This window comes from Urocitellus parryii, chromosome 7 (assembly GCF_045843805.1).
Source record: "Urocitellus parryii isolate mUroPar1 chromosome 7, mUroPar1.hap1, whole genome shotgun sequence".
Taxonomy (NCBI): Eukaryota; Metazoa; Chordata; class Mammalia; order Rodentia; family Sciuridae; genus Urocitellus; species Urocitellus parryii.
Genome location: NC_135537.1, coordinates 166,457,414 through 166,514,292, shown reverse-complemented (window position 1 = coordinate 166,514,292; position 56,879 = coordinate 166,457,414). Strand labels below are relative to the sequence as shown.

The window sequence follows — 56,879 nt, the reverse complement described above, 5'->3', positions numbered from 1 at the left end:
GTGCAGCACTCACACCACACTGCTTTTCCAGCAGCCTAAAGGGGATGTACCACGCCACAAGCACGCTTAGCCCTGGGTTTCAACACACGTGGTCTGCCCTGTGCAGGCCCCTAGCTCCCCAAGCTTCTCGAAGACAGGCAGTGTAACCTTCTTACTCATCCTCAGGGACTCTACAGTACAGTGCCAGGCACACAGTAAGTGCTTGATAAAAGTATTTCCAACCAGACCACCCTCCACCCGCGCCACAACAGCCCCGCCCTCTCAGCAGAGGGAGAAAAACGAGACCGGGGAGGAGAGCGCCTCTTCGTCTCTAGGGTAACCGAAGTTAGAGCTGGGAGTGCCCACGCATGCGCACAGTCGCCCTTCCTTCCCGTAACCTCAAGAAGAATGCAACCGGTTAAAAAAAAAAAAAAAAAGAGTGCCAGAATCCGAGTGCGCATGTGTAGTTACACCAACACCAAGGCCGCCTCCGCCTTCTGTAAATCGGTCCGCAACCTCCTCTATAAACCTTGACCGGAAATAGTGCCCATTTCTGTAAACTTGACCTCGTTAACCAATCGTTGCTGGGGAGAGGAATGACAGCAGACCGGGATGGGCCGTCTCATTGGCTGGTTTGGGATACTGGGCGGGGCCAAGGGTCGTGGTGTGGCCAAAGAAAGGAGGCTCCAAAGCCCGGCAAAGTCGCAGCCGTGGGGGGAGGCGTGGCCCGGAGGATGGCCAAGAAGGTGGAGAGGGGGTGGGGCGCGGTCCCGGGGCGGGGCCGGGGCGGGGCGATCGTGGGCTCAGAGGACTGCGTTCGGCGGCCCGCGGCGGGAGATCGCTGGCCAGCGGCACGCCACACTCGCTTGGTTGGGGAGATCGGCGCTCAGCCGGTAGGTGACTGGGCGGGGCCGCAGTACCTGAAGCTGGGCACCAAGGGAGCGGCGGGGATGGGTCGTCCCCCAGTCCCGGGCCGGGCTGCGGCCTGGCCCGCCGCGCGGTAACGGGGAGGATCAGTGGTCAGGCATTGGCTTTCGGACCCACTCGCGCCGGATCCTGGACGCCCGGGCTGTCCGCTCGCGCGCCCTAGCACGCGCTGCCAGCGCCGCGGTCGCCCGGAGCCTGCAGGCCGCGCACCTCCGCAGGCCACACGTTCGCCTCGATCGCGCATAGGGGCGCTCTGCTTCCCCTTCCCCAGTACCCTTGCTGCCGTGCGCAGCTGCCCCACCACCAGGTCCGCCCCTCATGCTTTGCGCCCTGGATGACCCCCTGAAGAAATGCGCACTCCCACCTGTTCTGGCCTTCCCTGGGAAGTGCTTGATGTCACACCCCATCAACGGCCACCCGCAGCATCCTCCCTTCTCGCTGACCGCGACCCATCGGGACTTTACCTGTCGGTTCAGATGGAAGCCCATCATGGCTCTGGCAACTTGCAGCCATTGGGCACCAGGCAGAAAGAGGCCAGTTGTACAGTGCAGATGCCCACCTACCCAGGAACCTCATTGTTGCTTGCTAACTTCAGAAAAAGTCTTTCCTTCCAAGTTGAAATTAAAATGTTGCTCTCAGCCCTCAAGGCTGGACTGGGGTGTGAATGAATTAATGTGGAGAGGATGAATGGAGAAAAGATACAGAAATCAGTGGTGTCAATGACAAAATTATTTTTAACTAGAGACAGTGAGCACCAATGACCCATTAAGGACTCTAAAAATGAATGAAATTAAATGATGAGATGGAACCATGACGCAAAATAGCAGACTAAAGTTTATTCCAGGAAAAATGTTGAAAACCCTGTGACTAAAAAAAAAGTCTTTCTAAAAGATTAAAGGAAGATAGTATCTTAATATTAGTAATGCATTTTTTTTCTTATTATCTTCATACCTATAATCTTTTCCCTTCAGCCCTTTGTGTTCTATGATTGTCCAGTTTTATTGGTGAGGTACCTGAGGTGATAGGCATACATCTTGCCTGATGCCACATAGCTAACTGAGGGTGGGTGTCTCAGACTCCTAAATCAGGACCATGTAATAGCATTCAGATGGAGAAAGGATGGAGAAATGTTTGGTGTGAATTTATACTCTTAATGTGAGAGGACTCTTGCAAGATGCTTGTTGCTTAGGATGTATTTCAATTTTCTCTTGATGTTTCTAAAGTATTGTCAAAGTGAGTTTTTGGAGTGAAGCCAGGCTTCTGAGTTTCTCAAACACCTTTGAGACATCCTCATTTATTTGGAAGGGTGTGATGAATTTCTCAGAAGATGTCAAAAGTTAGGGTGTCTGCCTTTAAGTTTAGAAAGAAGTATCCAAGTATATGTACCCAGAAATATAATATGTACCAGTTTGTGAAATCAGACAGCAATAAGCTGCTAAGCTTTAGGTCATCTTCTGATTGTTTTCTGATTATAAGGAGCAGTTCTGAAGGGGGTTTTTGCCTCTGGTGTTGTCTGTTAGAGTTTGTGGGAGCGGCACCACTGAGACCCTGCCAAATGAGCCTTCATCTATTAAACAAAAATGTCTGGTTGAGCCGTTTCGCCTCAACAGATGGTAGTTTGGTTCCTCATTTTGGTCTCCTGGTGAACACTGACTCCTTTGTGATCTGCTTGGAGTGTTTATCTATCACTTAATGCTGAGCAGAGGGCCAGCCCTGATTGGTTGTCCAGCCCTAGGTGACTGTTGTGAGCTTTTTGGTAAGTGATAAAGAATCATCTCTGGCTAGGATCTGGTGAGAGACCTGTAGAGGTGAAAAAGAGAAACTTTATCAGAGGTTGTTTACTTGGTTTTTGACCCCTCTTAAGAGTGTTGTATCACTTTGGCCTGTCAGTTTTAGTTTCCTATTTTCTTCCTGTCTCAGTGGACAGCACATGGACTTTCCTAAGAGGCCCGCCTGGCTTGTGAAGAGCTGACAGATTCATCCTGGTTAGCTTCACAGATTTTCTTTCTGGGTAAAAGCAGAAATCTTAAAACTAAATTCTGTCCTAAATAAAAGGTTGCAATCAGCTTGATACACATACAACCAGTATATTTCTACTGATGGCTTCCATCATCTCATAGCTGTTTTTTTTTTTCCTGGCAAAAGGTTAAAATGCAACTAAAATTATGCTTTCGTGATTAATAAGTCACTACCGCAGTTGTGTCTGATGCTTCCTGTTTGCCCCATTTTAGTATTTCAGTTAAACTGGAAACATCTGAGCATTATGGGCACTTTTGATGGCACCAGTGTGAAACTGGTGGAGAGGAGGACAATTCAGGGAGTGGATTGGGGAGCCATATGGATAAGTCAGCCCTCTGGGCTGGGCATACCAAGATCCCGAATAAGGGAAAGGAATGGGGGCTGAGAGTCCTCCCTGGGTCGGGTGAGCATTTAAAGTGTGAGAGCTCTGAGTTGACTTGGTGCTGCTGACAGCAGTAGATTAGAAAGGGAAGGCCAAACAGGCGTGTGCGGAGATTGTATAGGAGAGCATTTCTGCTGCGCTGGGGACATTGAGGTGCGGGGTCCTTAGCTCTGGGCTTATTTTACTGCCCAAGTGACAATGCAGAAAAAGTAAGTTTTCCTCAGTGGCTTGTGTATTCTTCTTTGTATTCTGGTTTAAAAGATCCTCTTTCCTTCTTGCTGCTTTAAATCTTTATTTATTTATTTATACATACATATTGCAGATTGAACCCAGGGGTGCTCTACCACTGAACTATATTCTGGGCCCTTTTTGTTTTTGATTTTGAGACAGAATCTTGCTAAGTTGCCCACGCTAGTCTCAAGCTTGCAATCTCAGCCTCCCAAATTGCTGGGATTATGGGTGTGCGCCTGGCTGTTTGTTTTACATTCTTTAATCCCTTGGCACCCTATTAAAAACCCCTAGAAATACGTGCATCAGGAGTAATTTTGTAGCCAGTCTTTATATTTTCTTGCAGTACTTAATGAAGAAACAGAGATCAGAAAAGTGAAGCCAATAAGGAGAAATAGAGTAGACAAGACTACTCAGGGAATCAATGTCTTGCCCAGGGTCTAAACTCACTTTTCCTGACATCTAATTCCTGTCAACTGCTTTTTCTAACTTGTTCAAGAAAGGATCAGGATTTGTGTTTGTTTTTGTTTTCCCCAAAACATGACAATGTTTGAACCTAACTAAACCAAGCCAACTTTTCTATTGTAGCAATTATATAATTGATATATATATAATCAATTTTCTATTGATTGATATTGCTAATTATTCAAGGGCGAAAAGATAAGTAGCCTGTCATCTGGACAAGTCTGCCTATGCCCATTTATTTCCCAGAAAGTAAGACAGAGAGGTCAAGTGATCTGTTCAAAGCAATAGAGCCATTCCCGGTGTCCCTGTGTCAAGTGTGGTAGTTTTGGGCAGTCAGCACACACAGACTGGGGAGGGCGGGGTCTGCTGCAGTCTGCCTGTGTGTCCTCAGGCAAATTGCTTCACTTCTCTAAGCATTGGGTGCCTGGTCTGTAAATGGGATAGGATACTTCATGGACTATTTTAAACAGAAAAAATCAGAGGTGGTACTATAGTGTCTTGCTCAGTGCCAAATTGTTGTTGTTGTTGTTGTTGTTAGTGGTAGTAGTCATTGTAGTAATAGCAGTAGTAGTAGTTGCTGATTACTACAGTGTGACTAGACCTGTTTTCTGTAAGATGATGTCAAGAAGAGTCAGATTGCCTGACAGGACAAGGAGGCATTTTCTCAGTAGGACCTCCAGGAGGCTGCTTCTCCGGCCTAGAGGTTTCAGCTGTCAACGTTCTCCCAGTTTTACACTAAATTCTGCTCTTACCACACTCTAAATGAGCCTTAAAAGGCCCAGGCTCGGGCTGGGGATGTGGCTCAAGCGGTAGCGTGCTCGCCTGGCATGCGTGCGACCCGGGTTCGATCCTCAGCACCACATACCAACAAAGATGTTGTGTCCGCCGAGAACTAAAAAATAAATATTAAAAAAAATTCTCTCTCTCTCCTCTCTCACTCTCTCTTTAAAAAAAAAAAAAAAAAAAAAAAAAAAAAAAAAGGCCCAGGCTCTGTGCTGTCATAGTTGGCGATCCTAAGTGGTGGGTACCATCAGGGCGTCCCAGGACTTCCAGCCTCTGGCAGAGCTGGGCCTGTCTAGGGACTCCCTGCTGTCCTGCATGTAGCTAAGTAGGTTCCAGCACTAACTCTGAGGTGAAAAAAAAAGAATGCTCTGTGGATCAAGATAAAAAATACTTGATCTTTTGGGGATAGGAGGCAATATTTGGTTCTGTAGGGTAACACCACCACTTGACACCCCCAGACCACCCCCTCTTTCTCCCTTAGAAAAATGTCTTATCAGCTTATCTCCACTACTTGGTCTGGGAGCCCTGGATCTGTAGAGTCAGGACTTATAGATTTCCCTTAAATTCTCAAAAAAAAAAAAATTATATTAGACTAAATTTTTTCTTTCCCTGAATATAAAACAAAAATATAAACTCCCACCAGATGGATGTTCCCTTTAAATAACATTTTGTTTTCTCTTGGGGAAGCTGACTTGATGGCCGAAGAGTCATTTCTAAAGTGAACCTAGTTTTTAGAAAAAATAGATCACCGGATGTCAGGCTTCATGTGGAGCTCGGTTCAGATGAAAATGAAAGCAGCAGGCTCGCAGCAGCCCTCCCTTGGCTTCAGGCTGGAGGCGAGAGGCAGTGTTTGGACCCTGCTCAGTCACCGGCTGGCCCCACATTGCATTTGATAGGTGCCTTAGTCATTTTCCAAGCAGCTCTGCTTAGGTGAGCAGAGCACTTTCTCTGGAAGGTGAGTCACCCGTGCAGGGGTGTAGGTGACGGGTGATTTGTTCCCCAGCACAGTTGCAGAGGAAGTCCTGAGCAGACCTTGTTGAGAAGCTCTCTGCCAAAGATCACTCTCATTCCAGCCCAAGGGCTAGGAGGCAGGGAGCAGGAAGCCAGCAGGAGGCTCTGGGCTTGCTGACTGACAGATGGCTCCCCTGGCGGGGGTCATGTGAACAAGGCACAAAGCCCAGGTCAGCAGTGTCCCTGTGCTCCTGAGTTGAGCCACCTTGAGGGTGGAAAATGGCCCACTTCCAGGGACAGTCAGCAAAGCAGCAGGAGGGGAGCTTTGGCCCCAGGGAACTGGGAAATCCCTTGGCAGAAAGCAAAGAGATACAAACTGTACTTTGATATGAAAGACCTTTTGGGGAACCCTCTCCCCACTGCCTTCCTTCTAACTACCTGAGTTGGAGGCTTGCAAGAGCTCTGGTGATTGAAGAGGCTAGATTTCACCCTGACCTTGGGAAGCTTTTGGAATTCTAAGCCTGCCTCCACCTGGTTGTCTACGTTTCCAGGTCCAGTGTTTAGACTCAGAAAGAAGGGGCAGGTGGAACACCTGAGCCACCCTTCCCTCCGAGTTTCTGGTGGCTGCAGCTTCTGCTGACTCTTTTCCCACTAAAGTCACCATCAGGTGTCCATCAAGGTAGAGGTTTGTTCCTATTCTCTGTACTTGATTAATGCGGTTGGTGTTGAGTTGCACTGCTGATGGGTCAGGGACATCTATAAGCACAAGGTGGCCTTGACTTTATGGAGCTGCAACAGAGGAACTGTTATTCCCTAGCAAGTGTTCCAGTTTCCTGTCTCAGTCACAGACTCCTCCCCAGCTCCAGTGCCCACACCCCACCAGTCTAGCCTAACCAGCGGTCACTTTGGGCTGGTATGGCTAATAATCTTAGGCCCTAACTACTCTGTTAAGAAAATGGTTAGGCCAGGCACCATGGTGCATGTCTGTAATCCTAACAGCTCAGGAGGCTGAGACAGGAGGATCACAAATTGAAAGCCAGCTTCAGCAATTTAATGAGGCTCTAAGCAACTTAGCAAGACCCTCTCTCAAAATAAAAAATAAAATAAGTGCTGGGGATGTGGCTCAGTGGTAAGAACCCTGGGTTTAATCCGTGCTACCAAAAATTAAAAAATCAAAATTTAAAAAAATAAAGAAGAAAGAACTATTAGCATTTGTACCCTCCCTGTTTTGCGGAAGACAAAATGGTGGCCCAGAAAAACTGAGCCAGTTGCCAAAAGATGCCCAGCTAGTTAATGGCCAAGCCTGAACTAAAACCTGGGCTCCTTTGAGCTGGGCTTTGCTGCTACTGGTCAAAGGAACTACTGCTGGATCAGGAATTTTATTTTGCTAACCAGCTCCTCCTTTTATTTCCTCACATCAATCCTGTCTCTCTCAGCCTTCCTTCAAGCTCCACCAGGCCTAGAAGGGTGGAGCCCAGCAGCTGCTGCCCTGTGTCTAAGAAAAAATAAACAGAAAGCTATTTATTTGGCACTCTCTTGTATGACGAGCTTTATGTAATCAAAAGAAGGCCAAGGTTGATAATACAGGTCTGGGCAGGGTTACCCGGAAGTCTCAAAGGTTGCCTGCACCTTTAGGCCATTTTCCAACCTTGCCAAGCAATGTCTGACCCAAAGTGGGCATTTGGTGACAATGGGTGATTGCTTGCAAGGCTCCCAACCCACTGGACACCTAGAAGCTCTTTCACATCTTTCTTCTGTGAAGAAAAGGCATGTTGCCCATGGTGTACAGGTGGCCAGAAGAGCCAGAGTGCTTGGGCATCATCCCACCTGGATTCGCTGGGCTTCTGTCAGTGAGAGGCCCTTCCTTGAGGGCAAAGCATGATGTCATCTCCAGATGCTGGCCACCTATAAGTGCAAAGAGTCATTGTATCTGAGATCCACCACCCACCCCCTACTAACATTGACCTTTCCTTTAACTGGGGCAGAATCAGTGTTCTAGTTGGTACACTGGAGAGACTTGAAAGGAAAGGGGGTATAGCCAGCCTCGAATGAGCATGTGATTGCCAATTAACATTATGCTTGGAGTCCTTTAGGTGAGCCCAGCCCCTTCAGCCATGCCCAGCAGTCCCTCATGGCAGATGCTGTGCTTTGAGAAGCAGGAATAGCTCTACAGAGATAAACGTAAAAGACAGAGGTTGGTGTACCACCTCCCATGTGGCATGCATACGCACATCTGAGCCGGGTGGACTTTGTGCGGGACACAAGGGTTATTTTCTCGCACATTAGGAATAAATGGGTCTCAGCTGGGTGTAGTGAGACACACACATAATCCCAACAACTTGGAGGCTGAGGCAGAAGGAATCCAAGTTTGAGGCCAGCCTTAAGAACTTAGCAAGTCCATCTCAAAATAAGAAATAAAAAGGACTGGAGGTGTAGCTCAGTGGTAAAGTGCCCCTGGGTTCAATACCCAGTATAAGGAAGAAAGAAAGGAAGGAAGGGGGTCTCTGGGTCAGCATTTAGAAAAGGGACTGACAGCAGCCAGTTTACAGGACACTTTCTTGCTGGGGAGCTGTCAGAATATAACCTCCATGATATGGCCCCTTCTGCAGGGATCTGGTTCTTTCCCCTCCTGTGGGCCATATGATTAGACATCTCAGAGCCTGTGGCCTTCACTTATTCTTCAGGAGTGTGTCAGTCATTGTTTTACGCAGGGAATGTTTGCCAGGGTGTGTCAGTTGTGCCAGGCTCTGCAGATTGCAAGAAACTGAAGTTAAGGGTTTTCACCTTTATGGTGGTACAGAAGCAATACATATTCAGTTGAAATCATACTTCACATTTTGAATTTGATCTTTTCCCTGGGCAGCGACACATGGTAGGAGACTGTGGTGATGCTGGGCAGTGGCAACGAGCTGCAGCTCCCAGGCAGCCCTGCTCAATTGGTAGAGTGCTTGCCTAGCATGTATAAGACCCTGGGTTCAATCCCCAGAACCACCAAAAAAAAAAAAATGTAATGGCAGTGGTTCAGGAGGCTGAGGCAGGAGAATCGTGAATTCAAAACCAGCCTCAGCAATTTAGAAAGGCCCTTAGCAACTTAGTGAGACCCTGTCTCAAAATAAAAAATAAAAAGGGCTCGGGATATGACTGAGTGGCTAAGCACCCCTGGGATCAATCCCTGGTACCAAAAAACAAACAAACAAACAAAAAAACAGGGCCGACCTCTCCCACCTTTGGAGGTATAGAGAAAAGGAGAAACCACACCTGCAAATCCCATGTGATTGGTGCCCCTCAGACTGAGTCATAGGCTGATAGCCCAAGACCTGAGAGTGATCACACTTCTTGATAACTAGGCCCACCATTCCAAGGCTTTTAGGCTTACCGCAGGGAAAGTTCTCACCTGACTTGGTTACTGTCATATTCCAGCTGGTCAGCACAGTGCCTGGAACATGGAAACTGCTGCATAAGTATTTGTGAGCAGAATCACAAGAGTCAAATCTAAATTCCTCCCAGGAATTGGTCTGAGATCATCTGAGAGTTACACCCTGCTTCCAAGGTCTTTCCTTCCTTCCCAGGGGAGAACAAGAATGTGTCTTGTTATTATAAAAGGGATATGTCAAATGCACCCTGGCCACTTATGTCCTCAAGCTGGTCACTTGAGCTAGTTTGTCAAAGAGTATTTAGGCTGGTGTCTGAAACTAGGTCATGATCAGGGTTCCACTGCCAAAGGGCAGAGTGGCCCATGTGCTTCCTTCCATCCCCCCCATGCCTTGGAAGTCTTCTGTGGAAAGCCAACTTATCTGGGTTTCTTGTTTATTCTGAAGTTCCTCAAACTAGTTCCTCAATTTCAGAACCAGTCACTAGTAACTACTGTGAACTTGAAATTTCCTCCCTTACAGGAGCCTGAGCCAGTCTTCATCTTCTCTTATTACAGGTAGACCCTGCCTGAAGCCAGTACGGCCTGTAAAAACCAGATTTACCACCCCAAAGAGCAGGGGGTGGGGTTATATTTCAGAAAAATTGACTATATCCTAGGGTCCTGCTCCTTGTTCTGAATCTAATCTAAAAGGTCAAATAAGAGAGTTGCTTGTAATGATGGTCTCAAGGCTTGGCAATCATCAAATGCATTTTAAATGATGAAAGAAACTATGCTTGGCATGATTCTAGACTCAAGGACAGCAGATAGATATTTGGAAACTGATCATTGTTGAATGGTATATACTGCAGCACCTATTGTATGCATGAGAATATTTAGTTACACAAAATATTCTTAAAAATTCCTTGCTGTTTTTTTGGGGGGAGGGGAGTGGGGCAGGGGTTGGAAGGGACTGGGGATGGAACCCAGGAGCACTTAACCACTGAGCCACATCTCCAGCCCTATATATATATATATATATATATATATATATATATATATATATATATATATATATTTTTTTTTTTTTTTTTTTTTTTTGAGACAGGGTCTCACTAGGTTGCTGAGGCTGTCTTTGAACTTGCGATCTTCCTGCCTTAGCACCCTGACCCTCTGGAATTACAGGTATACACCACTGTGCCAGGCTCTGCTGCTTATTGTATAAAGTGAAGTACATGTGAGGTTGGTTTTTGTACTCACTACCATTTTCCCTCCTTGTTCTCCCACATTCCAATTGCAAATTGACCTCTGTGAAGCAATGATACTCTCTGGCACATGATTTCTTTTTGTTTTAGGCTGTCCCTGTGCATGGGATTTTAGCATTAAATTGAAAATGCCATTGTAATGCTATTCTTTTAAAGTTTATCAAATGTCCTGTATCAGGGGCCTAGAGACAAAGTATTGACCATATTTATGACAATGGTAGTTGATACTGAAGGCTTTGTTATAAAAGAATAATAATATAGACAAGAAGATTGGAAGCCAGGAACAGTAATACACACCTATAATCCCAAACTGAGGCAGGAGGATCACAAATTCGAGACCAGCCTGGGCAAGACTCTATCTCAAAATTTTAAAAGAACTGGGGATGTAGCTTAGTTGGTAGAGATGTTTAATCATTCTAGAGTTAATCACTCTATAAGGAATAATGTCTGCCTAGCATATATGAGGCCCTGGGTTCAATCCTCCCAGTACTGGGGCTGGGTGGGGTGGCCTGGAAGCAGCAGAATTATAAAATGAATGGCAGATTTGAACTTTGTCATAGAGTTGGTCCTTGGGATGGGCCCTGCGCTGGTCTAAAGAACACGGGCTTGCCTTAGAGTCTTTGCTCCCAATTTCTTTTTCCAGAACATTAAACTGGCTGTGTTCATGCTTCCTAATTAAGATGCTTCCTCCTGGGTCAGTCCCTGGGTTTCTCACCAACAAATCTTTGGCTTATGACAGCTTCTGCATTTGGGTCCCAATTTTAAAGTTTAGATCATTTGAAAGGGGATTCAGTGTCATGGCTATGAGTATGGGTTTTGATGTAAAGTCCCCTGTGTAAATCTTGCCCTTGCTATTTCCCTGCAGTGTTGCCTTGGGCAAATTACTTCATCGACTGAGTCTGTTTCTTCCTCCATAAAGGGCTTTCTCGGATTTGTGAGGATTGATACATAGCAAGCACTAATAGTTGTCACTAGTGGGGAGCTGTGGCGCACACCTGTAATCCTAGCAGCTAGTAATCCTAGCAGCTCTGTAGGCTGAGATAGGAGGATCGTAATTTCAAAGCCAGCCTCAGCAAGGCAAGGCACTAAGCAACTCAGTGAGACCCTGTCTCTAAAGAAATAAATACAAAATAGGGCTGGGGATGTGGCTCAGTGGCCCAGTGCACAATTTCAATCCCCAGTACCTCCCCCACAAAAAATAGTTGCCATTATTAATTTGTATTATTATTGACTACCAGCATGTTGGTAGTGGAGACAGGCCAGATGGGGTCTACTGAATGTTCTTCAGAGACATCCTCAGGGGTTGGTTGCTGACTGCTCTGCCCTTCTGCTCTCAGGATTCTCCTCCTCCTCCTCCTCCAACAGTGTGTAATAGACTTTCTGCTACTAGGGCTGCTGGCTAGAAACTAGGAGTGGGGGTGGATTTCAGCTCTGCATAGGCAAGGACTTGCAAATAACTTGCACTTCAAACATGGAAAGGACTGCTCATCTTAACAGCTTCCATCTCACTGCAGGAACATTATGCTGGTGCCAGGCACTGTATTGTATAAATTAAACATTGTTTCGTATAGTTAATCATTCTGTAAAATCCTGTTAGGTAGGTTTGAGGATGCCTATTTTACAGATAAGACAAAGTCTCAGATTAAATAAACTGTGCCCTGGTGGTCACACACCAGAATGTTGAGGAACTATGATTGAAAGTTGGCTTTTGCAACTCCAAGGCCACCCTGTTGTATAGCCAGATAGCTGTCCCTCAGCTTTGGTAAGAGATGTGTTGGAACAGATTACCTCTAAAGGCCCTTCTGATCCTACGATCATTTTGGAAGTCCTTTATTTATTTATCCCTCTACCCAGTTTGCCCCCAACACCAAATACCTTGAGGGCAAGGATCATCTTTCCAGCAATAACCAGTGTGTTTGGGAACCACTGTCTGATGCTGCCTACTTGCCCAATCCATAAAAATAGGAGAAAACAGTCTGCTAACAAAAGACTCACCCAGAAATTCCAGCCCCCAGGATTTACCACTTACAGTTACTCATATAACTATACAAAAATGTGATAAGAGTGGGCCTTTTTGAAGTATAAGTGAAAAATATGGCTTGGTGTCAGAGCACTTGTCTAGTATGAACAAGGTTTTGTTTTTGATCCCCAATACCACAAAAAAAGAAAGAAAGAAAAAGAAAGTGAAAATTTAATTAGTAACAAAGTCCATGCATAGAAGAATAGGTGGAGAAATGATGATATATCTGTAGCAGGAATCTCAGGAGCCATTTTTTTTAAGTGAAATATTAATTGGGAAACAGATTGGAGGATCATAAGTCTAAGACCAGCCCGGGCCTCAAAATAAAATAAAAAGGGGTTGGGGATGTAATTCAGTGGAAGAGCACTTGTCTAGTTTGTACAAAGCCTTAGATTCCATCCCCATTACCACAAAAAATGAGACAGATCTTTATGTACTGAAATGCAAATTAAGTGAAGGTAGTAATTTATATAATATCAGGGATTACATTCCCTTCTTTATCTAAAATATAGTGCCATCCTGTATGTTTTTTTAACTTTTACTTTTTTTATATATATCTTTGTTTTATTTTTATGTGGTGCTGAGAATCGAACCCAGTGACTCACGCATGCTAGGCGAGCACATTACCACTTGAGCCATATCCCCAGCCCCTGTATGTTTATATATAGAGAGTAATGGAACTAGAAGGATTTACACAAAGCTTAAATATTTCTTATGTTTCAGGGAAGAGGGAATTCTTCAGGGATTTTTGTTAGGTTTAGTTTTTTATTGTTGTTTTGATTTATAGAGCACTTATGTATTGCTTAAATTTTAAAACGAACAAGTATTTTGTATTTTAAAAAAAGTAAATATTGTATTTATTTATTTATTTATTTAGGTACTGGGGATTGAACTCAGGGGCACTCGGCCACTAAGCCACATCCCCAGCCCTATTTTATACTTAATTTAGAGACAGGGTCTCACTGAGTTGATTAGCACCTCCCTGTTGATGAGACTGGCTTTGAACTCCTGATCCTCCTGCCTCAGCTTCCTGAGCCGCTAGAATTACAGGCGTGAGCCACCGTGCCCAGAAAGATTTTATTTTATTTTATTTTTTAAGAAAAGGAGGGTTTGAGATCATATGTAAGCAAGGTAGGGGAGACTAGCCAAAAAGCTTGCCCCCGGGGCTGGGATTGTGGCGGGACCCGGGTTCCATCCTCAGCACCACATAAAAATAAAGGCATTGTGTTGTGTCCATCTACACCTAAAAAATAAATATTAAGGAAAAAAAAAAAAAGCTTGCCCCGGGGATAAGCCTAGGCCAGCCCTCCAATCCCAGCCCTTCATGCCAGCAGCTGAGGAAGGACCAGTGGTTTTCTCTGTGGTCCAGTTCTTCTATATTTGCCACTCTTTGGGGCCATTCATCCCAAGAGCATCCCTGACATTCAGCATGAGCAAGGCCTGTAACCACTGCATACGTTCATCATTGGATGATGACAGATAACAGCAAGGCAGTGGCCATCAATTTGAGGGCAGCTGATGGAGCTGTCTCCGAGCACCTTCCTTCTTGAGTCACCACTGATAAAACTCACAGCCCCCAGGGGAACAAGAAAGAGAGTGAAATGAAAACCAAAACCATCTCCAGCCTGTTGTTTAGTAACCCAGCTGCCAGAGCTCAGTGACCACCTCAAAGGTAAGGCTTCATGTGCGCCTGCGCGTGCATGGGGGGGAGGGCAGCTCACCCCGAATTTATCAAGCCCACTCACAAAAATGACCACGTCTCCTAAGTCCTTATCCCATACGAGGAGATCCATTTTTTAGTTGTAACTTGTTTTCATTATAAAAGTAATACAGAAAACATCTGTGGAGGGATATACAAGAAACTAAGGGGGATCCCCTCAGTGGAATGCGGGAAGGGTGGGAGGGACTTATGCTTCATGTTATATTTTTTCTGTATTCTTTTAACCACTTGAAAACATCTATTAAAAAAAATGAAAACTGAGAAGACTAACACATACTTACTGGAAAAAATTAAAAACTATAAAAAATATTAAAACATCCATAAACCTACCACCAAAAGAGAACCATTGCTCTATGTCTGGGCTGGGTATCTATTTTTTATGAATGTTAATATACTATATAGACTTGGGGGGCATACTTTAGATATAATTCTGTGTCCTTTTTCTGTTAACATTGTATCCCATAGGCATTTCTTCATGTTAATAATTATTTATAAACATTTTAATGGATAGGCAGTGATTTTGTTAATAATTACCTTTTGTTTCAGTTTTTTACTATTATAAAAATACTCTATAAACTCTTTGATTATGCATCTTTCTCTGTATTTCTATTTGTTCCATACCTAGATGCAATTCTGACTTGTACACACACAAAAAGTAGCTGTCATCTCTTGGTATAATCCCTGATATCTTTCAGCTGCATTATTTTGAAGAGTGAAAGGGGGTGAGTGTGTGATTAAGGGCCAGGGTGAGGGTGAGGAGAGAGGTGCTATTAGCAGTCAAAAAAGGGGGCCAAGCTGTTGGGAGGGGCTTTCCTGGAAGTGGAAGGCCTGAGCTTGCCTGTGAAGAACAAGCAGGAAGTGCCAGGGGTCCCCATGAGACCCACAGAGTTGAGTAGTTAGGGGATTGGGGAGAGGTTAGACTAACCAGAGTCAAAGTTTCCCATGTTTCGGAAACAGTGGTCAGATAGATTGTAGACCACAGACTTGGGACTGGTCCCACAATCAGTGCCAACAGATGTCTTTGAGCTTGAAGTTGTCTGAAGGACATGTTTTGGGATGAGCTCAGGAGGGTGTGGATGGGCGGAGATCAGGGAGAAGCTGGAAGTGGGTGAGACCTGTGCTGGCAGAACAGATGTGAGGTGATTGCTTTGGGCATCTGAGGGGGCTTTGTATACAGAAGCAGTGTTTCTGTACACTTGGGCCTGCTGATCCCAGACATGCGGTGAGAATTGGAGGACAGTCATAAATTATATTTACCCTGCTGTTTGGCCTGTGGAATTGGCAGTAAGACCATTTTTTTTGTGGGCATGTCAGGTTTTGGCTTTGTTTTTATTTTTTATTTTTTTCATAATTGATCAGGAAGACTTTAATGATTGATGAACTGTCATATTTCATATTCTCTGTAATGGGAAATGCATATGCAGAAATTGCTCTCCTGGGAAGCAGACTTCAACCTGGCCTAGGAGCAGCTTCCAGATGCTCCTCCAGCTGAGTTTCACTGAGAGTGCCCAACCCCGGGGATGCCCCTGCCCCCTTTCTAGTGATCACTTGCCCACTCTGTCTCCACCTGAGAGAAAAAATCAAGCAGGCTTTCCAGAGTGCTGTAGCTTATAATGGCATTGTGCCAGCTTGGCATGAGGGTTCTGCATCACAGGCCACATTTTCTTGTGATGCCCAGCATCCCCCATCTCCCTGTGAGGTCCCCCATCTGCAGCTCTGCCCCCAAGAGTATAGAGTAGTGCAGAATTTTAGCCCCCTCATTTTTCTGAGAATAAAGCGCTGACCATATATGAGGACCAAGTGCACTTGCATGGCCTGGTACCTGAACTTCACCTGCAGTGTCATCTCCTGTGACTGTGTGGCTTAAGTTTACCCACCGGCAGCTTCAAGGCATTTGTGATCCCTACTCACACTCACCTCTGGGCCTTAGCTTGCTGTGCCTTCTACCTGGAACACCCTCTCTTTTTCTTGGGCAATTCTTGACTTTCCCAATCAAGGCTGGGTGTCCCCTTGTGCCTGCTGCATGTCTCTGTTCCCATGCTCCTATATGGTATATACCTCCCCAGTGCCCTCCAGCACCCAGCACACCCAGGGCTTGCCCCAGGCCGGTTGTGCTCTAGGACCCTAGAGTGCTCTGAAGTTGAACAGGACAGGCTGATTGATGACAAGACCTTACCACCAAAAACCTCACCCACCCTGCCTCCAGCCATGGACTCTGAGGCTCCTTGTTGGGTATCTACTAGTGATTGTTAGGTCTTTGTGTCATAAGTATTCTATCCAGTGTGAATATTACATGTTTTTTGGTTAGTTTGGCCTAGCATCTCTCCTCCCATCCCTCTATTTTCAAACTCTTCTCTATAATTTTGTGTTGATTCTTTTAGTCAGCATCTAACTATACCCTTTAAAATTCTGTTTTTTGGGTTTCTTTGGCTTGGGGCTTGGTTTTTTTGTTTTTGTTTTTTATTTTTGTTTTTTGTTTTTGTACCGGTGAGGCTGGCTTTGAACTTGAAATCCTCCTGCCCAGCCTCCCAAGCCACTGGGATTACAGTCATGCATCATCACTCCCACCTAATATGTAAACATTTTCATATATAAATTTTCCAAAAAGCCAAGGATCTTATTACCTTTTATCCACTGAACAACCCACTCTACCCTTTTTCCTTATTCTTGTCTAGATTTTAATGTTTAAACTAATTTTTATTCTCAGTTAACAACTGAGAATAAAATTGGCCAACATGAATTGCATCAGTTCTCGTGCCTACCATTGTTTCTGGCATCAAATTTCTTTTCTCTGGTTTATTTTTTTCCAAAGAACATCCTTAAATGTTCTTTCAGTAAAGGCAGCCCCATGTTACTGGGAATTCTTGGGTTTTTTACATGTATATTGTGTGTGGATTTTATGATTTTTAATAAAGTTAAAAATCATAACACCTCAGGAACATACTGATGCAATTCAACTAGAAGTCTGACCTGTTCATTGCTGATTCAACCTTTACTGATGAGACCGTTCTTTCTTAGTTCTTGTGTTTTCTGTCTACAAGGGCTGAGAAATTACTACCAACAGTGGATGGGAAGATCCTATGGGTAATAATATTCACATAGCTAATAATACTTCTCAGTTCTTAGATGTTCCAGATACCATAGTCAACAAGCTTTTATTCTAGAGAAGAACTCGCCATCTTTAGTTCCTGGGGAATGGGCCAAGAGTGTCCTGGTTGAAACGTTAACTCCCTACTAGGTCTTTAATTGTGTAAATTGAGCCTTCATTTGTTCTGGCATGTAACTTACCTCTCTGAGCCTTAGTGTTTTTTCATCTGTAAAATGGGAACAATAACACCAACCTTGCAGAGTTGCTGTGAGGTGCATCAGTAATGCAGATAAAGCACCCAGCACAGCGCACAGCACATGGAAGTGTTTGAGAGTTGTGGGGTTATTGCCTTCCTGGCATTTAGGAGATACTTCGCGATCACTTGCTGAGTGAACGCAGGAGGCTACCATAAAGGCTTCACCAAGGAGATAGGTCTGAAAAAATATCTGAGATTTGCGCATACATATAGGAAGAGGCAAGAAGGTATTCTCTGTGAGAGGAATGGGGACAAGGAAAGGAATTAGGGACTTAACTGCCATGGCTGCCCAGCTATTCAAAGAATCAGTTCGGCTGGAAAGAGGCCAGGCAGGGGCTCAGGGAAGGCAGGCAGGACAGAAAAGGGGGCCAGGGCTGGGCCTGTGTGGAGACTTCGGGTCCTTCTAGTCAGACTGGCTCACTTGGCCCTGGCACTGGCCCTGGTTCCCCCTTCCTGCACAGCCCCTCGTTTTTGATGGCAGGAGCTTGCCCAGCGTGGCCTGATGGCCAGGCAAGCTGAAGACTGAAAAGAGGAAGCATCAGGATGACACTGGTTTTCAACCAATATCTTATTGAGGAAGTTGAGTCATTCCACTTCTGCTATTACCCTCTCTGGGCATTCAAAGAAGGGCAGGGTTTTATTTCCAGATGAAATAGACGTGAGAAGGATTTGCTCTGGACCCTCCGTGGGCATTTTGAGATGGCCCTGTAGGGCAGATATTTGCATTTCTTTTTCATATATGGAGAACCAGGGATCCAAGTATGGGTGCCATAGCCATAAGTCACCTGTAGACACCTTGGTTACAGGCTGCCAAAACAGAGGAGTCACAGTAGCCAGGTGATAGCACTTAGCAGCCTGGTAAAGGGGAAGGGAATGAACATTTATTTAGCATTGTCTATTGGCTGGGCCAATTGGTTGGCATTTCATGTATTGTAATCTCTCTGAACCCTTGAAACAACTCTGAAGAGGCTGAGAGAAGTCAGGGGTGCTGCTCAAGGTTAACTTGCAGGCTCAGGAGGAAGCAGCTAGGCCCCGCCTCTTTATTCCATAGCTGCAGAACTTTCCTGCCACACCACTCTAGGCCATACCTTCACATCTAAAAGTGAGATTGGTAATGGTAGGTGCTTAGTAAATATTGACCATTGTTGTTCTGGATTGGAACCATCCAGGCCACAAATTATTCTGACAAATCTGTTATGTTCTCAGAACTAGAAGGAACCTCAGAAGATTTCCAAGGCCAGTGATTCTCAAACTCTTTTCTTCAAGACCTGGATTCTTCAGGGGTCCTTGGTGGTTGGAGGAAGTGGAGCAGGTAGAAGTCTTGCCCACCTCCCTGAACCAGAGCCACTATTTCTAACATAAGACAAATGCCAGTTGCTTGCTTTATATATAGATTGAGGTGGGATTTCATTCCACAAAAATGGCCATACTGCACTTTAAAAAAAAAAAAAAAAGTTGCCAAGGCTAGATAACCCCATAACTTCTGGTTCCCAGTTTGGCATTTTCATTGTACTGTGCACTTACTAAAAGAGGGAACTGAAATATGATTCATTTTAGAAAGGTTATCTTCTATAAAGAGCAACAGTTAGGACATTATTTTTGTATCTTCTAGTTAATCAAACACTCATTTAGCCTAAACTTCATTCCTGTCCCAGAATCCTAAGAAAGAAATTTTGCTGTCAGAGAAAGCTTTGCTGTCACAACCTCAGATCAGCATGACCTTGGAACTTTCTGCAGTGATGGAAATGTCTTCCATCTGCACCGTCCAGTGTGGGAGCTACTCTAACAGACTGATTTTTAAATTTTTCTTGATTTTAATTAAATATAGCTACGTGTTGCCAGGCACTACCATTTTGGACAGTGCAGCCTTAGAGTATAGAGCAGGGGCCAAATGGCAATCCCTGGCCCCTTGATATCAGAATCAGCCAGAGAACTTGCCGAAAGTACAGATTCTGGGCCTAATGCCCAGTGACTCTGATTCAGCAGGTCTGGGATGAGTGCGTTTTAAGAACTCATTTGGTTATTCTATTTGCACTCAGATTGGAAACTTGCATTATGTGAGCTCTTGGAATGAAAGAGGAGAGCCAGAATCAGCCATCAAGTCCTGGCCCTGAGCTTCTAGGGAGACTGGAGCAACCTCCCGGGGAATGGCAGACCCTTGGCAAATGTGTTGAATGCCATGGGCCTATTCCCTGGAAAAAAAATGCAAATTGCATTTCATTTCTGGGACTCACAGACATCCTTGAACTCAAACTAAGAGCTCCTCTTACAGATATGGCCCAGGGTAAATCTGGTACCACCCCAGACATTCCTGCCTCCAGACTTCTGCTGGGGTCATCAAAATATTGCAGAAGGAAATTAGGCAGTGTACATGCATCAGGCCTGAAAGAATGCTGAATGAATACTGCTCCTTTCCTTTCTTCCTTTGTTTTGGGGGCTTGTGGGTGTGGCTATTACCACTACTCTGCCCTTTTTTTTTTTTTTTGGTTGTAGGGAGTACTGGGGATTGAACTCAGAGGCACTCGACCACTGAGCCACATCCCCAGCCCTATTTTGTATTTTATTTAGAGGCAGTTGCTTAGCACCTCAATTTTGCAGAGGCTAGCTTCAAACTCATGATGCTCCTGCCTCAACCTTCCAGGACGCTGGGATTACAGGTGTGTGCCACTGCGCCCAGCTTGCCCTTTTTTTGGGGGGGCGGTACCGGGGAATGAACTCAGGGGCACTCAACCACTGAGCCACATCCCCAGCCCTGTTTCATATTTTATTTAGAGACGGGGTCTCACTAAGTTGCTTAGCACCTTGCCATTGCTGAGGCTGACTTTGAACTCGAGATCCTCCTGACTCAGCCTCCTAAGCCGCTGTGATTACAATCATGTGCCACACGTTCTGCTGCCCTTTGCTTTTAATGGGATACTGAGAGCAGGGGCTGAAGAGCTGGAGATGGGGATGCAGCTGGGAGAGCGCAGTGGAGCAGGATCGTGACTTGCCCTAAAGACCAAGGTGAGGTATAGGGGCTCCCACTTAGTCCTCACTCCCCACATGCTGGAGGAGGAAGAAGGAGCAAAGCTGCAGGGCTGTGAGCTTGGGGAACAAGCCAGTGACCAAAACCCAGGGCAGGGAAGGCAACCTGGCCAGCAGTCCAGGGGTGAATAGAGAACCCTGAGTTTTGTGGACCAGACCATAGAGAAGCTGGGAGGGAGGGAACGAGTCGTGTAGACGTGTATGTGCAGAAGAGCTGCCATCGGGCCAAAGCTTTCAGAAAACAGCCTCTTGAACTTGGAGGCTGTCTGTGAGGGTCTGAGTCATGGTCATGTGGCATGGGAAAGCCAGCCACAGGAGCAACTTTGCCGCTCCCAGGCCATGATTTTGTGCCCCTGGGAGGTGAGTGACAGCCTGTTCTCCCTGTGCCCTTCACAGGTCCTGATGCTATCTGCTGGGTCAGCTTCTCAATAGCCTCCCTTGTCTCTCTGCCCGCCAGGCTGAGTGAGTCATCAGGACGTGCACAGGAGGCTCTGAGCTTGGCGGCTCGACCTCGGCCTCAACTTCTCCCCAGAGAGAGAGGGCCTGGCTTGCGCGTGGAGGGAGGATCAAGGCTCCTGGCCTGCTGCCCAGCCGGCCGTCAAGATTTATGTGTGGTTCCTGGGACTAAGGGAGTGCCCCATAGCCTCTCTGGAGGAGCTTCAGCTCAGGATGAACTTTCCAGAACACAGGCTATCTGAACCTGAACATGGCTAGGCCTCTGAACAGCTAGGCGCCCACTCAGCCTCATTTTCCTCTTTCATCAGCTTTGCTTTCTTCATTCTTGGTGCTCAGGGTCATCCTGTCTCTGAAGGTCAAGGAGAAGCACTCCTGGTCCTTTGAATCCTTTGTTCAGCCAACAGCAGTTGTCTCCTTAGTACCCCGCTGTGCTATGTACTGAGGATGCCACTGTGTGTAGGGGCCCTTCTCCCCTCTGCAATCCCCTGACTAAAGTGATTACCTGAGTGCCCCCCTCCTTGTGTTTGCCCATAACCCAAGAGACGTGGGGAATAGGCACAAAATCTAAAGGGCCTAGGGTCTGGGATCTAGTTGGTGAGCTGGGTAACTTCAGGTAAGTCTCTATGTAATGAAGACACAGATTCTGTAATTGAAAACGAGGAGATCAAGTAGCATTGACCTCCCTGTAACTGTAAGCATACCTCTACTACTGTTCGGTTTGGAGGTTTTTTAGTTTGTTCTTTTTTCCCCCTTTTAAACTTTTTTGTAGTTGTAGATGGACAGCATGTCTTTATTTTAATTTGTTTGTTTTTATATGGTGCTAAGGATGAACCCAATGCCTCACACCTGCTACAGCCCCACCCCTTTTAGTTTGTTCTTAGGATCACACTTTCCCTGATAAAGAGGCTGAGAAAGATAAGATCTACTCCACACCTTAGATCAGTTCTTCTCTGGAGGAGGGGGCCTTGGGGCAGTGCATAGGGCGATGAAAGAAATCATTACAAAAATTAGCCTTCCCTGGAGGCCTTTCGCCAGTTTGAAAGCCAGAACAGGGCTGGGGATGTGGCTCAAGAGGAAGCGCGCTCGCCTGGCATGCGTTCAGCCCGGGTTCGATCTTCAGCACCACATACCAACAAAGATGTTGTGTCCGCCGAAAACTAAAAAATAAATATTAAAAAAAAAAAATTCTGAAAGCCAGAACATCCCTTAGACCTTTTAAGATGGCCAGTCATGGTGAGGTTGCCCATCTGGCCTGCTCAGCACCTGGCCTCAGGAAGCAGCCATCTCTGCTGGAAGCTGGAGCTGCTTTGAGTTGAGAGCCAGGCAGCCCTTGAAGGCTGAGATCCAAGGAACAAATTAACAGCTCAACCAACCCCTCCCACCTCCAAGTCCCACCTCCCAGTCCAGTGCTATCTTACATAGTAATCGGTGGGAAAAGATAAGTGAGGCAGATTAGAAGCCTGGCCTGGTGTTCTTTAGCCTTCCCGAAATCTTGTTACAACCTTTGGGCCTGACTGAGCAGAAGGCCAGAGGGTTAGTTTTGTCTCCCTGTGGCCTGCCTTTCTTCCTCAAGAACAAACAAAGGCATTTACCTGATTTAATGGCATTATAGCAGAGAAGCTTACACCTGTTAGTGACAGCTTTAAGACTGACCTGTGATCCGAAGGCAATTATTAAAAACCTGTCCGTGTTTGGTTCTGTCTTAGGCTTTGTCTAAAGCAAGACACACCCCAGCAGGCCCTGCCTTTAAAAAGTCCCTGTCTTTAAAGAGGTTTCCAAATGCTAACAATCTCAGACTGCCCCCCCCCTTTCATGATAATTGTGGTCTCTGTGCTGTTTATATGGATGGTCAGCAGCATGGGGCTGCTCTCCCCTGCAGCTTCCTTGGGAAGGCTCAGGGCTGGTGAAGAGGATCCCGAGACAGATTCCCCATGCTTTGACCTCAGATTTCTAGAAGTATTGGTTGGTGTTGGGTTTCCAATATAAATGCCACTACTAACACTGCCTAAAAGAAAAATGATATCTAGAAATTTTCAGCGAGAGAGTCTGAACAGTAGAGGAAAAAGCATGTCAGTCCCTTTTGGAGAACACACATATATGCATCTTGGGAAAGGAGCCACGTGCTGAGCACCGTTGCAGGTTGAGTATTAGACTTTGTAAGATATACATACACATATATACTGTATATATGTATGTATTATATATGAATATATTTTTATACATTCATGTGCTGTGTATCAACATTTTGATCAATATTGGATTAGATAACAATAGCCCCATTAAATAATATTGTCTAGTGACTCATAGCCATTATAGTGGTGTATGTACATTCTATGCCGTTCACACAATGGTTAAGCTACCTAAGGATGTGTTTCTCAGGACATATTCCCATCATTAAGCGATGCAAGGCTATGCATGTATCTACCTCTTGTGAGGGGACAACACAGTACCTTGATTCTGTCCACTTTTTTTTCTGGAGAAAAGGCACTGTGGGCTGCATAGACATGTCCTCTGTGAAGGCAAGGCTTCTGTGGGGACAAAGAAGTGATGGTTTGGAGGTTGGGAATCACTGCCTGTCCTGGGGAAAGAGTTTGCCAAACAACAGACCATTCCGTTATTGTAAAGGGCAAGAAGCATCCAGGCCTGATGTTTATATTGTTGCTGTCCCAGGGGGAACAGGCTGGAATCCTCCCTGTTGGCCTGGCGCAGGAGTAATTTATGTCGGGGTACCTGTGGGGTCAGGATCACACACTTGGAACATGTGTAGATGAGAAGGTTGACTCCTTGGCCACTTGCGATGTTTGAAGGTTGTGTGCATGGCATGAAGAAGCAGAGACCATTTGTCCCCTGTGTCTTTCCTGACCCCTGAGCCTGCCTTACACCCACCCCACTAGGGCCTGAGCTTAGGAGTGACCTGCTCTGTGTTTGGTCTCCCTCAGGGTAAGAGTGAGCCTGGGAGATGGCAGTGATGGAAGTGGCCTGCCCAGGCGCCCCTGGCTCAGCCATCGGGCAGCAGAAGGAGCTGGCCAAGGCCAAGGAGAAGACACAGTCACTGGGAAAGAAGCAGAGCTGCGTCTACAAGCTGGAGGCTGTGGAGAAGAGCCCAGTGTTCTGCGGGAAGTGGGACATCCTGAATGACGTGATTACCAAAGGCACAGCTAAGGAAGGCTCTGAAGGCGGCCCAGCCGCCATCTCCATCATCGCCCAGGCTGAATGTGAGGGCCTGGATTGCAGTGGGCATGGGGCACAGGGGCGGGCTTGCAGGTGGGTGGCTGACCCCGAATAAAGGCCAACCTCAAGGCCCCCTGTGAGAGAGCAAGATCAGGGTGACCACTTCATAACATTCTCAAAAGACACATTGGGAGTCTACTCCCCAAATCAATATGAACTGGGAACAATAAAAGTGCCCGGATGGAACACTGAGCTGGGGCATAGGCTGTGTCCATCGTTGTAACCAGAGCAGAGGAAGAAAGCCAAGAGAAAAGAGCACTAGGGGTTCCTTGAAGGATCCTCAAGCAGGCCACTAACCTCTGCTGTGATCTTGAGCAGCCCAGGTGTCTGGAGAGGCCCAGACAGGAAAAGCTGGGTTTCCTGGAAAGCCCCACTGGGGCTTCAGGCCCTTCACCACTTTCCATCAGAGTGGCCCCACCCCAGAGAATGAGCACCCTCCTCTCGGGTCTGCTGGACCAGTCTAGGGGCAGTCAGGCACTGCAGGGTGAGGCCAGCGTGGCCCTTTCTGTTTCTAGCCCAGATGCCTTGGGCTGACTAGTAATGGCAGCTACCACAGAGGCACAAACTCCAGGAGGGCTGGGGAGGGCCAGGATCCCCCTCCTACTGTGTCACCTCACCTTCACCCCAGGAGCCGGACAGCTGCTGGTGGCATTTCCCCACATAGACACAGCCTTTGTCTCCCACTGCCTTCTGGTTGGTTTTTGAGGTGAAAGAATATAAATTAGTGAAGACACACATATATACATAAACATGAATGTATAATAGCTTATATTTGTTGAGCCACCGCCGTGTGCCAAGCACTGTTTGGAGTATTCAGGTGGCCTGTCTCACTGAAGCTTCACAGTGTAGTGAGGTGGGCACCGTACAGCCCCCATCTTGTAGATAGATGTCCCCTCTGTTCTTGACCAATAAACTGGAGGGAGGGTGACCACAAGGGAGAGAAGGAAGCTTGTCTGGGAGATAAGCCAGGTGAACTGGGAGGGGAAGGAGGAGCCCAAGTGGGACTGTCTCTAAAATCTCTCTCCTAAGTGCTGAATTCCTGATCTTTCTCTTCTTTCTGCTAATCTAACCCTTTTTCCTTGACTTAAAAGGTGAAAATAGCCAAGAGTTCAGCCCCACCTTCTCAGAACGAATCTTCATCGCGGGGTCTAAGCAGTACAGGTAAGAAAGCATGCTGGCACAGAAAGGGGACACTGCCAGGTGTCCACCTCTCCAAACGCCTGCCCTGGCTGCTCCCCACCACCCCTGGCTCCCTGCTCAGCACCTGGGCTCAGCCCCTGGCAGCCGTCCAGCTTTCCCAGCCGAGCCACGCTGTCAGCCAAGCAAGCTTTGCAGAAGCTCCCCACAGCTCACAGAGGACTCCTGGCTCCCATCAGCTTGACATTTTATTTTTATTCTCTTCTGAGTCCTGAGGCACCCCTGGTTTCCCATCAATAGGAGGATGCCGGGAACAGCAGTTACTTCCAGCTGGTGTGCAGCCATGAGCACAGGCCCAGAGAGGCCACCCTTACTGTCCTCAGAGAAAACACCTGAGATGGCTTACTCCTGTGTGACACACCAAGTAGACATAAGGCTTGTGAAAATAGTAAGGGACACAGATTTTTTTTTTTTAAGTAATAATTTGAGCCTCTGATTTTTTTTGTTGTTGTTTGTTGTTATTGTTTTAGTTGGCAGTAGACCTTTATTGTGTTTATTTGTATGTGTTGCTGAGATCAAACCAGTGCCTTATGCATGCTATGCAAGCTCTACCATTGAGCCACAGCCCTAGCCCAGGTCACAGATTTGAACCATTTGATGGCCCTATGGAAGGAAGCCAGGGCCAGGATCTCTCTGTCCCTAGATTCCCCATTCCCTCAAAGGTGAATTGTGGCAACTGAGAGTTCAACCTAGAAACAGTTCCCTCCTCCCCACCTGGCAGACATTTTATCATCTTAGTGGGAAACTGCTAGTGATGAAAAGGCCAAAGGGACTTGGTTGTTGCTCAGGAACCAAGAAATGCTTGGCTGGGTCAGGCTTGGTGGCGCATCTGTAGTCCCAGCACTCTGGAGGCTAAGATGGGAGGATCCCTTGAGCCCAGGTGTTTGAGACTAGCCTGGGCAACATAAAGAAGTCCCAACTCAAAAATTAAAGAAAAAAGAAATGGGGGCTGGGGTCGTGGCTCAGCGGTAGAGCACTCATCTAATATGTGTGAGGCACTGGTTCAATCCTCAGCACCACATAAAAATAAATAAATAAACGACCAACTACAACTAAAAATATATATATATATATTTAAAAAAAAAAAAGAAATGTTCAATGCTTGGTCAAATTGCTTACATTGCCTCCGACTACATATGGCCCAGAGAAGGGGGATTCTAATGAACCCACTTCTGTCAGCTGCCGGAGAGAAGCCCACAGGCCTCCAGCCACCTTTGTGAGGACAGTAGACCACATACACAATAATGGTCCCGTGAGATTACATCACCTAGTGACTTTATAGCCGTCTTACATTTGCATAATGAAATCACAGAATACAACATTTCTTGGACTGTCCCCCTTTTGTTAAGTGATGCATGACTGTAATGAGAAAGCTGGGATTTGTGCTCAAGTCTGTCTCACCCTGTTATCTGAACCATTTCATCTTCCTGCTTTCTTGTACTCAAACTGTGGATCTGTCCCTTTTTTGACAGCCATCCTGAGAGTCTTGATCAAATCCCCAACAATGTGGCCCATGCAACCGAGGGCAAAATGGCCCGTGTGTGTTGGAAGGGAAAGCGTCACAGCAAAGCCCGGAAGAAACGGAAGAAGAAGAGCTCGAAGGCAGGAGTGTCCTTGGCCAAACCCTTGCCCAGAACCCCTGAGCAGGAGAGCTGCACAGTTCCAGTGCAGGTGAGGCCCACGGCCCCCGCCCAGGCCCCAGCTCACGAGGCTTTCGGAATGGAGCCTGTGCCCTGATCCTGGCCCTGTGTCCTAACACCTATTTCCCCACAGGAGGACGAGTCTCCACTAGGTGCCCTGTATGTCAGAAATGCCCCCCAGTTCACAAAGCCTCTGAAGGAACCAGGCCTTGACCACCTCAGCTTTAAGAAACTCGGAGAGGATCTACGGCCAGTGCTGCCTCGACCGGAACTCCATAAACTCATCAGCCCCTTGCAATGTCTAAACCACGTGTGGAAACTCCACCACCCGCAGGACATGGGCCCCCTGCCCCATTCCGCTCACCCCTTTCCCTACAGCAGATTGCCCCATCCTTTCCCATTCCACCCTCTCCAGCCCTGGAAACCTCACCCACTGGAATCCTTCTTCCTGGGCAAACTAGCCTGTGTAGATGACCAGAAGCCTCTTCCCGGCCCACACGTAAGCAAACTGACCTGCATAGACAGTCAGAAACCCCTGCCTGGCCCACACCTGGAGCCCAGCTTCCCGATTCAGAGTTCCCGTGAGAAGTTCGTGGAAGAGTACCTGGTGCATGCTCTCCAAGGCAGTGTGAGCTCAGGCCAGGCCCACAGCTTGGCCAGCCTGGCCAAAACATGGTCAGCCGGGGGCTCCAGGGCCCAGAGGCCCAGCCCTGAAACCGAGGACAATGAAGGCGTACTGCTTAATGAGGTAACTACTCCCTTCAAGTCCTTTATGCATACCTTCACCCTAACTCTCAGGCCAAGAGCCACAGCTGGGGTCAGGTGGTGCCTGCTGTGGGAACAGAGCAGGCCTTAGGGGATGGTTCTCTCCCTGTCAGAGTCACTCATGCCCCATGGTAACAAAGCAATTAGTAGCAAAGTACTTGGGGATTATGTTAGTCAGCTCCCCATTACTGTGACAAAATGCCTGAAATAATCGGTTTGAAAGGAAGAATGGTTTATTTTGCCTCATAGTCTCAGAGGTTTCAGTCCATGGTCACTTGATCCTGTTGCTTTGGTGGTTCAGCAGGAATGCCTGGCGAGGAGGCCTGTTCACCTCCTGGTGGCCAGGAAGCAAAGAGAGAGACCAGAAGGAATCCCAGTATCCCCTTCAAGGACACTTTCCCCCAAATGACCTAACTTCCTCCCATTAGGTCCCACCTCTTGAAGGTTCCACAATCTCCCAATAGTTTGGCGATCAAGCCTCCAACACATGGGTTTTGAAGGGACATGTAAGATCCAAACCATAGCAGTCATATTTCTTTCAACCTGCAGCCTCACTTTCCACAGCCTTTCTAGCTGTTTCTATTTTTTGTTCTTATTATCCACCTCATTAATATTGAACTGTACGGATTGTATGAATGATACACATACTGGAAAATAGGAATAACCTGATAGGAAAGATGGGGACTTTGCCATCACCATTACCCTTTCTTTTTCCTCTAGTTCTTTCCCCAAATACCTTCAGACTGTAAATGGTTGATCTTAACGTTACTTTGGGGGGTTTTATTCCATTTACTTCACATGATCCCTTTAGCCCTGCCCTTTTTCATTGTTCCTCTCTTTCTTCTTCCTTCTGGCTCCTGAGTTACATGGTCAAGGTTGTTGCAATTCTATGTCTGTCCCTCCATCACAAGCCCGAGAGGTCTTCCTCACAAGAACCTCCTGGCCCCAGGCAGCTGGTGCACTTACCTTTGCCTTCTCCTTGTTTCTTTAAGCCCCACTGCTTCCTGTTCTGTGGTCCCCCTCAGAGCCTGCCTTGACCCAGCGGTGTCTTTGGTGGTACCAGCAACCCTGGCAATGGCCCACAGCTGGAGAGCCTTCCCCACTGCAGCCCCTTGTCCCTCTGCTGTCCTGACCACTGAAACTGGCCTCTTTCTCCTGCTAACTCTAGAAGCTCAAGCCAGTGGATTATGAGTACCGAGAAGAAGCCCACTGGGCCACGCGCCAGCCCCGCCTAGGCAGAGGCTCCTTCGGAGAGGTCCACAGAATGAAGGACAAGCAGACAGGCTTCCAGTGTGCTGTCAAAAAGGTATGCCAAAAAGGTACATCAGGGTTCTGGGTGCTACAGGGGAGCCAGGCAAGGGCTGTTGCCGTCCACATTCTGTCTTTCAAGGACAGCCATAGGGTTGCCGTGGCTCTGACTTGATAACAGCCTGGCCATCGCTAGCTGCCCTCGGTCAGCTGGAACTGGAAGGGAGCAATGTGTCACATGGCCTGGGCTGGTCACTGCCCTCGGTATGCATGTCTGTGAGAGGCAATGTGAGAGCACATAGCTTTAAGGTCTGAGTACAACCAGGGCCACTGCTGACACCAGGGCCTGTAGGGGCAAGTCCAAACCTGGAAGGTGGTCGGATCCTCATGAAATCCATGCTGAGCTAAAACCTGCAGGCCACCCGGTGGGGCTACTGTACACTTTGACCGGAAGGTAATTAGAACAGTAGCCTCCACTTGTCAGGTGCCCCCTGGATGATGGCAGACACAGGGAGTTACACACAGGTCTACTCCAGGTTCAAGCCATGCCACCTGCTGGCCAGGTGCAGCACAGATGGCCATCACAGGGGAACACGACTCAGCAAGAGATGGAGGAGCTGGCTTAGTGCAGCAGAATTGGGGTTCAGACCCAGGCTTGTCTGACCCCAGTGTGGCTCTGTGCCCCTGTTCAGGAAGAGAGGAAGGAGGGAAGACTTATGGTCCTAGGGTCTTGATTAGCAGCAGAAGGCGGAGTCGCCTCTCCTACCCCTCATCTCCCCAGTGACTTGCCCAGCTGGGCCTAAAGCCCAGGCCCAGGTGACAATCAGCAGCAGCTGCAGATCCACAGACATAGAGGGTGTTGGCCCTACTCCCCACAGCACTGTTCTCCCTCCCAACTTGGAGCTCCCCTCAATCGGAAACCACCTTGTTTGCAGCCCAAACTCCAAACCCCAGGGTGAACCATTTTCTTGGCCCATGGGGCAAGGTGAAATAGGCTCAGAGATGGATTGGTTTCAAGTGGCTTATGTCAAAGACTCTGATCCCCAAAAGGAACAGGATCAAGGTGCCAGACCCAACAGGCCCCACACACTCAGGTCCTGTGCAGAGTGAACCCCGCCACTCCTGTCCTGGCTGCCTGTGACGTCAAGGGCTGAGGCTCTAGCTGGACCGTGAATGACCCTGGGCCAGGCTGTTGGAGTTCTTGAGTGTGATCCTCAGGGTGGTGGGATGAGAGAGGGGTCAGTCTGTCCATTTTACCCCAGACTTCACATACACTGTGTCAGATAAGCAAGCACCTCCCTCCCCATCCACCACTGGCAGAAGCACATGCTGAGCTTTTGCCAGCACGGATTGTCTTCCACTTGGATGCCAGGGCCACGTGCCTGACCTCCTCAGCTGCAGTTCCCTTCCCCAGGCCACCGGAGAAGGCTCAGCTGTCCCTCCTGAGAGGCTGTGGGAGGAGGGTGAGAGAGTGTGAAGTGTCCTAGAGACGAGCATCCAGTGCTGGGAGCTTAGTCACTGGGTTCTCAGCTGTTCCTCTGCTGAAGTCCTCAGAGTCCCAGGCAACAGGGTAAACAACCCTGATGAGGTGGAAGAGGACAGTACTCCATTTCTCATCCCCTGTGCCCAGGCAGTGGGGAATGATCCAAGCATAAGACCCGGACTTCCAGCACCAGAGGTGGCCACGCTGAGGACTCCACCTCCCCCCACCCAGGAGCCCCAGCAGGGATGGTCGTTGTCCTTCTACCCAGCCGCTGTTGCTTGGGCAGGCAGTGGTGTCCTTTCCGTGGGGTGTAGCTCAGTGGTAGAGCACTTGCCTAGCATGCATGAGGCCCCAGGTTCTATCCCTAGTTCCACACACACACCACAAAAAAAGGTCCTTGATGATGGGGACGGGACAGGGGAAGTAGGTAAATGATCAGAAGTTGGGCTGTGCCTGGGGTAAGAGCAAGTCCGTGCTCCTTTGATGCTCCTAGGGAGGATTCAGGATGTGTGATGTCACGAGGTAACACCAGCATTCCCTTGGTCTTCCTTCTAGAATATCTTTGGCCTTAGGTCGCATGATGATTGACCACAAGTCTAGGGTTTAATGCAGGTTTTGGGGGTTTTGGTTTTTTTTTTTTTAAATAAAGTTTTCTTTGGTTTTATTTATTTATTTATTTGTTTGTTTGTTTGTTTGTTTATTTATTTATTTATTTTTGGCACCAGGGATTAAACCCAGGAGTGCTCAACCACTGAGCCACATCCCTAGCCTTTTTTTTTTTTAATTTTGAGACAGGGTCTTGCTAAGTTTCTGAGGGCCTCACTAAATTACTAAGGCTGCCTTTGAACTTGCGATCCTCCTGCCTCAGCCTCTCATGTCACTGAGATTACAGGCATTCACCACCATGCCCAGCTGATCTTTATTTTAATTTCAAACAGATACAGGCTTATTATAAAATCATTAATGAATGCCAAAAAAAGAAAAGTCTTCTTGTTCCCCAGTCCTGTTCACCAAGATAAATGCCACTTGACATAAATTTTTTTAGACTTTTTATGCATATATAAGTATGAAGTTATTTCTTTTATAAAAATGATATCCTACTCTCTAAATTATTCTGTACCATGATTTTTTCATGTAATACATATATGGACAGAGTTCCTTGTTGGCTCCTGTACAGCTCTTGTGTTTTGTTATGTTGTTTTGTTTTCATTTTGTTGTTTTGGTTCCAGGGGTTGAACTCAGGAGTACTTAACCACTAAACCACATCCCCATCCCTTTTCTTTTTTTTTAACCTTCATTTTATTTGTTTTTATTTTTATGTGGTCCCGGGGAACAAACCCAGTGCCTCACACGTGCTAGGTAAGCACTCTATCACCGAGCCACAACTCTGGGCCTCCCTTTTCATTTTTTGTTTTGAGACAAGGTCTCACTAAGTTGCTTAGAGCCTCTCTAAATTGCTGAGGCTGGTTTTGAATTTGCCATCCTCCTGCCTCAGCCTCCTGAGCTGCTGGGATTGCATGCACCCACACTCTGTGTTTTTTAATGCCTACATATAAATTCTTATCATAGTTAGTGGATTCGGAGGATTCCTGAATTCCTGGAATATGATTCAAAAATGTGTGTGTTGATGTGTGGGCACACACACACTTTTAAATGGAGAAGGGTCCATATCTTTTATCAGATTCTCAAAACAGGTCTGTGGGCCAAATAGGGTTAAGAACTTTTGTTTTAGGACATCTGGCTCAAGTATGGCATTCTGGGAGCCTCCCTTTGGCTCTGCCACTGATCTGAGATAGTGTGGCCTTGGCCAAGTCAAACCAGCTGTCACCAAGCACCTGCTTTGTGCCAGACACTGTACAGGGACTGGGGAAAGAGCTGTGGAATCCACAGGCCTGACCTGAAGGAACTTGAGTTATAACCTCGGATAGGCTTTTACATGGCATGACGGTGACGCAGCCAGCCCCAGACACGTGTTTAGAATGAAAACAACAAAGATGAAGGGGAGACTGTTTTGATAGTGATGAGGAAATGGGGACCACCTAGTATTTCCTGGACATCTATGTTCCCAGTCCTATATTAGTCACTTTCCTATGTTTATATTGCTAGAATCTTCTAAAGAACTTGTAGAATTGCTTATGCCTCTTTCTTTACTGATAGAATAAAACAGATAAGAATACAAAGAACACAAAAGGAGAGAGTTTCCAGGAGGAAAAGTGGTCTGTGTCAGGCAGGATCTCTGAAGTGAGAGAAGTGAGGGCTTCTGAGTGTGACAGAAGGCTGATGGCAGTCCACGCTTCCCCCTGGGGACGCTCGCTCCTGAATGAATGTAGAAACCTCCAGGATTAAAGTCTAAGCCCAGAAAGTTCTTCAAGAGGTAGAGCAGCTGGCACCTCTGGTGTCAGACTTCCCTGATCAAAGTTCTGGCTATGGTACTCTCTTCCCAGTGACCTTGGACAAGTCACTTGTCCAGGTTTCAGCTTCCTTATCTGTGAAATGACAGTGGTGACAGCAGCACCACACAGGCTTTTGTTAAGATACATAAATAAGCAATGCTTAGAAAGGGCTTAAACTGTGCCTGGCTTACGCCAGTGGGCATTAAACACTAGTCCTCATGAACATCCTCCTTACCCCCAGCCCCCTTTATTTGGGCATGAGGACCCTGAAGTCCAGAGAAGAGAGGTGCGCCAGATGGGCAGCTGGCCTGAGACAGAGGCTGGGGTGCTTTCTCCACTGATCCCCCGAAGACAGCCCTTTCTCCTTGCTTCCTTGGGTTCACCCAGACTTGTGAAGCGCCTTGTTTTTTGAGGCTTCCATCTGACCCACTTTGGTCTAGGTGATGGAAATGTCTAAATGTCTGGTATTACTGGGAGACTTAGAGGACATAGGTATTTCTTAGAAGTGAAGCCAAAGTTTCCCACACTGTCTTGGTTCACAACCCTTAATATCTCAGACAGTTTTTCATGGCACCTCAAGCCAAAACAAATACCTAACCATTTCATTTATTAGATAGGTTAAATAATAAATCTATCATAAAACTTAGCAACCATTTGAAAAGCGAGTCATATAAGTTGAAAGAAAAAAAAAATCTCCTTTCCTTCTTAAAATTACTAATGGGACCTAGGCCTTGTTGGCCACTGCATGGCTTCTTGAACTTTGAAATCAGATTGGATAGCACCCACCTTCATTTCCTGTTCTACATCCCACAAAGTACTTTTTATCACAGCAACCTCCAAAATCCTAGCTTCTTAAAGACATATCATCAAAAAGAATGCAGCCAGCTGGGGAGAGCTCCGTGGTAAAGCATTTGCCTGGCACACGTGAAGCCCTGGGTTTGATCTTCAGGACCATTTAAAAAAAGAGAGAATTCAGCATGATCTAATGTTGGAACTGACCCATCTCTAAAAGTAGTTCACACCATCTCCTAAAGATGTTGAGCATCCCCATTTACTTCAAATACAATATCCCATACCACCTTTCTGAATTCCCAGTGGTGCCCTGGGGTACTTCACTTCACAGTTGGGGGTGGTGGGGGCACAGTGATAAGGTTAAAGACATTTGCTGGTGCAAATCCTGCTGCTGAATTAGTTCTAGTCAGTTTCAGTGACCTTTTAGGGCTGGAAATACTGACAAAAGTCAAAGTTCATGTAAGTTGGTAACTGAACCAGATAATTCTTTGACCAGGTGAGAAAGATTTCTCACGAATAGGCAAAAGTCCAACAGTCCCATGTCAATAGAGCTCCTGTTGGTGGAGTCAGCAAATCCCCAAACAAAACCATGGGATCCCTAACACATCTTTTCCAGCGGTTCTGTGACCACTGGCGCCCCCTGGCGATGCCACTCCAGGCTTACAGGAGAACCAGTGGCAGCAGCAAGGACTCTATGCAGAAATCTTAGTGTTTAACAAGCTGCTGTTTGAGTTGGTGGGAGGAAGTAAAGAGCTAGCCCTTCCAAATCCTCATTCTAACTGAAGTAGATAACACTGTCCCCACCATGGTAGCATGGTTGATGGGAAGTATGCAGCACTCTTAAATGGCTGAGCCAGGATCTGAGACCAAGATGTCTGTACACAAGGCCTATTTCCTCCTACCATTGCCAAGCTGCAGGTCCCTGCAAAAAGTAGTGGACATCCCCAGTCCTGTTAGTCACAGCAGGAGTGGCCCTAGCCAAAACCTTCCCCAGAAGCCTCATCAGTACCCAAAGCTAGGAAGAACTGAAAATAGAATAAATATAAACACAGGCCTGTCTATGTAGACATTTTAGTTCTCTGAGGAAAAAGAAATAATTACAAGAAGAGTAAAGAAATGTGCTGGGAGGGGTGCTGAGGGCCAAGAGACAGGAGACAGAAAGGTGGGAAGATTCTTTCTAAAGGGGAGACTCGGATGTTGACCAACAGAAGGACCCATGTCCTAGAATATTGCCCAGACAGTTGGGCTGGGGGCAAAGAATGTTCTGGGTTTGGCACATTGAGGGTAGGCAGCATGCCAGGAGCCTGGATAAGGACTGTGGTTTGTGTGACTGTTTTCTCACACCGTCAGCACTGCAGAACTTTAAGTATGAGCACTTGTCCCTGACGCCAAGAATACACAGTACAATTTAGTCCCTGAGGACCCAGCAGACCCATCTGGCCCGTCTGGCCTGGGCATCATCACTGGAAGTATCAGCAACATCTGCATGTGGAGGACCAAGGGTCCCCATGGGATGCCAGCATCCAGCTGGCCCCTCTCCCTTGACACAAGCTTCCACTGGGTCCTTTCAGGTGCGGGTCGAGGTGTTTCGGGCAGAGGAACTGATGGCATGTGCAGGATTGACCTCACCCAGAATCGTCCCTTTGTATGGTGCTGTAAGGGAAGGTCCTTGGGTCAATATCTTCATGGAGCTGTTGGAAGGTAAGAAGCCAGGGCCCGGGCTGGGGATGTGGCTCAAGCGGTAGCGCGCTCGCCTGGCATGCGTGCGGCCCGGGTTCGATCCTCAGCACCACGTACCAACAAAGATGTTGTGTCCGCCGAGAACTAAAAAATAAATATTAAAAAAAAAAAAAAGAAGCCAGGGCCCATTCCTTCTCCCTCACAAGTCAAGGGCAAGAATTTCCCCAAGTCGGCCAGGCACAGCGGCACACGCCTGTAATCCCAGCAGCATGGGAGACTGAGGAAGGAGGATCACAGGTTCAAACCTAGCCTCAGCAACGGCAAGGCACTAAGCAACTCAGTGAACCCTGTCTCTAAATAAAATACAAAAAAGGGCTGGGATGTGGCCCAGTGGCCGAGTGCCCCTGGGTTCAATCCCTGATACCCCCCCAAAAAAAATAATAAGTTTCCCCAAGTGCTTCCCAGATTGACAGTGGTCTCTAGTCAGTCCACATATAACCTCTTGGCCCTATAACATCTGCAGGAAAGGCCTGCTTTGCCACTACCTGCCCTTCAACCTTGTTCTTGGCTGTGTGGAGGCCTGGGAAAGCCCCAAGTAAAGACTGGCTGTTGGTCTCCTAGGTGGCTCACTGGGCCAGCTCATAAAGCAGAAGGGCTGTCTGCCAGAGGACCGGGCCCTTTACTACCTGGGCCAGGCCCTGGAGGGGCTGGAGTACCTCCATTCACGGCGGATTCTGCATGGAGATATCAAAGGTGAGGCTCCCGCCCCCACAGCCTGGTCCCACAGGCTCTTGCCCCGTGCCTGCCTGGCTTCCTCCCAATTCTTCTGGGCCTGCCTGGTCACCTCCAGTGGCAGGGTCTGAGTCAGGCTGACAGGACTATGCCTTATGGGAAGAGAATGTGTTTTCCATGCTCTACACCTGGCACTCTGGTTACCAGTGGGTGGGACCTACCGAACTGAAAGCCAAGCTTTGACCTACTGGTGACCCCTGGGAGAGGGTAGGACAGCAGAGTGGAGTGGCAGGGTCCCCAAAAGTAGCCCCTGCTCCTGTCTCCTCGGGCTCAGATCCGGCCTGCTGCCTGCCTCTAGCCTGCACTTATACCCCCTCCCTTCCTCCATATCTAATGAAACAAATCTGAGGCAGCAGCTGCCATGTAGGGTAGGCCAGAAAATTACCTCACTGGAGACCAGGCCGGCTGAGCCATGGTGGGCTGGGACCCGTCACGACTTAACTGTTCTCTTCCTCCCTGTGCTGGTGCTGGCCTTCAGCTGACAACGTGCTTCTGTCCACTGATGGGAGCCATGCGGCCCTCTGTGACTTTGGCCATGCCGTGTGCCTGCAACCTGATGGCCTGGGGAAGTCCTTGCTCACAGGTAAGTCCCCAGAGCGCCCCTCCCCATGATGACAATAGCCATTGCCCTCTACTAGGCATTAGCCATGTGCCTTGTTGCTTCCACAGTGGGAACGAGTGATGTGAGCAAAAGATGTTATGTTTATGTTCCCCAAAAGATTTGAGCCCCACAGCCACCCTGGGTTGTTACAAGGCTCTTGTTATGTGTAAATGCAGTAATGGATGTCAAGCACTCAGTTCTGATGCTCCAGTGAAGAGAGCGGGAAGGTGGAGAACTCCGCCACAGGTCCCAGGCTTCACAGATGGTGATTTTTTTTTTTTTTTTTTTTTGAAACAAGGTCTTGCTAAGTTGCTGAGGACCTCACTAAGTTGCTGAGGCTGGCTTTAAATGTGTGATCCTTCTGCCTCAGCCTCTTCCAGAGCCTCTGGGATTACAGATATGTGCCACCATGCTCAGCTAAAATGTCTATTTTTGACCTCCATTTCTCTGATTATTAAAATAACCCATGCCTATTGTAAAATACTTGGCAAGAATGGAGTTAAGTGGTATTAAAGAGGAAGGGAAAAGAATTCATGCTATTCTTGATCAGAGAGATAATTGTGAATATTTTTTTTTCTTTTTCATTTTACTAACATTTGAGGAGCATCATAGCAGCAATTAATCCTCTGTTACTGAATTTTCAATGCCCAGCCCCCTCCCCATTTTAAGGGTTCAGTCTGGAGGGCAGAGCCGTGTTGTGGAGGACAGATTGCTCTGCACCCCAGCAGAGTCCCGAGCTGAGCAGGTTTGCCTTAGAGGCTTTATTTATTTAAAGTACTTCAACTGAGACGAATTCAAGGAACCCCTGGATTTAACTAGAATGGGCAATGCTGAAGTTCTTGCCCACCCGAGGTCACAGGTGATATTTCTGTCTTTCCCTGGCCTTCTCAGGGGACTACATCCCTGGCACAGAGACCCACATGGCCCCGGAGGTGGTGATGGGCAAGCCCTGTGATGCCAAGGTGGACATCTGGAGCAGCTGCTGCATGATGCTGCACATGCTCAACGGCTGCCACCCCTGGACTCAGTATTTCCGAGGGCCGCTCTGCCTCAAGGTCAGTGGTAGTGGTGACTCCAGGAAGCCAGCAGGGGAGGCAGCAGGGCCACAGGCCTGAGCTGAAGGCTTGAGGGGGCCTCCCATTTTGGCTGCTGAGTGACAGATGTGAGCAGGAGGAGGCTTTGCCATAAATGTGAGATTCTAGTTAAAAGACCTGTCACCCAATTCTGGGGGTTCAAGAAGAAATCCCAGCTGAGGGGTCTCAGAGTTCACGGCAAGTCAGAGCTCTCTTCTGCCCGCACACTGGGCCACCTCTGCCTGCCTCCTGACAGGGCATCTTGCCGCCTGGCTCTGGCTCGTCCCACCCGGCTTCTTGTTGCCCTTTTCTAGGAAGAGTCCAGCCCTGGCTCTGCCTCAGATCTCTCCATTCCTTGTGGCAGACCCCAGAGCAGCATGGGGGCGAGGGATATGGCAGAGAGCAAGCACAGAAGGCTGGATAGGGAACGAGGGGGAGGCAGGCCTCACATGTTGTCTTTTGGCCCCCAGATTGCCAACGAGCCTCCGCCTGTGAGAGAGATCCCCCCCTCCTGCTCCCCTCTCACGGCCCAAGCCATCCAAGAAGGGCTGAGGAAGGAACCTGTCCACCGAGCATCAGCGACAGAGCTGCGGGGCAAGGTTGGCCGGGCACTGCAGCAAGGTAAGAGCTGGCAGGGCACAGAGCAGTGGGCCATGAGAGGGACGGGGCAGGGGTGGTCAGCACTGGGGTCCTCAGCCTCTGGGATCCTCAGTCTCACCGCCATCTGGAGCAGGGGGTGACACCAGCCTTGGGGGTGCTGGGAAGATTGCAGTGCTATCTTAATGAGGGCAGTACTCAAGAAGTGGGAGAAAGGGGCTACCACGCAGAAAAGTGGGTCGAACTGGTTAGGGATCAGAGAGCGTGAGCTGAAGCCACGCACCACTTAACAGCCACCCTGAAAGTCTGGAGCATCAAGTACTCTGGGCCGGGGTGCAGCAGGAGCCCTGGGCACTGCTGGAGGCTGTGTTGGTGAGGCTGCAGGCTCAATGGAAGGCACCTGGTAGCCGTCCAAAGTCAATGGATCTGGGAGCTGTCCCCTCCACTCCTGGGTGCACTGTCCACCCATTCTGCAGCCTCATTTTAGTAGGAGAGTTGGGTGGGTCTCTCACCTGGAGAGTGGAGTCGCAAAGGATAGGGGATGGGGCATCACTCAGTCCCAAAAGCCACTCCATGATTGCAGAGTGGGGACTGAGCTGAAAGCCAGAGTGCTGAGTGAAAAGAGGAACCGACAGAAGACCTGGGGCATACATCTTTATTGTATATTAAAAATCAATAAATGATGGGGCTGGGGATGTGGCTCAAGCGGTAGCGCGCTCGCCTGGCATGCGTGCGACCCAGGTTCGATCCTCAGCACCACATACCAACAAAGATGTTGTGTCCGCCGAGAACTAAAAAATAAATAAAATTCTCTCTCTCTCTCTCTCTCTCTCTCTCTCTCTCTCTCTCTCTCTCTCTCTCCTCTCTCACTCTCTCTTTAAAAAAAAAAAAAATCAATAAATGAGCTTGGCGCTCCCAAAATCCCAACTCCTGGGGAGACTTAGGTATGAAGGATCACAAGTTCAAGGCCAACCTGAACAATCAAGTCCTCGTCTCAAAATAAAATAAAAAGGGTTGGGAGGGTAGCTCCATGGTAGAGCATTGCCCAGCATATGTGATAACCTGGGTTCAGTCCCCAGTACTACTAAAAAGGAAGAAAAAGAAAAAAGCAGCAAGTGAAAATGACATATTTTGCAAGAACACAACCAAATCAAAAGGAACACAACAATGTGGATAGAGGAAAGGCAGTGGCTATAGAAATGAAAGGGGAATAAACACAACAGAGACTTTTCACAGCCTGTCACCAAAATCAAGTGGTATTTACAATTATAAGGATGCCCCAGGGAACTGCCCCCACCAGAGAAATGGCGCCCTGGGGAAGCACCAGTCTAGGGCTGGGACGAGAGAGCCAGTGGGTGGCTCTTTACCTGGGAACTCTGGGTCGGTGTTGCTGCAGAGCTGTTTTTTGTGTTTGCAGTGGTGGAGATGGAACCCAGGGTTTCACTCCTGCTAGGCAAGTGCTTTACCTCTAAGCCACACTCCCAGCCCCCAGAGCCCTTTTTAATCTTTTCTTCACTCACCAAAATCCTCTGGAACTGATTTTGCTGGAGTTTTCAAATTTGGTGCTAACATCTAGAAGGAAAATAGATTAAAAACAGAGATGCAGTCCTATTCCTGTTTTATGGGCCATCAGAAGAGGCCCCCTCCAGGGCCCCCCATGCTGCCTCCACATCAGGGCCCCAGCAGCCCCACTCTGCTCCCCTCTAGCCCCCTTCCACTCAGGAGAGGCCATTCTCGTGGGGTCGGCATCTATGCTGTGTGTTTTCACCTCCTCTCATGTGCTCTCTGTGTTATAGTGGGAGGTCTGAAGAGCCCTTGGAGGGGAGAATATAAAGAACCAAGACATCCACCGCCACACCAAGCCAACTGCCACCAGGCCCCACATGCCCAGCCAAGGGAGCGGTCACCAGCTATGGACACCACTGGAGGGGCCCCTAAGCTTCAGCCTCCTCTACCACCAGAGCCCCCAGAGCGGAACAAGTCTCCAGCCCTGAGCAAGGAGGAATCTGGCATGTGGGAACCCTTGCCTTTGTCCTCCCTGGACCCGGCGCCTGCCAGAAGCCCCAGCTCACCAGAGCGGAGAGCAACCTTCCCCCAGCTGGAGCTGCAGCAGCTGGAAATAGGTACGGCAGCCAGGCTGGGGCCCTGGCCCAGGGCTTCTCTGTACATCAGCCTGACTTCTCCCAGCCCCTTCCTTGGGCCCTTCTAACATTTCACATTCACTTTCTGCTTTTCCCTATAGAATTATTTCTGAACAGCCTGTCCCAACCTTTTTCTCTGGAGGAGCAGGAACAAATTCTTTCATGCCTCAGCATCGACAGCCGCTCCCTGTCAGATGACAGTGAGAAGGTGAGTTGTCCATGGACGGGGAGTCACGCTTCTCCTGGCCCCGGGCACAGAGTAGTGGCTTTATGTCCAGCTAGGGAATGGGCTATGATGCAAGTGGTGGGCAAGAGAGGATGACGGGAGAGCAGGGAAGTTGGCTTTGGTCCCCTGTAGACCTACACCTTACCCTCCTTCAGACTAGGACATGATAGCTCCTCATCTCCCCAGAGGGTCCAGGCCACTTTTGTCCCAAAAGAGACAAAGACAAGAGATAGTTCTCTGAACTCAGGGCCCTGAATCTGTGCCCAATCCTGTGTTTCAGAACCCATCAAAGGCCTCTCAGAGCTCTCGGGACACCCTGAGTTCCGGTGTACACTCATGGGGCAGCCAGGCGGAAGCTGGAAGCTCCAGCTGCAACATGGTGCTGGCCCGCGGGCGGCCCACCGACACCCCGAGCTACTTCAATGGTAGGTCCCCTTTTCACCTGCTCAGCAGCCCCACAGCAGCCGAGCTACCTGGGGCTAGGGAGTCACATAGGGTTTCATGTCCCCTTCCCCGGGCACCCTGAACATGAGGTCCTTGGCAAGGACCCTAATCATCCACAAGCCTTTCCTGGTGGGACAATGAAATGTCATTGTCCTCTTATTGGCTGCTGATGGAGTCCCAGAAGGTCCTCTGGCTTGGGGAGGGGAGCAGACTCTCCTGGCTTGGAGTCCAGAAGCTGAGTAGTTAATGTGTTCTGAGGGAAAAAGAAGGAAATAGGATCCATGGGCATTTTAACCAAGAAGTCAGCGATGAGTCCACTGGACTCTTCTCCAGGGATTTGAGGTCAGAGGATAAGAAAGACAATGTATAATTTTCAAGCTTGGTTGCATGGAGTGGTGGCTGGGCTTCATCAGCCTACAGCTGTGGCCGGTGTGATTCGTGGCAGCAGGTCCCCCCTGCCTGGGCCAAAGGCCATCTCAGCTCAGGAAGCAATCTGTGTTGCCCGCAATCTAATTGAAGAGTCTTTGTGTTCAGTTCCTTTCTGTTCTGCATCCAAGTTGGAGTGCTGCTTCCCCCTGGGAGCCAACCTCAGCTCTTAGCAATGTGCAGGCTAAATTCCAGGTGTTGGTGGCCACTGAGAGTTAAAGCAGTTGTGTACTAGGAGGGCCACTCCAACCTAAATTTCATCTCTGCCACTTGATCACAGCTGGACCTGCTCCCCTCTACAGAGAGCAGAGTGACTTCTAACAAAAGGTTCCCCCGTCCCCTGCCTGTCCCTGCTCCCTGGGAAGCCAACAGCTGCCCTCCTGACTGTCACCTTGCCTGCCATCTAGGTGTGAAAGTCCAAATACAGTCTCTCAATGGTGAACAGCTGCACATACGGGAGTTCCACCGGGTCAAGGTGGGAGACATCGCAACGGGCATCAGCAGCCAGGTAAGGGGGTTACACACCTAGAGGCAGAGTCCCCACTCTCCAGGAAGAAGGCTTTTAAATAAATAGAAATGGCACACTCAAGAAAAGTTGGACGTGGCTTCAGATGTCTCAGTGATTGAGGAGCCAGGTGGGATTCGTCTGGTTCTCCAGAATGAGAGGCTGCCTGTTCAGCTGGAGGAAGATGTCTCCCAGGGTGGTTGGGGACCCCATCAGTTTGACACTTCTAGGTGACTTCTGAGCCTTGTGCCACTGTCTCAATCCATTGGTTTGTTCCACCCCTAGATCCCAGCTGCAGCCTTCAGCTTGGTGACCAAAGACGGGCAGCCTGTTCGCTATGACATGGAGGTGCCCGACTCGGGCATCGATCTGCAGTGCACCCTGGCCCCTGATGGCAGCTTTGCCTGGAGCTGGAGGGTCAAGCATGGCCGGCTAGAGAATCGGCCCTAGCCCTGCCTTCCACAGCTAGCTCCAGTCCACCTGGAGCAACCTTTCTTCTGGGTGCTCAATGCCACCCTGAAACACGATCCAGCCTGTTCCTAGGGATCTGCTGTCCCCTGACTCAGTAGTGGGTCCAGGGGCTGGCAGCAGCAAAGTGGGGGCAAAAACACCAGCCCTCCTGGACTTCTCACCTGAGTCCTGCCACCTCTGCCAAGAAAATGCTCCAGTCATCTCAGGAGACAGAGGAAGGAAGGCAGGAGGACTCTTCCCTTGGGAACCAAGAGGGTCTTCTCTGCATTGCTTCACACGAGTTGGCCTGACCCATTTGGATCAGTGACCACTTGCTGGCAATCAGAAGAAAGCAACTTCCGGCCAGGGGCAGGAGAAGCAAGAGAGCCCTGGGCCCCTTGGCCCCAGGCAAGTGTGAGAGTGTGAGGGCCCATGCCCAGGTCATCTAGGACCAGAGCAGCAGGTGTTCCTGCCCTTGCATTAGTGGGGGCTTCTGACCTCTTGCCTGGCCTTCCTGGCTGCAGACCCCCTTTGGGATAGAGGAGGAAGAAATGCCCAGCACTGGGAAGGAAGCCTCCTTGGTAGAACACACCACCTTTGTAGGTTGTCACAGCTCAGCTCCTAAGACAAACTCTGGTTCAGCCAAGAACCAAAGAAGGTATTGCAGTGAAGTGGTTCTCAGCCCTTAGGCACAAGCACGTGTCCCTTTGCTGCTCCCCAGAAGAGCAGGCCCCGTGCCCTGCCACAGACTGGCTGACACTTAGTTCCCTTGTCTAGACAAGTGAAGATCGAACATGAGACCCACGTGAAAGGAAAGGTCTGCAGTTGGGGCACCGCATAGGGGCTGTTCCCCAGCCACACTGCCAACATCCAGTACACTTGCCCTGCCCAGCCCCTGGTCCCAGGGCACTGCCAGATACACTTTGCACTCCGTTGACCTCAAGCACTTTCCTGGCTGCCTTCCAGGAGGGCAGTGGCTCTACACGGACACAAGCAGACCAGGGTATGGATGAAGGGACTCAGTCTTGACTGTCCATGTGCATTTGATTCCATGTGCATTTGTCCATGTGCATTTAAGGTGAGCACTCCCTACCCACGGCCCCTGCTCAGCCTCTTATTTGCGGGGAGCTGCTCGAGACTCATGTAGCATTAAATCAACTGTGAATTGTTACAGGGAGGGGCATAAGATCCCTCCTCAGAAGCAGCTCATCCCCCACCCAGCCAATGTGGCCTTTGTCCAGCTGTTAGCATGGTGCCAGACTGCTCCAGGGAGAGCTGGCCCCAGTACACGAAGAACCAAGCCCCTCCGAGCTGCAGTGTTGGCTTAGAGAGAACTCTGTGAATAATAAAGTTTGGGGTGATGACATCATTTAAGCCACGGGTGTCTCTTTTTTTCCTGCCTGCTCTCTGGACCCCGTGATCTCTGGACTATCCATTCAGACCAGTTAGGCAAGATGCCCTGCCCATGGTAGAAAGGAAATCCCTGAGGAAATTGCAGGGCCAAGCAGGGGAGGGAGAAGACACCAGACCTGCACACTTTGCCGAGGCGGTCAGCCCAGTACCTCCCAAAGGCAACTAGGGGTGGGATGTTAGGCATTGACCAGGCACGGAGAAGTGGGTGCATGTCACATGCCTCAGCTCATCCCTCCTGTCCCTGAGGCTTGGCATCCACTGAACTGAACTGAGTGTGGGCCGGGGCTCTTCCCACTTCCAGCTGCTCATGAGCATCTGCATGGGGGTGGAGGGTGACTTTGCCTGAATGAGTTCCTTGGACACAGAGCAGGGTCTGGCTGAGGACCAATGTGGCAGGGACAGAGGATACCTTGAATGATCTGGCTCCACACCCCCAATAGCTGTGCACAGTGAAGGTGCATTGCACACCTATGCAGCTTGAGTTGATTCATCGGTTCTGGAGGGATCTAGACCCACGGAAGGGCAGCGTCTGGTGCCCAGAGCGGTGCTGAGTCCAGTCTAGCAGCCTCCCGCTTACCACACCCTCCCTCTGTGTGATCTGCCAGAGCGCAGTTCCCGTGCCTAAGGAGTCGCGGCGGGAACGTCACAGAAGGGGCGACATCACAGGCGCCAGCGCCCCCAGTATTTCCAGTGCCCCCACATCCCCCCCGCACCAAAGAGCGCACTGGAGGCGGAGGGGCAGCAGCCACCAGTCCGCTCCCCGCCTCCCAGACAGAGCCTCGGTCAGCATGGGGCTGACAGGTGGGAGCGCCGGGCAGGGTGGGCGCCTAGGGCGGCGGGGCGAGCGCGGGCGGGGGAGGGAAGCGAGCGGGAGGGGGCTGCACAGAACGTGCCTGGGGCGCGCGAAAGGAAGGTGGACCCGCCAAAGCCTTATGACACCCCTTACTCCACCCGAGGCCTCAGCACCCCTAATGAGGTGCACGGCTGCGCACTTGCTCCTCTTGAGCTGAATTCAGGGTGTTCTTGGAAGGGAGCTGGACCCACGGAAAGGGTAGTCGCCGTGTGTCCAGGAAACGACTCACGAATTATTCCTAACTGCAGATACTCCCCCAAACTCACGTCCAACTCCTTGGTTGATGCTTGGAACTTTACAGGAAGGAGCAGTCGATTTTCAACCAGTATTTATTGGTCACCTTTTCCACTTGAGGACTCAGATCGCAACTGAAATTAGGACTTTCTTCTTGGAAGAAAGACTTGAGCCAGTATTAAACATGTGCCAGAGAGCAGCTCTCTCCGTTCCCAAAATCCATGGTTAAGGAATTTTCACAGGCACCATAAATCACTCCTGTGACATTTATTGCACCCCTTCCAAGACTCTTGTGCCAGGCCCTGAAAAGTGGATTGACTCAACAAAGTTGAGATGTAGGTGGGACAGCTTGGTTTGTCAGAGAAGATGACACTGGGTAGAGTTGGGCTTTCAGGCATGTTTAAGATTTTTCTGGGAGAGGGTTTTCCAAATATAATAGCATGTGCAAAAGCACTGGGGCACAAAAGAGCCTGCCATACTCTGGGTTAACTTGACCTTGAGGCAAGGGACAGGAAGCAGGATGCCAAAAAATTAAAAGAAGAAAAAAAAAATGAAGAAGGCAGAGGTCAGACCACACAAGCTCTCTGAGGCCACAGTGGAGTCTGGTGTGACTGGAGGCAGGTGTTATGTAGCTGACTCTCAGGGATCAGTGAGAAGCCCAGATTGAAGGAGAACATGGTTGCAGTGTTTCCACTAAAGGCTTGAAGAGATTTCAAATAGCACGATGAGAATCATCCCAGGGTTCAGAGCAAGCAAGGCTTGCCTTCAGGTTATGTGCTGTTCTTTATCGCTGTGCAACCTCATGGGAGTTTTCTCATCTCTGAGAGGACAGTCATAGCCACCGTGCATAAGGAAGCTGTGAAGTCAACGTGTGCAAAGCACTCAGCTCAAGCACCAGCAGGAAGTCAGTGCTAGGCTTGTGTTGGCTGTGGCATTGGGAGGCAAGGAGAGAAACAGTGGAGATGGAAAAGGAAGGTCAGGAGCTACAGAAGTGTGGGGGAGTCACAGGTGACAGAGGTTTCTAAATTCGGGCAAAGGATGAATCAGGAGAGGAAAAGGGAGTTATCAAGAGAGGAAAGCCTGGAAAAGAAAGAGGGTGTGTCGGGCATGCAGAATAGCACTGGCCACACGAAGTCTGGCCTTGCAGCGTGTGAACTTGAGACAAGAAAAGCAGGATCACCTGCAGGTTTGGCAGAGGAAGAGGGATGAAGAATTCGGATTTTTTTGCAAAGACGTTTGCTGAGTATCTACCTTGTGCCAGGCTCCATGCCGAGGAGAAGAGACTCCAAGTGAGCAACCTGCACATCCTGCCAAGGAAACCAAGGAGGGTGAGCAGGAGACCATGTGCTCAGATAGAGGTCTGCAGGGATGGACCTGGGGCGACTAGCGAAGCAGCCTCTAACCTGGCATGATGGAGAGCCCTCCAGTCATCACAATAAGATATCAGGATGGCAGAGGGAGAAGACAGCACCCTCTCCTGTGGGCAATGTCTTGGATGCAGTGAATTTGAGGTCAGGAACAATGAATCTGAGGTCAGACACAAATGACTAGAGTTTGGGTGAAATGTAAATAAGAATCAGATGGGAGCATCTGCTATGTTTCACAGGCTTGAAAGCAGCCTGGGCACAAGGACTTGCTCATCACTGTATCCTCAGCCCCCAGTACATGCCTGGCCTAGAGCAGGCACTCAACATATTCTTTCAACTTTATCAAAGACATGTGCAGGTGTCTCAAGGGTACTGAAGAGCTTATTCAGTGACGAAAAACAAGGATCTCTACATCCTCAGGTCAACTCCTGGAAGCCACTGCAGTTGTTCCATTTGAACCATTTTTCTGCCTAATTACCTTTTTATCTCTGCAAGTTCACAAGCTCATTCTTCACTTATCAGTTCTTTGCTGATGTAAAGGTACCAGGCAGCCTCCCAGTCCTCCCAACATCAATTGCTTTAGATCTGCTGATTCCTATAAACTGAATATACTCATATTATTATTTTTGTAAACTTTAGACAGTATTTTTTTGAGAGATAAAGAGAAAGAGAGAGAATTTGTATGTGGTGCTGAGGATTGAACCCAGCACCCCACCCATGCCAGATGAGCGCATTACGACTTGAGCCACATCCCCAGCCCAAGACAGTATCTTTTGATACTCCACAAAGTAAGAAATTTTTAGAGCTCCTTCGTTCTCTTTAGCTTTTCTCTCTGCCTTCTATCTCCCCGAAACTCTAACCTGCACTTTTGGTGTCTGAATATTGAGACAATATCATTGTCCCATAACCACAGTCACGTTTTCCAAATATTTTCTAGATATTGAGTCTAAAAATTGAAAGTTAATGAACAAGATTGTTTTATTGTAACTTCTTTTCATTGCAAAAACCAGGGGAAAAAGGTATCATGATTACCTTTTCTTTCTTTTTTTTTTAATACCTTTATTCAATTTATTCATTTGTATGTGGTGCTGAGGATTAAACCCAGGGCCTCACATGTGCTAGACAAGCTATAGCCCAGCCCCTACCTTTTCTTTCTTACCCAGCTCTTTGTTTTTCCTGGAAGTTCGTATTGCCTTTTTCTTATACCCTTTGGTTTTATCATAGTGTTAGTTTCTCCTCAACTGCCATGTCTGGTCAACTATTCGGTCAGGTTTTCTTTTTCAGATCTACTATCTAGAACTCTCTGCTGCACCAAGCTGAACTGATTGTTGGCCTCTATCCAGTAGATATCTGGGACTTGGCTACTTTGCTGGGATGGACATGTTATTTCCTTCTAGACTTTCTTGTTGTACATATTCATTTTGCTTTAATACATATTCAAATAATTTTCTAAAAAAGAGAAGGTAAATTTTCTGGGTTTTTTGTATCTGAAATGACAGTTTGGCTGGATATAAAATTCATTTTCCTCCGAATTTAAAGGCAAGTTAGTTACAATAAAACCACTGTTGATAAGTCTGCTACCAGTATGAGTTTCCTCTGTTTGTAGGTTACTGGGTTTTCCTCTTTAGAAGCACTTAGGAGTTGTTTGTTACTGATGTAATGTACTTTCACAGCAAGGATGTTTTGACATCTGTCAAGATGGCATTCAGTGAACTCTTTTAAACTAGGGCATCCTTCCGTTTTATTCTTGGGCTCAGGGAGATTTTGATTTTTCTTCTCTTGTGTTTGCTATTGTTTGTTGTTGTGTTTTACTTTGGGGGCTATTGGGGAATGAACCCAGGGCCTCGAGCACATTAAGTAAGCCCTCTACCACTGAGCTACGTCCCCAGCCCTCTGTGTTCTCTATTCTTGATCTCCTTTCTAGAATTCAGAAATGGATCTCCTATGATCCTTTTCTTTCATGTTATCTTACATTTTGATTCCACCTCTGGGGATATTCTCTGTTTTAATTTTCTAAACCTATTTGCCAAAGCTATTTCCTTCTATAATTTTCGTAACATCTTGTTCTTATTTTTGATGTAAAATGTATTAAATGGAGTCATTCATTCTTGAATCTCTAAAAAATGTTTAGTTGCTCTTTGAGCTCTTTCTATTTCTCAGATTACCTCTGGTACTCTAGGATCATCTTTTCTCTTGATCTGCTACTGACATGTGTTTGGTAATACTTGGTTGTCCATGTTCAAGAGTAGAATAATTAAAAAGCTGATGGAGACCCTTGTGACTCTAGGACCTAGTTCCTGGCAGACAGCACTTTAAGATGACCAGGCAGGAACCAAACACATCAGTGGGGACCACTGCCTGCCAGAATGTGGAAGTCCTTCCTGGTGGTGGTCATGTGGCTGCCACGGGTACAGCACTTACAGTGGGGAAGGAGCACATTCAGCCCATGGCTCTGTCCTTTCTAGTTTCTCTGAGTTGGCCCCCCCGGGACTCACCTGGACAGGTGGGCTCATCCTCCTCCTACTTGCTCTTTCTCCTCAGCTGGAGTTACTTCTGACTCCACCTCTTCATCAGGTGCCAATCCTCCGCTATCCACATTCTAAAGACATAATGGACCCTCTGATGTGCTTGTAGGTCCCCCTCGTGTGCTTACTCATTGCAAACAAATTTATACTACTGTCATTTTTTTAAATATTTAAAATATTAAATACCAGGCTAAGAGGAAATGAAGGTGTGTTGTAGATTTGTAGAGCAGTATACTACCCTTTGAACCTAGGATAAATTAAAAAAGTATTTTATAAATCCTAAAGTAACAGAGTTGTAGCTCATAAAAGTCTACAGAAAAAAAAAAGTCAACAGGAAAGATAAAATGGAATCGAAAAAAATATATGCTACAAAAGAAAGCTCGGGAGACTGAGGCAGGAGGAATTCAAAGCCACCTCAGCAAAAGCAAGGCACCAAGCAATTTAGTGAGACCTTGTCTCTAAATAAAATAGAAAATAGGGCTGGGGATGTGGCCCAGAGGTTGAGTGCCCCTGAGTTCAATCCCCAGTTCCAAAAAAAAAAAAAAAATTAAAACAACAACAAAATACATGTAAACCTACACATTTTATATCAAAGATAGAAAATTATAAAATCTGGGACTGGAGTTGTGACTTAGCAGTAGAGTGCACACCTAGTGCATGTAAGGTGCCGAGTTCGATCCTCAGCACCACATATGAATAAATAAAAAATAAAGGTATTGTGTCCACCTACAACTAAAAAAAATTTTTTAAAGAAAATTATAAAATCTGTTCTGCATATAAAAAAAGAAGACATAAAAAAGGAAAAGAGAACAAAAGCAATAGATTTAATAATAGACAATAGATTTAAGCCCCAGAAGCAGACTGGGTGTCAGCATAGTGGTGAAGCATGTGCTTAGCACGTGCAATACCCTGAGGTCAATCCTCGGCATCACTGGGGGGAAAAAAAAAGTGGGGGAATAACTATACTAAATGTTTATGTACCTAATATTAGAGCTTCAAAATACAGAGAGAAAAAAAATACAACTGCCAAGAGAAAGAAACAAATCCACAATTATAGTTAAAAAATTTCAACACTCCCCTTTCAAAAATTGATAGAGGGCTGGGGTTGTGGCTCAGTGGTAGAGCACTTGCCTAGCATGTGTGAGGCCCTGGGTTCAATCCTCAGCACCACATAAAAATAAATAAATAAAATAAAGTTTTAGGATCATTGACAAATAAATATGTATATAAATATATATACATGTATATGTATATGTGTATATATATTAAAAAATTAATAGAGAGAGTAGACACAAAATCAACAAAGATATAGAAGACTTGAACAATACTACCTATGAACATGACCTAATTGACATTTATAGAATATTCCACCCAACAATAGCCAAATACACACTAAGTTTACAACAAAGATCATATTCTGGGCTGTTAAAAAATTTAATAAATTTAAAAGGATTCAAGTCATATTTGGTATGTTCTCTGGCCACAATAAAATTAAAATAAAAACCAATAGCAAAAAGATAACTGGAAAACACTCAAATATTTGAAAAATAGTAAGTACACTTCTGAATAACTCATGTGTCAAGGAAAGAATCAAATTGGAAATTAGAAAGTATTATGAACTGAACAAAAATGAACACATAACACCAAGAATTGTGGCATGCAGCTAAAGTTACAGCAATAAACTCCAATGTTAGAAAAGAGGAAAGTCCTCAAATCTGTATGTCAGTTTTTGTCTCACAAAGGAGATTGGGGCAAATGAAGCCCAAAGTAAGCAAAAGAATAAAGAGCTAAGTGACAATCAATGAAAAAAAAAAGCAGAAAACAGAAGAAACCAGTGAAACCAAAAGATGGTCCTTTGGGATCCACAAAATTAATAAATCCCCAGCCAAGAAGAAAGAGAACCAAAGTTATCTGAAATGAAAGGGATGATATCATTACAGATTCTACCTATGTGCAATGGATAACTCATGCAAATGAAATTGACAACTTAGATAAAATGGGCAATTCCTTACAAGACAAAAATTTTGGAAGCTCACTCAAGAAGAAACAGTCATGCATAGTGGCACATGTCATAATCCCAGGGACTTGTGAGGCTGACGCAAGAGGATAGAAAGTTTGAGGCCAGCCTCAGCAACCTAACAGGACCCTGTCTCAAAATAAGAAAAGCTCGTGTTGTAGCTCAGTAGTAGAGCTCCCCTGGGTTAAATTCTCAGTATCATAAGAAAAAAAGAAACAGATATTCTGGAGATGGATGGTGCCAATGGTTGCACAATAGTGTGTACGCACCTTGATGGCCCTTGACTATATAAATGGTTAAAATAAGGGGGTGTATAGGATGCACTTAGCATGCACTGGGGCTTTGTTCAGTCCCCAGCACACACACATACACACACACTATTAGACATATTTTACCACAATGAAAAGAAAACATAGGCAAAACACACTGCATGTAGCTTTTAAAACATGTAATTCACAATCATACTGTAAGGAAGCTCCAGGCCCAAGTTCATAAGCTTCACTTGTGAATGCTACCAACATTAGGGAAGAAATAATACCAATTATTTGCACAAACTCTTCCAGAAAACCAAAGAGCAAATACTTCCAAGGCATTTTATGAGGCCAGAATCACTCTAATATCAAATATCATTCTAATATCTAATATCAAAACTCATCATAAGAAAGGAAAATTAGTCACCAATATACCTTGTGGAAAAAAAAAAAAACTTTTTTTTTTTTTTGTACTAGGGATTGAATCCAGAATCACTTCACCACTAAGCCACATTACCAGCCCTTTTTATTTTTTATTTTGAGACAGGGTCTTGTTAAGTTACTTAGGGCCTTGCTAAGTTGCTGAAGCTGTCCTCAAACTTGGGAGACTCCTGTCTGTACCCAGTTTTAATGTATTTCTGTACACTGGCAACAATTGGAAATTGGGATTATTTTATAGACCATAGGCTGTTACTTGAATCCTCAATAGAACATCCTTAAGTCAGGCACAGAGGTCTCAAGTGGAGTCAACCTCAGACTTTTTTCCAGTCCCCACACTCCATAATCATTTCCCCCTTGTCCATACCTAGTTGCTACTTATGGAAGGGTTGAGGCTGTGGGTGTTGGTCAAATTGCCCAGGGAAACTGTAAAGCAAGTGAAGGAAGGCTGTCCACTCAGAGGCTGCAGAGGAGCCAGGCTTGGGCCAGGGGGAGCTGGAGATGGAGCAGCAGACTTGTGGAGGAAGCCAGGGGAGCTGTGGTCAAGGAAGTAGAACTGGCCGTTGGGGTCCTGCCCATGGAGATACCCTCAAAGCCTTACCACTCAGTTACTACAAGATCTCCAGGCCCAGGCGGAAGCACAGAGATCCCAAACCAACCCCTGGATCAGACCTGCAAGGACCACTGCTCTCCAGTCTACATCTCCAAGAAGAGACCACAGCACATTCTCATGTTCTTCTTAGCCAGAACCAGGACTGTCACTTCCTGCCCCAGCCCAGGTTCATGGGGACCCGCTGTGCCTGATGCATGATTGCCCCCGTCACCCCCGAATCACTCTGCCATGAACTCTTATCCTCTACCCTGGGGAGCAGAGAATGGGACAACCAGGTGTCATCATCCCAGGGGAAGATAAAGAGCAGCTTCTGCACTAGAAGATACAGTCTCCAGGGAGGGGCCTGGTATGGGGACCAGTCCTGGGAGTCACTCAGCCTCCTCTGCAGAGGGTGATCGTAACTCACAAATCACCAGTGAGGGAGGTGCTGGCATTGCCTCAGATCAAGCCCCTGAAGTTAGGGTACTGGCCTGGGTGGGGATGGATGGGCTGGGGGAGGACAGCAAGCAGCAGAGGAGCAGAAATAGAGGGAGAAGAGGAAGGTCCACCTGGGGCGTGGTGGCCCCTACAGTTACAGGCTCCTGTAGAGGACAGCAATGTGGGCAGAGAGAGAGAGTTTCTTAAGACTTTGTTCAAGTCCAGCTGTGGAACCAGAGGCAAATGAGCCCCTCTAATATTTGGCACAGTGAGATGACAGCACTGGGGCAGAGGAAGCGCTCCATCAGCGGAAGGGAAGACTCTGGATCTTGTGGCTGGGGTGATGGAGGTGGGATAGGCGGGGCCAGGATGACGAGTGGAGGCAAGCTGATATGGAGGACAGGACTGGTGATGTGGCAAGGGGACAGAGAGGAGGGATGAGCTGGAAGAGGGGATGGCAGGCAGGCTGAGGTGAGGCAGTGGGGAGGGGGAGGCGGCTGGACAGCACCACTAGCCCTGACTCCAGGATCCCTCAAGGACTGTGCCTCACCCTGCAGCTCCCCACCCTGATCTCCTTCTCCCTGCCAGGTGCTAATGGATTTCCCTGCTGTGGCAAGGGGGCAGTGGACATCGTGGAGATACCGTGAGAACCAGTCTCCCCCCTCCTACCCTTGCCCCCTGAATCCATGTGGCCCCCCACCACACCTAGAATTTCCCTCCGTTTGGCCCATTTCTAAAGTCTTCCCAAGATCAGTATCCAGGCCAAAAGTCTGGAGGTGGGGGTGTCTACCATTCCTCTTCTCTCTCTGCCTTCAGTCCCTGACACTGGAGGAAGGCTGAGGGTGATGGGGCACAGCGGGGATATGGATAGGGCCTGACTACTGAGAGAGGCCTTGCCTGTTCAGGACAGAGCTGTCAGGAGGGGGGTGGGCAGGTGCCTAAGGAAGAATCAGGGATAACAATAGCCAAGCACGGAGGGCAAGGGTCAAGAGCAACAGAGAGAAACTTCCCATCCACACACATCTCTGGTCTCCAGACCTGCAAAGCTGGGAATGGGCAGGTGGGTGGACATTGCTTTGGGCTTTCCCCTCGGTAGGAAGCCCTTTTTCTGAGCTTTGGTTCTCAAAGCAAGATATGTGGGCTCACCTATGATGCTCCATAAAAATGAAGATTCCCTGTGTCTCCTCCAACTCACCCAATCCCACTGTGGGGATAACAGATTAGTTGGCAAACCTCCTAGGAATTTTCTAAACTCACTGGAACTTAAGAATATCATGCTCTTTGTGGGAGCGGGGACACTGAGGAGTGGGTCAGTTAGTGAGGTCATCTTACCAGCCCCTGTATAAGACAAGAGGTCTTGAGAGTCTCAGAGATCCCTTTTCCCCTGAGCCAACCTGGAGGATCCCTATCACCCACTCTGACTTCTTTTGTCTTAGGGATGACTTCAACTCCCCACGGCCCCATCCCCGATTAGCAGAAGAGGAAGAAGACCTAGAGGTGAGAGTGACAAGGTCCCCCCATATGGGGAGTTGGTAGGCAAGGAGCAGAGTCTTTGAGGACCACCTTTCCTAAATCCCCACCAACCCTTATCCTTGACAGTTCTGGGACCTTAGTACCAGACTGGTGTGGCAGCTCACACCCCCCACACACCCCCATCACCCACCCACACTGTCTCCTGCCCCAGGCAGGTCTTTGGTGCCAGGAAGGACCTTGCAGGCAGGGACACCCAGCTTTGCCTCCTTAGCTTTTAGTTGAAATCTTTCAGGTGGAGGACGAATTGCTAGAGCAAGAGCCTCGGCCCAGAGCAAATGTGGATTCGCACCTGGACTCAGTCCCAGATCTGGAAGACAACTCAGATGTAGACATCCCAGAGAGGGGGCCTGAAGCTAAGTCACACAATGACCCCTATTGGGAGATGAGCTCTCTGGATTTTGGCTGCGAACACACCGAGCAGCAATATTACACAATAGAGACCCTCCATCCCTACACAGAGGAGATACCAAGGACCTTCTCGGGTTGGTCGATAGGCTCCAACTCCAGCCTCCAGAGTGTCCCAAGGAAAGAACTGACATGCCCTGAGCAACGCTCCATCCGCGTACAGACTTCCAAGCACCTCTTCTGGGCAAATAAGCTCATCCAAGCATCAGAGCACAGCCTGCAACAGGCAATAAATAGGCAGTCCAAAGAAAGAGACACAGAGAAGACCCCCAGCCACCCAAAGCAGGAGTCCAACCCCAAAAACACACTGTGCCCTGAGAATATGCTCCAGATCTCCAGGGCCCTGACATTTCGCCAAGTCACAACCTCCCAGCCACTATCAAGCCCTTGTCTGTCAACCTCCAGCCTCCCGCCATCCATCGGCCTGGAAGAGCTGATCAATTTCGCATCTTCCTTGGCCGTAGCCTCCAACGACATGGAGTTGCCCAGTTTAGAACAAATGATCAAAGCTCCATCCCGGAAGTCTGCGGCACCTTCTAAAGAGCCTGTGAAACCTTGTACAGAGCCTCTGCAGCCTCAGAATCCACCCAAAGCCAAGGAGCCAGAGAAAGTTCCAGAACAGGAAAAACAGAGCTTCCCTTCTTACCTAGACTTCAAACCTGGGATCAAGAGAGCCACCATTGAGGGGGAAGTGAAGTTCCTTCCGACACAGGACATCCCCGCCACGCTGCAGGAATGCAAGGAAGAGTGAGTAGACTGGGTACAACTCCCCTAAGGGCCACAACTGTGGGGCCTCATTGCTTGCCCAGCTGGGCAGGGGTAAAGAACAGCGGAATGGGGGCGCTGAGCAGGGCCACTTGCAGCTCAGTGAAGCCTCAACCTCAGTGACCTCATAAAGGCTACTGGAAACGAAGTTCCGGTGGACTGAGGTGAAGTGCCAAGGCCAGGGCCGAAGGAGGCTTGGGGACCATGGAGGGTGAGCTCTCCCAGTCTAGAGCGGGGACCTGGGCTCAAAGTGGGAAGGGTCAATGCGGTATTAGAAAGTGGAACTACTCTGCTGGTGTCTGCCCTGCAGAGAGTGCTGTCTGGAGCCCTGGGCAAGGACACTGTGTGGAGGGACAGTGAGGGGACAAGGCTGTGTAGTGGTCCTTGCCTCTGGTAATGGAGGGACACAGACCAGAACATCAGTTGCCCAGCCACATGCAGCAGAAGGCCCCTGACCCCAGGACCTCCTCCCTTGGACAGGTCCTGGGCCTGCCCCTCCTTTGTCACCCTCTCTCTGGGACCCCAGTGACACTGTCTCTTTTGTGTTGCAGCTCGGTGCCGGGAACCAAGAAAGGGAATCCATTATTCCTGAAAATCCATTTTAAGCTGTCATCCCCTTCCACCCCAGAGAAATGACTAGACAAAACCAGTAAAGCCTCCAGTGCTGATCCCTCGCTCAGACTTTTTGTGCAAATGCTCCTGGACCAATGAGCTCACCTGGCTGCCATAGCCTAGTCTCAATTTTTTAGGGATGACACCCCCATATTTTTAGTTGTCCCCAGCCCCATCAACTCCCTGAGGGCTCCGTCATCCTGTTCCTGGCCATCCATCTCACCCTGCTCACTCCCCAGGGATAGTTCCACTTCACTCCCCTTAGCCAGACTTCAAGGCCACCTAGAAAGACTTATCTGACTTCAGGAGGCTTCAGAGTCCTCTCTGAGGCTTCCGATTCTTAGGCTTGAAGCCAGGGGCACATTGGGATCATCTGAGGAGGGGTAACCCATGGGGGGTGGGACTGGGCAGGGAGAAAGGGAGTGTGGAGGGAGTTCTTCCGGTCTCTCCTCGGGGGAAGACCTGCATGGAAAAGGGATGGTGCCTGGGGGCTTGAAAGGAGCCAAGAGACTGGTCCTCCAGGGGACCACAGCATTGAGCGGGAGGTCCCTCAAATATCAAACGATGCATACCCATATGCAACCCAGACATGCACACACACCATAGCCTAGCACTCACACTGCACATCCATGCACACACAGAATAAGCCACGCGGATGCACATGCACACACATCCTGTGACTTTCACATGTACAAAACATGCACACAAATGCCCAAAGTTCCCCGTGTCTGGGGTCAGGCTTTGGAGGCCCAGGGGGGGTGAGCAATGCATGGAAGCTTCTGGCAGAGGCAAGATGGATGCAAAGGAAGGAAGGGAATTTGGAGTTAGGGGTGGACATGG

General features: G+C 48.1%; 2 protein-coding genes across 5 annotated transcripts; both read left to right on the top strand.

Annotated features, from left to right (window-relative positions):
* The first annotated feature begins 783 nt into the window (after positions 1–783).
* Positions 784–42,742, top strand: Map3k14 (mitogen-activated protein kinase kinase kinase 14). Of its 4 annotated transcripts, none has more exons than XM_026408262.2 (16): positions 784–872; positions 23,852–24,127; positions 25,235–25,304; positions 26,813–27,011; positions 27,114–27,728; positions 28,914–29,051; positions 35,233–35,362; positions 35,963–36,094; positions 36,612–36,716; positions 37,626–37,789; positions 38,278–38,428; positions 40,201–40,527; positions 40,647–40,753; positions 41,052–41,196; positions 42,049–42,149; positions 42,432–42,742. In XM_026408262.2, the coding sequence occupies exons 2-16, from the start codon at positions 23,872–23,874 to the stop codon at positions 42,594–42,596; spliced, it is 2,805 nt and encodes a 934-aa protein (XP_026264047.2). In that variant the 5' UTR covers positions 784–872; positions 23,852–23,871; the 3' UTR covers positions 42,597–42,742. The 4 variants fall into 4 exon arrangements, with proteins under 4 accessions (XP_026264047.2, XP_026264049.2, XP_026264048.2 ...); XM_026408263.2 differs by lacking the exon at positions 784–872 and adding an exon at positions 13,999–14,040; XM_026408264.2 differs by lacking the exons at positions 42,049–42,149; positions 42,432–42,742 and adding an exon at positions 41,922–41,998.
* A 10,351-nt stretch (positions 42,743–53,093) lies between these two features.
* Spata32 (spermatogenesis associated 32) lies at positions 53,094–56,063 on the top strand. Its single transcript, XM_077801281.1, has 6 exons — positions 53,094–53,106; positions 53,313–53,367; positions 54,161–54,221; positions 54,490–54,902; positions 54,936–55,409; positions 55,979–56,063. The coding sequence occupies exons 1-6, from the start codon at positions 53,094–53,096 to the stop codon at positions 56,061–56,063; spliced, it is 1,101 nt and encodes a 366-aa protein (XP_077657407.1).
* The last annotated feature ends 816 nt before the right edge of the window (positions 56,064–56,879 follow it).

Bases quoted from the DNA above. Each gene is read 5' to 3' on its own strand.
- Map3k14 (XM_026408262.2), top strand. From the start codon at position 23,872: ATGGCAGTGATGGAAGTGGCCTGCCCAGGCGCCCCTGGCTCAGCCATC. The intron at 25,305-26,812 runs GTAAGAAAGCAT...CTTTTTTGACAG, and splicing joins GCGGGGTCTAAGCAGTACAG to CCATCCTGAGAGTCTTGATC. The intron at 40,528-40,646 runs GTACGGCAGCCA...TTTTCCCTATAG, and splicing joins GCTGCAGCAGCTGGAAATAG to AATTATTTCTGAACAGCCTG.
- Spata32 (XM_077801281.1), top strand. The intron at 54,222-54,489 runs GTGAGAGTGACA...GAAATCTTTCAG, and splicing joins AAGAGGAAGAAGACCTAGAG to GTGGAGGACGAATTGCTAGA. The intron at 54,903-54,935 runs GTCCAAAGAAAG...GAAGACCCCCAG, and splicing joins CAACAGGCAATAAATAGGCA to CCACCCAAAGCAGGAGTCCA.